The 72,089-nt window shown below is 37.0% G+C and overlaps 5 protein-coding genes across 5 annotated transcripts in view; 3 read left to right on the forward strand and 2 right to left on the reverse strand.

Annotated features, from left to right (window-relative positions):
• Positions 1–6,106: 6,106 nt before the first annotated feature.
• LOC142631059 (glutamate decarboxylase-like) lies at positions 6,107–12,690 on the reverse strand. Its single transcript, XM_075805134.1, has 6 exons — positions 12,453–12,690; positions 11,944–12,148; positions 9,350–9,550; positions 8,435–8,903; positions 7,660–7,712; positions 6,107–6,824 (listed from the first exon to the last, which is right to left on the reverse strand). Exons 1-6 carry the CDS (start codon positions 12,536–12,538, stop codon positions 6,327–6,329), a joined length of 1,512 nt encoding a protein of 503 aa, XP_075661249.1. The 5' UTR covers positions 12,539–12,690; the 3' UTR covers positions 6,107–6,326.
• A 6,447-nt stretch (positions 12,691–19,137) lies between these two features.
• Positions 19,138–34,900, reverse strand: LOC142631385 (bifunctional D-cysteine desulfhydrase/1-aminocyclopropane-1-carboxylate deaminase, mitochondrial). The gene is made up of 10 exons (XM_075805529.1): positions 34,536–34,900; positions 34,352–34,417; positions 34,062–34,256; positions 33,858–33,968; positions 32,680–32,771; positions 30,158–30,250; positions 25,581–25,638; positions 25,386–25,499; positions 23,985–24,082; positions 19,138–19,571 (listed from the first exon to the last, which is right to left on the reverse strand). Exons 1-10 carry the CDS (start codon positions 34,854–34,856, stop codon positions 19,367–19,369), a joined length of 1,353 nt encoding a protein of 450 aa, XP_075661644.1. The 5' UTR covers positions 34,857–34,900; the 3' UTR covers positions 19,138–19,366.
• Positions 34,901–40,476: 5,576 nt separating this feature from the next.
• Positions 40,477–41,064, forward strand: LOC142632611 (uncharacterized). The gene has a single exon (XM_075806986.1). It carries the CDS (start codon positions 40,477–40,479, stop codon positions 41,062–41,064), a length of 588 nt encoding a protein of 195 aa, XP_075663101.1.
• A 21,979-nt stretch (positions 41,065–63,043) lies between these two features.
• LOC142632612 (uncharacterized) lies at positions 63,044–64,667 on the forward strand. The gene is made up of 4 exons (XM_075806987.1): positions 63,044–63,236; positions 63,607–63,644; positions 63,791–64,172; positions 64,279–64,667. The coding sequence occupies exons 1-4, from the start codon at positions 63,044–63,046 to the stop codon at positions 64,665–64,667; spliced, it is 1,002 nt and encodes a 333-aa protein (XP_075663102.1).
• A 6,533-nt stretch (positions 64,668–71,200) lies between these two features.
• The window catches only part of LOC142631548 (cell division control protein 2 homolog A), a 6,511-nt gene continuing 5,622 nt past the window's right edge, over positions 71,201–72,089 (forward strand). Inside the window, exons 1-3 of the mRNA XM_075805720.1 lie at positions 71,201–71,375; positions 71,652–71,690; positions 71,799–71,983. Of these exons, the coding sequence (XP_075661835.1) occupies positions 71,682–71,690; positions 71,799–71,983 (194 nt within the window). The 5' untranslated portion in view covers positions 71,201–71,375; positions 71,652–71,681. The remainder of the gene's footprint in view (positions 71,376–71,651; positions 71,691–71,798; positions 71,984–72,089) is intronic.

Raw genomic sequence — 72,089 nt, forward strand, 5'->3', positions numbered from 1 at the left:
TAGCCTAAGGGAGCCAGCCTCATCACTACCCTTGGAGAAGTGTACTGCATGTCGTCGGGCAGCAAAAACGCCTGCTTGAGGCTATCTACTATATGACCACCTTGTCCAGTAGCCCAGTTCCAGATGCAGGAGTCCCCAGGAAGAGGTTGGTCACCCAACATAAAAATACTCTACCAGCCCGAAGATAAAGGAGCAGAGGAAGAAGCGATGTTAGAACCCACCCGTTTAGTAGGCCTCAGGTCGGTGGGGGTCTCTCGGATGACCAAAGGAACGGCAGTATAAACTGGAGACTAGACTGGTGGTGCATTGCTGGGGTGCTCAGTGGGTTTAAAGGTGTCCCGTGGTCTTTTTGTGTCCACGGGGAGCAAGAGGTAGAGGAGGTTGTTGTTGGGTGGCCGACCATCCCCAGGCGAAAAGTGATCGGCAGTCATTCTTTTTCGTACCAACATCCCGATGTCAAACTCTTCGAACTCTGTCTTGTCAACTGGATTGGGATTGGCTACAAGGATAGCAGCAGCTACGGTAGGTTCCTCAACAGCAATGTGTTCGGCTCGGCCGTGAAATAATCGGTCCACTGAGCCGTCCCTAAGAGGGAGTAAGGATCCTTCCCTAATTTTTTGAGGATCAAGTCTTTGAGCTTCACCTAGCGTTAATCCTAGCGGGAGAAAGCCGCGGTGTCTGACGTTGAGATAGGACAGCAGTGGACTACCCATGGTCAGTGCTTGTCTAGGATCCTGGTAACTTGTATATGAAGGGGTGCATTTGAGAATAAGGCAGGGCGCTCTCAGCTGACCGTCGTAGCGCACAAAGATCTTGAAACGCAGCATGAAATTTAGATCCCTAACGTGTACAACATTGGGATCTGGATTGAAGCGCTTTGTATCTACAAGGGTGAAGAGGAACATAGACATTAGACAAAAATAACAATTATAATAATAAAACAATGAAACTGAACAATAACCCACAAAAAATAATAATAATAATAATAAATAAAAATATAACAATAATAAATACCAACCAATCCCTTGTGGTGAGGCTGGGCAAGTTAACTCTCCAGCAAGCCAGTTGCCGCTCACTTTAATGTACTCTCCCACTGACTTCCTATTAAAGTTAGGGAGGCACGATATTAGCTGAACCAAAGTATCTCGGACCTAGAGATAATACCCCAACCTCAAGCTACCGCACATACTATACATGAAATTGATGTCGTGGTGGTCGAGGTGTAGACCATACAATTCGTTGAGCCGACTTACGCAACTCACCACCCTGTAGAAGTTTGGTGGAAGTTGGTCGAGGCAAAGGCTATAAAACGTAAGCGTTCTAAGCAACAAGGGGTCCACTAGAAATCTAACCCCTCCCTTTAATATTGCCATTAAAGGGAAAAACACTATGTGGGGACGCCTATCATTTCCTATATTGCCTTCATGGCCATATGCTACATTTACATCTAAGGGAATGTTAAATCTAGCCCTAAAGGTGGCTAAAGCAGCCTCAGTTCTAAGAAGATGTGAATAGCTCATTTCTTATGTCAGAAAAAAGGAGGGAAACTTAAAAGACAAGGTAGAGAATGAAAAACTTACAATAGGTACTAGGGAAGATGATCTCGGGAAGGAGTTGTATGCTCGAGAACTATGAACGCTAAGAGAGAGAAAGGAAGTAAGAAGTGATCTGTGAAGGGGAGAGTTACAATTTATAAGGGGAGGAATCAAGGAAGCATTGAATGAATTCATAAGCAGGAAAACCATTAATCCTCTTTTTGTAATTGTTGCACACATGGCCTCGGTACACGAACCGTCAGGCAATGATGACCATTCGATGAGATAGCCTGTCACCTTGCGTGTCAAAGGCACAGGCTATCTTGTCTATAATTAATGACTAATGATTCGTGTCCCCAAGAAATTACTAGAGATTTGATGTGAGTCCTTGATTCTACCCCTAAGAATGGGGAAAGAATCAAGGGGGGCTATTGTATGGTTATCGGCCCACTACTAATAGGTCCAAATGTTATGGGGTGAATGATGGTCCCCCGGCAGGCCCAATTTATGTTACTCGGCAGCTTAAGCCGGGGATCGTTAGGATCTCGATGGTTCGATCCTACTCGGGTTCCGTCACGATGTACCTCGGTAATGGCCTGGGGATACCACCATTGGAAGCATTCAGTGTTTGGAGCAAGTCCCAAAGATATAGTCCTTGTTTCCAAAGTAGGGGCCTATTATGTCAAGAATAATTCTAGTGGACCCCACCTGCAAAGAAATGCTAAAAGTAATCATAGCTAGCCCACTAAAGGGAGGCTATAAATAAGAGAAAAGTAGAAGAGGAAAGGGTTGGACACTAGAGGGAAAAAGAACCAGAAAGTGTGAGGAAGGGAGAAGAAACTTAAGAGCAAAACCATTCGAGCAGCCTAGTTGGTGGTATTACAAGCTTTAATTCTCGTCCTAAGGAGCTTCCCATTGTAGGATATCCATAAGCCAACTATAAAAAAAAAAATTTGTGAGTCCAAGGAAGCAGCAAGCCCACTAGCCAAGGATGGGGTACGCACAAGAACCTTGGGCAGAAAAACATATTTTTCTCATTAGTCAATTCTTATTTCTTCTACCATTCAAATTTTTGCCCAAAAAAGTTGTGCCTTCACACTCGTGCTGCAAATAGTGATGCAGTGAAAAAAATAATGATGTTTAAACTTCAAGAGCTAATAAGTTGTAGCTCAAAAGGTTTGTTTTGTTAGTTTTTGCTTAGAATAAAATGATGTGGCGTTGAGTTTTAATCACTACGGTTGGTTTGTTAGTGGGTGATATGGTTGTTTCGCCTTGGAACAAAAGGAGATGTCTAATTAAAATTTCACTGGAGGTAAGTCAGACTCTTTAACCATTACAAGTTTCTCCAAAAAAAAAAATTTTACAAGAAAACTAATTAAAAATGTTCTAAAAACGGTCATAAAACATGTTATTTTAGCTAATAATACATTTGGTTAATGTAGTCTATCTTTAGGCTAATATTTAATCTTCTAAGATATATGGATTTTTAAATTCTATGTTTATAAATATTGAATGAAGAAAGAATTAAAAAATGATTTCTATATTAAGGCAGTACTACTTATTTATAAACTCCATTCCTACTTCTTTTTTCATGATTTTTTTTTTGCAGATAATCCATTCCACGCAGCCATTGACCTTGCTCTTATCGAGCTTCAATGCCATTTAACCTTGTTTCACTTACCTTTTAGTTTTTCATGGAATGTTTCAGGTCTCAAAAGCAACAATGACATTGTGTGCTATCAATCTGCTTGGCATGAAAGCATTATGTATGTCCGAGAATTTGGACAATAGGGGTTTCAATTTGTTTATTAACATTGCAAAGACTAATGAGTCTTTATTAAGTCATGGTCTCTAAATTCTTTGTTTTGATTGTTGCATTTGAAAGAGCGTTTGGTGTACCTCATTGAGTTGAAACTTTTCTCAACAGTTGTTGGTTCATGTCATTCCACACCACCTTGTCAACGAGGTTGGCCCCCTCCATACTGTCCTCTACAAGCGCGTACGCCATCCCTAGTTGGTGTCTCGCTCTATTCCTCTCGCTTCCAATCTTGTTTCCATGAAGAACAAGATATGAGGATTTTCTCGCTTGAAGTTCTCGAACTGCTCATAGATTCCCCAAACCATGGCAATCATGGTGCTCGAATGCTCAAACTAGGTGCAAGCACACTTTGAAGCTTCGAATAATACCAATCACTGCTCCAATGACCATTTTTGGTTCTTTGTCAACCGTAACGGCTCCAGGAATTTTTTTCAGAGTATTTCTCAACAAACATAAATTACACAATTTAATAAAAAGAAAATTTTGTATATTGACAACAACAACAAAAAAACATGCAAATGCTTAAAATTTACAATTGCTTTTTGCATGGTTTTCTTATCATATATTTTTCCATAATTCTAGCAAAAGAATAAACAATAAACTATAAGTTCATTTCAAATATTAATAGAATTATTAATTATTGTTGTTTAGCTGTTTCATTAATTTGTTTGTCTTTATAAACTATAATTTGTTATATTGTTGTTTCATTAATTATAAAATTATTAATTGTTGTTTAGCCTAACATAATTTAATTTGTTTGTCTTTTATAATGTATTGGTTAACTAAATTATTAATTATTGTTTATTAGTTGCTTCCCCCAATTAATTATAGGTTAATTAAATTATTATTTATTAGTTGCACTAGCACACACCCCGTGTGCATTTACTTCCCCCAATTCAAATATCTCACCCTGGCCCCATGCCCCCATCCACCCCCCACTCAACAAACAAGCCCCATGGCCCCCAATAATAAGAGCTAATCAAATAAATTCACAATCACATGTCACAATACACTAAAAGACAATTAATTGTATCTCACCAACACCAACGGATAAAGCCAAAAACAGGGGCAATAAATATTAATAAAGTTAATACTCCCTCCGTCCTATTTAGTTTGTCCTCTATTCTATTTTAGGATGTCTCAAAATATTGTCTTGTTTCTAATAATAAAAGTCATTAATTTACTAATGTTCTTATTATACCCCTATTTAATTTTCAAAACTATTCCATTTGAAAAAAAATTCAATTTTTTGATATATTTATTTAAGGGTAGTTTTGGAAACTAATACATTTTTAAAAGTTAGACAAGACAATAAATGATGTTCCCTTAAAAAGTGTGACTTTTCAAACAGGACAAACTAAATGGGACGGAAGGAGTAAAAAGTTAAGCAATCAGCCAATCAATTGTTCAAAGAGAATCAGAATATCAAATAAAGTCTCTAGAGAGAGAGAGAGAGAGAGAGAGACTCTCATTTCATTTCATAATTTTCATTTCACCTTCATTGTTCAAATAAAGAGAGAGAGACTGAGATAGAGAGTACAGAGAAACCCATTAACCCAAATACCCAATACCATGTATATGTAAGAGAGAAAAAGAGAGAGAAGAGAGAAATACCGAGGCCTGAGGCTAAGGGATGGCGCCTTCAGGCAACACGTCAAGGTGAGGAAGACCGATCTTCGATGCACGAGGTGTTCTAGTTCTGGAGCTCGAGTTTGAGGCCCGATGTGGTGACCGGTGTGCTCAGTTGCAGCGTTGCTCAAGGCAGAGGCACCATCCGTTAGTTGTTTTCGTTGATGTGCTTTGTTCTAGTTTTGCTTTACCTGATGAATATGTTGCTCTGGTTTCTTTAGGTTAGGTTGTAATAGCGTATATTGGGTTTTATATTTATTTAATTTTTTTTTTTTTGAGAATCTGTGGGTTTGCTACCATGTTGGGTTTGCTTTAGCCTCTTTTTTTCTTTAGATTGGGTTTGTAATCTATTATTTAGGATTGATTTTGGGCTTTTTTTCCCTGGTGGGTTTGCTTTGTTACAATTTTTTTTTTTCATATTTTAGTTCAAAATTTTTTTTTTTTGGGCTTTTTTTTTTTTTTTGCTTGAAAGTAGAACAAATAATTTTTTTTTAATTTTTTATTTGAGGGTGTTCATAATTTTGGTTGAGGGTATTCTAAATTTTTTTTTAAGGGTAAACAAATAAAAAAAATTTAATTATTATATATAAATTTTTTTTTCAAGTCAGGTGTTCTTGGAAAGTTTGTCAACCTTTACAAATGAAGCTTCCCTCTGGCCTAATCTTGCTTTTTTGGTTATGAAGGAGTTCAAGAACTGAAAAAAGGAATGAAAAGTTCTAAATGGGATAGTTTCAGTACACGTATTGAATAGGTGGGGTGCACGAAGGTTGCAACTTAAGAAACTTGAATAAGAGAGGAGATGGAGATGTTTGGAAGTGGAGAAGGGAAAGGGGTGAGGGGAGAAGTGGCAAGGACAAATAGGTGGGAAACAAAATGGAACTAGGAAAAGAGGAAAAAATACCCAAGGGAGCTAGAGCACTGAACGCGGTCAAGCTAGTGGCTTAAAGATCTTAAGTGAAGGCCGAGAGGGGGGGACGGGTGGATTTGGCTGGTGATCAACTGTTCTCAAACTGCATCTGAAGTTTTCAAGAAGTAAACTTCATTAGACTAGGGAACATAAAGACCGCATTCATTTCCTCTAATTATTTTTGTGAGTTACAATGAAAGAACTTAGTCTCTTTACTTACAGATATAGATATATCAGATTTTATAGTGAAAATAATATGTAAAACAAATTCATCAACAATCCCATACAACACCCTCAAAAAAAAAAAAAAACAATCCCATACAAAGTTAATACATCCAGTCCTGAAGAAAGCCAAGCAATTTCATTAATATTACAAAAAATTGCAGAAGACAATGCCTTATATATAGGAGCAGACAGTGCTTTTTAATTTGGAGGACTAGCAAATTCCAGTTCTCTTTCCAGCCACAAGCTTCCTCCAGTAGGTGGCTATCTCCTCCGGAGTCTCCCTTGCACTCTTTTTTATGTGCTTTTTGCCTCCATCATCTCCGTCTTGTGTCTCATCAACAGTAGCTGTGACATGGGCAGTTTTGGTGGAAACACGGGTGGGGTGTGTCTCCATCTCCTTCATAACTTTCTCTATGTCTGAAATAAGTCTCTCAGCCAAGGCCCGGCTGAAATCCTCTCTAATTACTACACGTAGAACAGCAATGTGTTCAGCATTAGGTGGCATTGTGTAGGCTGGAACGACCCACCCAAACCTTCTCAAACTTCCTGATATCTCAAACACATCGTATTTGCTACTGTCTTTGAGAGAGAAGGCTACCAGGGGTACTCCATCTTCCTTGGAGACAATGTTAAACAACCCCGTTTTCTCAATTCCTTCTTTCAGTACCCTGGCATTCTCCAAGCAATTCTCCATGACGTTCTTGTAACCCTTACATAACATAGACAACAGAACCACAAAATTACATAACGAAACATTAAAAAAAAAAAAAAAGGTACCCAACTATAAGCAATCTATACTAATACCAGGCAATCTACTTCAAATATATAAGTTGCTTCTAGAATAGCTTATGGGTTGATTTTTGCCCTCACTTTATCTTTCATTTTAATAACCATGGTTTACAATTCTAATTGTAACCAAATTTGCATTCTCTAACGGCATGTTTTATCATTCCATAAAAATTATGTCATCTATTATGGTTTCAAGTGTGGGATTCTGTGGAAATGCAACCTTTTTAAACCTTTTCAAACTCTTTCCCATGTCCGAGTTAATTTCTATAAAGGGACCAACATTTTTGGTGACAAACTTGTAATAAGATCATAAGAGGCTAAAACAAAAAAAAGTTTATTCTTGTTTACTGGACGCTCCTAAAGGAATTTTTTCCAACAATTCCTCAGGAAATCTATGCTAATTCCATTTGTTACTCCAAAAATGGACTCCGACAGAGCATACTTTACTTTTTCAATATCCTAATTTGTGGATATGCTTAGAGAAATTCTCATATCAGTCTTTCGGTTTTTCCCCTTCTAATTGGGGCATATTTCTAAGCCTAAGCTCAATATAATGCCGGTACTCTTTCTTGGCCATATATTGTACGTTTTATCTCAAATTCTATATTGCAAGATAACAGACCTAGGAACCCAATTAACATTGCATGTCAAAATACAGATAAAACTAGGAAAAAGATGAAAGGATAAAAGTAACCTCCAATATGCTGAATCAAGCCATGAAGGTATCCTTCAATTCAGAATAAAGAAACCATTACCTCAAAGCCCAGCCGAACAAACTGATAATATTGAGCAATGATTTGACTAGAGCCTGCCAGAGTTGAAAATGTTAGAAAATAAATAGAGAGAAGATTAATGATAAGGAGAACAGATTGATTAGACTCGTTACTGAGAAAATCCCAAGTCTACAAATCCTTTTCAATGAGATGAATGTATTCAATTTCAAAGGGACATCTATGTTGAGAGTGCATGAACACCAATGGAGTCCACCCTGGATTTTGCTCATTAATTGAGCTAGAGTAGTGAGGTACTTAGTACAATGGGATTTCTACTTCCTTTTTTATTAGGTTGTGTGCCTATAGGAAGGCAGACTTTTCTCAATATTGGTAAAAGACATGTGAGGCTTTAGGGGTGAGAGAGCCGCCTGAGATTATTTTTTTGATTGGTAAGTTACATACGCATCCAATGCGTCTTGAACCAAAGCCCTCCACCTAAAATGTATACAGGGAGGAGAGGACAGATACGCTAGAGTTCTTTGGATTTTCATATAATTATTTTTTACAATGATGAGTTCCAAGATTGCCTAAATTTATGATGGTTTCTATTTTGTTAAAAGATAAAGACCATTCACCTTCTTATGAAATTCTGCTTAAAAAATTGATGGAAATGATTCAGTATCAAGATTGAATTTAAAAACAAGCTGGGTGAGTACATTTTACAAAAGCAAAGGATTCACCAAGACTTAAGCAGATGCATATAAATCTGTGGATGTGTCACACCTATATATGCACGTATATTATATGTAGATATTACCTTTGGAGAAGTTGAGGGTGAATGTGGGTTGATCAGATCCAAGATAGTTGATGTGAAAGATAAGGTCCTCAGGTAAGTCCTCTTTAGTCCTCCAAATAACCCAGCCAACACCAGGGTAGACAAGGCCATACTTGTGACCACTAACATTTATGCTCTTCACTAAAGGCAAACGGAAATCCCACTCAAGATTAGGGTAAATGAATGGGGCAATAAAACCGCCACTAGCGGCATCAACATGAATTGGGGTGTCCCATCCTGTCTCCTTATTCTTTTTAGTGAGGAGTTCATTAAGGAGTTTCACATTCTCAAACTCTCCAGTCAAGGTTGATCCCAGAATTGCTGCAACACAGATGGTGTTCTCATCCACCATCTCAACTGCTTTCACAGGATCCATCACATAATATCCCTCTGACAGTTTTACCTCCTTCAGATCAACCTCAAAGTACCTAGCAAACTTCTCCCAGCAAACCTGGGAGAGCATATTTTGAGGTAAATCAGATATTGATGCACTAAGGGACTAATCCTGAACCAGAATCATCAATGAAATCATCTTAGCTGTAGCAATGTCGTAAAATTAACTTGCAAACATCAAGTTCCATTAATGCAAAAATAGCCAACGATATAGCCAAAATGGTTCCAAAAATCAAACATATATCACACATAGACATTTGGTGAGATTCAGGAGTTACTAAATTACAGTTCAACAAAGTCTTAATCCCAATACAGAGGGATCTATCGGTGTACATATTTCAACCAGTGTCAAGAGTTTGATCTTCTTTTTGTAAATTCATGATAGTGGTAAATTTAAACAAAAACAATGTACTTCACAGTCACACTAGATAAAAATCTGAACAAAGGATGCATTTATAATATTTTAGCAGCTTAAAGCACTAATAACCACAATGTGAAACCCACCTGAACATTAGCTCCAGTGACTATGTTGGGCTTATCATATGGTTTGCCCTCTAATTTTCTCTTCGTCTGCCACTTCCTTTTAAAAGCTAGACCTGCCAGCATTATTGCCTCTGATGATCCCACGGTACCCACACCAACAGCAGTATCAGTTTCTCCAACAGGAGCATTAAACAGGTGGGCTATCATATTCACACACCGATTCTGCAGAGTTAATACATTAGCAATGCTTCGTAATTAACAACAGGAACATTTAGACTAAAATTCATAGATCTCATTTTCCAAAATAAAGAGGTTGTGCCTTAAGAGCTGACATGTTTGACCAACACTATCATTATTCACAAAGAAGAATGATATATTTTCCATATCATGAAGAGTGAGTCAAAGAATTGATTTCCATGAGCAAATCACGTGTGATTGAAGCAATCAATTATATAGTTCAGGTTTTGTATGTCATGAATGTAGGCTATCCAGGCCAAAGCATGTCAACCTTTGTGTCCTTCAATTCTCTATATTTTCTTCATTTTTCACAATTTAAGTCCTTTCATATTATTAGACTGGATCGAACAGAATTTAATTTTATTATATTATCAAAGTGAATTTAATGGACTTTCATTGAATAGCTCCCCTCCTTATATTCCACTTGTTGGTACTTTCTATCATCACCTTGTTAATTAATTTTTATTATCTACCATCTTATTCATCTTCTTATATTCAATAAGAAATATTACTGCTTTTTATGCATAATGGCAATTTTACCTGTGAATTTTTAGCTCCTAGAAGGCTAGAGCCATGCAGCATAGCAAAGGATTTCGTCACATTAATATTGAAGTAAATCAGGGAAGCATGTTTTGTGGATTTCTAATTGAGGGAGTTTCTTTTTTTGGTAGGAAATTGAGGAAGTCTCTTTTGAATAGGAGTACTTTTATGTGGCTTTGGAGTACCCAATTTGGTTCACAAACTAAGTTTCACCTTTTATTGTCCTCTTTCCTTGCATACCAAAAGAGTAGTGCAAGCTAGCTTAGAAGAAATTTCAGTTTCTACAAGTTTGGTTCCAAACACCAATAAGAAAATAACGTGTCCAGTCGTGTTAATGTTCATGACTCACTTAGTTTGTTTAAATGAGTCATGTCATGTGCATTGCACATGACAATGACAAATATTATCTTCTTGTTGATTGTTGGAGCTCAAGGCTCTAAACATGTTTGAAGACAAATTTTGTTCATTTACGGGATAAAAAAATAACTTTTTAAAGTTGGAAAACATTTTCCTCCGATCTAGATTGGAGGAATCTTTTCGCACCCATAATCTACTATTATGTGGTAGTTTATAAGACTATCGATCTACTTGCTTTAAATCCATAATTTTAAAAACCAGACCGGCCGGTTCAACTGGGGGAACCAGGCACCAATTTGGTCCAATAAAAAGCTCTAAAACCAATAAAATCTAGGAATCGAGAACTAAAACGAGTTCTTTGACCGCATCGGTTTTTAAAACCGTGTTTAAATCATATAATTCATTTGAACAAATCACATGATTATTAAATAGGTCATCCGACTAAAAGTATGCCTATATGAAGTAGTTTTTTAAGTTGCCATGTAGTGGCTAGAGGAACTTTCTTCCAAGTTGGTTTGTAGGAAATCTCTATCATTAAGTTTTAGGAATGAAAAACATGTTTCATGCAAACTTTTGGTAAGAAAACAATATTTTAACTCTTTTATTTTTATTTTGTGTGTGTTTGTTTTTTAAAGGACAATATTTTAACTCTTTTATTTTTATTTTGTGTGTGTTTGTTTTTTAAAGAAAGACTTGGACTTATCAAGCTAGGTCACTTATTTTATCCATAATAATATGAGAGATGCTACATCCACAATATTTTTACAACAAATCACAGGTGGTTAGTTGTTATTGGTTTAAATTTAAACCTAACACGAAGATTACTTTTATGCCCAACAATAACAACCAATAACAACCTGCTATTTATGATTTGTTGTAAAAATATTGTGAAAATGTTATGGCCATATCATTTCTCTAATAGTATATATAAAACCTAAATAGTTAGATATTTTTGGTTGACTTGTCATATAAGTTTGTAAGACCTCACTTATTATTGTAATATATTTAAATTGAATTTAAAATTCAGTTTTACATTTAAAACCCCGGCCGTTTAAAATTTTGACACATCATTTTTTTTATAACCGTTAAAAATTTTGACACATCTTTTTTTTTTTTTAAATGATAGAATATGTAGTTGCATATACAAATAACTATTATAGTTTTTATTTATTTAATTATAAATATGGCACAAAGAAAGAATATCCACTGTGTCACAACTCAGAACCATAGTTTTGTAGAGACCTAAGTTTTATTATAGATTGAAATCTTTGACCTTTTGTTGCCATATAAATTTCCAACAGCACACATTTTGAATCTCATCATTTAAAAATACGTTTTTTAAAATTAAAAAAAAAAATTGATTTTTACAGGTACAAGTTGAAAAAAATTAGAACTGATTATATTATTTAAAAATAAAAAAATCTGAGTAGTACATAAATTAAAATTGAAAGGAAGAGAGAGAGAGAGAGAGAGAGAGAGACCTGGAGCTCAGTGGTAACAGGGTATTCGTCCATGTCAACATAGTTTTTGTTGATGGCGGCCATCATAAGCTTCTCGCATTCAGGCTCCATCCACGTGGTCACAAATGAAGCCAAGTTCAGCCTGGGTGTCCCATCCAGCATCAACTCGTCATTTATTATCTGATATGCTGCTTCTTTTGGTATCGGATCCGCCGGCATCTTGTACCTATATTAACATCAACATCATCATCATCACTGAAAAGGTATTGTATTTCATGATCGAGTAGAGTTCACATGAGCCAGCCAGCCAGCCAGCGAGTTTCACCACCGCATGCAAGAGAACCGTCCGTGTTATAAGATAAGATAAGATAAGATAATTTTAAAGAATTTTGTTTACTGTACACAAGCGGTAATGGCCCAAGCGATCGAGAAAGAGTTGTGGAAATTAATTAGCTTTATTTGACAGTCACGTTATTACTACATAAATCTGGGTAGAGAGAGAGAGAAATGGCATGAAAAGCAATACTTACTTGGGAACGGGAGTACGGACATATCTGGAAGCAAAAGTAGGCTGCAATTGCTCTCCGGAGTCTGGAATTGTGGTTGTGATTACCATTTCTTTTCTTAATTTGTTTTTAACTCAGAAAATTAAAATATATATATACAGAGAGAGAAAGAGTGATAGCTTTGAGAGGAAGGTGAGAAAGAATGAAGGAAGGAGAGGGAATGAGTGAAGATTGCTTTGCTTTGCTTTGCTTTGCCTTGCCTTGCCTGTAAATAATGATGATAAATACCATTACCACCAATACAATTAGGGACACGTAATGCGTAAAAAAAGTGTACAAGGTTGCGTAAGTAAATACCCCTACCCTTCTACTTCTTCTTTTTTTGGTAATTACCCTTCTACTTTTTAATTGCAAGCAGCAGCAGATCAATGTTATTTTTATTATTTTCTAATGATAAGAATGTAATTTTATTATCCTTCGTGGACCTTGAAGAGTTTGAGTGCACGGCGCATTATTTATTTATTTAAAGATAATATTTAATTATAAAATTTATTGTAGTTTAGGATTATAACTTAATTTAATATTTTTTTTATTAAAAGTAAATTTTGATAAATTCATAGATTATATTTTTTTCTTATATCTTTTATGCTTGTAAAACTTATAGAAAATTAAAGATTAATAATTATATCATCAATATATTGTTTAAATTACAAGATTTTATAGTTTAAAATTATACATAAAATATAAGCTTGTATATCATATAATAAATAATATTTAATTGACACAAAATTTGACATGTATATTAAGAATATAAAAAATATGAAATTCAACGATTAAATTTTTAAAATATATAATAATTTTTATTTTATTAAGTAAAGTTGTAATCTTAAACTATAATTAATTTTGTAACTAAATTTTATCTATTAATTTATATTATAGTGGACCGTTTTGGTCGGTAGAGTTGGTAGTTGGTACTTCACAGCTTACTTACTAGTCTCTATTATTTTTAAGTCCTTTCCTTATCCATACCGTAGTGACCACGGAATTAATATATTATGTTAGGACAAAGCGAGGCATGGTGATTGATGGTCCCTCCAACACTCTCTCCATTTTTATCTTTATTTGTATGCCTCCCGCGGTCCTACCATGTCAAACTAATTTTTCTATAATAATATTTATATATAATATCTTTATTTTAATTTTAAAACTGAAAATATTATAATAAAATAATTTTTAAATACGTAAATAGTATTATAATATTTAATTTTAAAGTTTTTTTCGTGAGTTGCATAAACAGTATACAAATTCACTAAAAAATAAAAAAGCAAAAAAAGTTCTTCTCTTATTGCATGAGACCCACCTTGCGACAGACACTGCATTTATCGTCAGTATCCAAACAGGTACTATATATGTATAATATAAAGCAAAGCACTATATAGTATTAGTGATAATTTGATAAAGAAATCCTTCTGGATCTATAGATAGGTATATGGGACCTCCCCTCCAGGCTCCAACTCCTCCACGTCTCCTGTGCAGTCCGCATGAGTCGACACTTCTCCACGTCTCCTACTTTTTGGCCTGTCCAGTTTTGGACACGTATGCTCGATTGGGACTCGGAGACTCTATTACTAATTTTTTGATAGACTCTATTACTAATTTACTACTACTTTGCCTTTTCTTTTTTATCTTTTTTCTTTTCTTCTTCTTTTTAATAAAAAATTCTTAAATAGTTTTAAAGTATATTGAAATAATATTTTTTCCTCTTACATTTATGATAGACCTCAGTTATAAGAGAATATTGTGACATAAATAAATAATTAAATGCGTGGTCACAACTGCTTTTTTGGCCTTATTTACCAACAAAAAAAAAAAAAAAAAGATGTTTTTCTTTTTGACCCATTTTTTTATCCAAGTTTTCGATCGTTCCTGTTTTCAAAAATTTTCATCCCAACGAGAGATAGGCTTAATTGTGTTGGCGTTAATCATTTAATTTAATCTAGTCATTCAACTGGTTCATAATTACTGACCATAAATCCTAATCATACCATTAATTGTTACTTACTTTAGAAGTAGAAGGGTGAAGTAGAATAAGGAATTTCCCTTTGTGTAAGAGGAGGACAATCGATGTCTCCGTATGACTTTGGATGCTTAAAATAAAAGCAGTGGTCTGGTCTGGTCAAGTCTGAAAGTGTACTTTTAGAGCTGTAAATTATTTTATAATTTGTTTGTTACAATTTGATGCGGTAAATGAGTAATTAATTATTATTTATATATGTACTCACTATTTTTTTTTTTTTTTTTATCAATTTTACTATGATACTTCACAATTGTGATAAAAATTTGTAAAAAATGATGTGGTTCTAAATTTTTTCAGTCGGAAATGGCATGAGCATCATTATTGAGAAGCAGGTTTGAGCATTTTTAATTAAAAGCATATCAAATCACCTAAAGGGTCCTACTTACGCTTTGAAGTTTAATTGCTGGTCGGCCACTTCCTGTGCTTGATATTTTAGAAGCCTGCCTCGTACCGTTTTAATGTTGTATTTTTATTTTTATTTTTTAAGAATTTCAGTTTTTAATACCTCCTTTTTATAGTAATTTTTTATTATTAAATCAAAATGTCAATTAAATTTTTTTTTCTTTTGATAAAGACGTCAATTAATTTTCTTTCTCGTTAACTCTTACAATTCTCCATATCTTATACTTTTATTTAAGAGATTTAAATGGATAAATTTTTGTTACAATGTTTTAACTTTTACTCTATATTTTAGATTTATCAATTAAATATAAATTTAACCGACTAAAAAACTTTAACCAAATAACATTGAAAATTATAATTTTATAGAAAAGAGATTGGTTGAAGTTACACTTACAATTGGTGTAATTCTTAAAAAGTTACATTTTTTCAAATCATTGAATCTCGATTTTTATTTCTCATATTTCACAAATACTTATACTAATGAAGTAACTATCGCATACTATTTTCTAACGAGAGACATCATTTAATTTACCATTATTATTTCCTCTTTCTCTTAGACCCCATCTTGACTGCTGCCTTAGAAATAACACAAAACACCACTATCCTCTTTTCTCTCCTTCCCTCCCTCCCAATAATGATGCTGCTATAATGCAAATAAAGCTCATTTTGATTGCTGCCATTGAATCGAACATCACTGTTTCCTACTTCTTAACAGATTTTGATTAGCTATTCATCCCAAACAAAATCTTTTCTATTTTCATTTTTATATCTAGATTTTTTTTTCGTGCTTCTTTGAAAGTCTGTTACGGCTTTCTTATCTTTACTTCATATTTCTCTTCATTTTAATTTTCTCTCTCCCTAAATGACTCCCCCTCCCTTCTCCATTTTTATGTTGTTTCTTACATTCTTTTTCAAAATACATGTCCAATTTCATTTTGATATTCCAAATCATCTCTTCATTTTCATTTTTTATTGTGTGCTTGCATTGGTAGAGGAACTAAACAATTCTCTCCCTTAATTGAGATGGAAACTTTGGAAAGCAATATAGAGGAGAAAGAAAAAATGCTTTTAATTTAATAAATGAGGTCCTAAGTCCTAACAATAAATATGATAGTGAGGATTTATATATATATAAACTAACCATCCTAAATTGAAATAAAAAATTTTATATTCTCCCCCTACATTAAAAACTAATCATTTTAAATTGAAAATTGCCCTAAAGAATCTAGAAGATAAAATCGTCATATTATTTATTTGTGTTTGGCATTACAAATTGCTTGTTTAATGTTTAAGACCTAAAGTTGAGTTTGAGAGTAGATACTTTGAGATTTGAGTGATGTTGTGCTGCTTTGTTCCACCTAAATGATAGTTTTAGTACTTTCTATTTTTTGAATTACTTGACAACACAAACTGGTTTTTAATAAGAGGAATATTGGACATATTATTATAATAAATACGAGTTTCAAGTTACATGGTTAATGCTATTTTGATAAAATGGTTGTACCTATTTGCTCTTCTAGTTTTACAGCAACTATGAAACAAGCTCACAAGCTAAATTTCAGTTTGTGAGCTTATGAGTTTATTTGATGAAAAATACAGTTTTAATAGATTGCATATAAGCTTATAAGCTAAATATCAGATCAAATATGATTTTCAAACAACTGATTTGATCTTGTACATTGAAAAATAAACTTTTACGACATATATACAAAATCAATCAATTATATATTTTGCAATTTAATAAGAGGTAAAATTTCATTTTGATAGATATTAAATGATTGAGTCAAATATTAAGAAACAATTATTATTGTTATTATTATTAGCTAACTAATACTAATGCTTAAGTGATACCTAAATAAATAAATAGAAAAAAAAATCATATATAGGGGATTAAATGCCATCTCAGATTCTCATCCTCATGCCTGTCCGTCACCATCACAAAACTCTCTAAATTTAGTGATGAATTTTCTGAAAATTCATAAAAATATGTTTTGTGAAATAAATGGAAAAATACAAACCACATGTTTGGAATGGGTGGCAGATATATATTCTTCAAGCGAATCAATTCTCTCTCAAGGTCATATTCATATATATGATTTGGAGCATTTATTCCATTACTAATTTGATTTCCTCACCTACTTAAACTCAGTGCTGGAGCCCTATCATCAATTCGAGAACTTTTTTTTTTTCTCTCACTTAATTTTCTTTTCATTTTGTTTCTTTGACAACCAAAAAATCACGAGAGCATTCTCATCTAAGATCTCAAAACAACTCTCATCACAAACACAAAATCCAGCCATCATAAAATTTCACCCACCACCAAATTGTGACCCACGACCCAGATCCACCGTGACCAGGTAACCCACAGTGACCGCCGAAGCACTGTGACTCACACCCATGGGAAACCGATGAGAGAGAGAGAGAGAGGGACGAGTAAGAGAGGTCAAGGGCTAGAGGGTTGGAGAGAGGAAGAAATAGAGAGAAACAAAGAGAAAGAAAGAAAAAAGATAGAGAAAAGAGAAACCAATGAAAGAGAGAAGAAAATGAGAAAAAAGATTTAATTTAATTGAAAATGTATTAAAATTTTATTATTTTTATAAGATTTGAGATACAGTGGACTGTCATAAATTGTAGTCTACTGTAGCTCAGCTTCTAAAATTTTTAACAATAACACGTTTGTGGTCGTGTGTATTTTTAGAATGAGATGCTAAAAGATAGCATTTTTAGTTATTCACATCTTAAATAGGAACGCTATGAAAGAAAGATATTTTACTTAAATTCAGACAATTGTTTTGGGGACAGTTTGGTCATTTCATTTCTTGTGGTGGAGTCTACCTAGCTTGTGGGTCCAGGGATCCGAAAATTATATCTTGCACCCGGCATATATGCCGAGTGCAGGATATACCGGCTCCCAGGGATCATGCATCATGCAAAATGTATAAATTTTGAAGTTCTCAACTCCAGAACATTTAAATAAACTAGTCTCATCACACGCGCGAAGCGCGTGCGATGAGACTTTTCTCTTTTAGTGGTCCTATTTTGTAAAAAAAATTGTATTTAATTATTTTATATATATATATATATATGATTTTTATTTTAAAAAATCTAATTTATAAGTGAATAAATCAATTTAAAAATTAATAGGAGAGTGGTCCTATTTTTTAGGCAATATTTTAGTGGGAGTTGGAGTTGCATTTTTACCAGATTATCCTTGAGTTTTGTCTCTACTTAAACATAAGACTGTAGGGGTATCTTTGAACTAAAAAAATGAATTTTTACCAGATTGTCCTTTAGTTTTGTCTCTACTTAAACATAGGACTGTAGGGATATTTTTGAACTAAAAAAATAGGAATTTAAACAGGGGAAGTCCCTTAAATAGTAGTATAGATAAAGTTATAAAATCCTAGGGCCGACTTCTCCAAAAAAAAAAAAAAAGTTATAACTTTAGGGAGTTGGTCGTTTGCATGAATAGTTTAAGGGATTAGGTGTAATTGGAGTGATAATTTAAGGTGAAAAAAAATGTAATTTGTCATAATATTAAAGATACAAACTTTTTCATAATTTGTTAAAATGAAAAATAATAACTGATATAACATTACTTTTATATGAGCTCATTTATTTTTGTTGTACACCAATCAACAACGGTAATAAAAATTATGAAATTTTTTGTGTAACTAGACTGATTGTTAAATTATTTACATGATTAATTTTTTTAAAAATATAACGTTTTAAACTTTATAATTTAGGAGTTATAACAAATAAAATCCAAAACAAAAAAACAAAAAAATTAAAAATAGTTTTAAAAATAACAAATAACAAATAGAAGCCTAAGATTTGAAAAGTAATAATTAAACCCCCATCCTCAACCCATATTAAACTTCAAGAATATTGCAATTTCACTAATTACATGGACTGAGATTTATTTTGTTAATTTTGAAACTTTAAGGTGCTAATTTTGAAACTACACAATGTTTAATTTATGACTTTTTGAAATCTCATGGTTTAATTTATTACTTTAGATACGGTAAGATTTAATTTATTACACCCTAAAGTTTTCAAAAATGTAATTTACTCAAAAGGAAATAATACCTAATGGAATAACACAACTTATTGGCCTCTCTCTCTCTCCATTTGTATGTATATGTTTGTGTTAAACATCTCATGATAAGATAAATACTTACTTCAGCTACTTATATAGCAAATCTATTATTCTCAACAACAACAAAAAAATTATAGCAAATCTATTCTTTTTTTAATTTTAACTTTTATAATTTGATAGTTTTACATAGGGGGATTTGAACTATGAATGTCTCTCTTGGAAGTATCAAGAAGTATCTATTAAGTGTGAGTACAAACTTATTTTACATGCATAACAAATAGTCATGTTTGTCTGAGCGCTTGAATCACCAAAGAACAATGATGCAACGTAAGAACTTCAATATATGTTTGTTTTGCTTCTCTAAAACATTTTTCCAATACCATCTTTCCGTGGGATGTCTTCATGGACATCCATTCGACTCCAATTCCCAACAAGTGAATTCATCTCTTCAATTTTGTCGAACAACCCCAAAAGTCCACCGGTGTGTATGAATAGGATCTTTCTGCCTTCCCACTTCTTTGGATTCTCAGTCATGTCTTTTATCATTCCATAAGCAGCTTTCCCACTACAAGAAACGCACAACCCAAAAATTCGAGTTACTCAAAGCAACCATGCTTACCCACAATGGGTGTATCAATCAAATCATAATCTCATTAAAGAAAAAATATGCATATATGAAATCTATTGAGTACAAAAAACATTATAAAAAGCATATAATGAAAGGCAAACCTACATGGGATACACTTGAAGAAAATATAGCCTCTAAAATATAGAGATCAATAAAACAAATTTGAAAAGGAGAAAATAGCTGACATCCAATCATATATCGACACTAAAAACTAGGGCTTCAGTTACAATACAGAAACTTTGATATTCACCCTCCCTAAAATAAATTAAAAACACATAATGCACACATGAGTTGCATTCCAAATAACACTACTACAACGCAACCCAATGCATCCTTTCTAGCATGCCAACAGATCGAACGTAATTTTAGACATCACCCAAAATATTCTAAACAAATGAAATACTAAAGTCCATAGCTCCTCAGCCTCTCGGGCAACATCACGGGAAAAGTTTCGTTCTTTTCCCACTTTACTTGCACATGCAATACCAATCAACTAAAACCACATGATTTGAATCTTTTGTTGAATCTTTTGTGCCAGCGTAGTCTCTTAGAGTGGTCTCGTTGTTGGGGACTTTCTAATTGCTCGTCTCTCGCTGAGTTTTTGCCCTCCCTTAACTTTTATTCCTAGTAGTTTTTTCTTATTGTTCATCATCATGAACTCCTTGTATGACGTTATTTCCTTTATTTATAAAAGCTTCCAGATTACTTATCAAAAAAAAACTAAAACCACATGATGTTTCCACATATTATCCAATGTCAAAATCTTTCCTAATGCTTTTTTCCATGCAAAGAAAGCCACTGCAGTCAATGCCTCGACCTTTCAAATACTTCTCCAAGGGAAAGTATTTCTATCATCCACTCTTAGTGCCTTATATAAGGTATTAGCTCATTTCCAAATGCAATTTCATATTGAAAAAACTGAAAGAAAATTTGTTGTTCTTATTCTCAAAAAATAAAAATTAGTTTTCTATTGTTTTTGAAAACTGATTCTAGAAACGGTAACCAATTAGGCTCTTAACTTCAAATTCATGGCTCCAGCCTGGTACCCAAACCAATCTATCTTCTACCTCTCTTTCAACCTTGGTAGAATAGAGAATATCAAGAAAACATGCCAAATTAAAATCCAAGTTCCTAATCTTTTATTGCTCTAGAAGCTTAAATTCCAATGGATAATGTCATTTGACCAATTAATACACTCCCCAACTGTTGCATCTATATTATGTGCAATACAAAAGAGCTCGGGCAATGCCTCCTTTAGTAAAGAATCTTTGCACCATAAATCATACCAAATGAACTCCCCCTACATCAAATCTAAGGATTAGAGAATTTAACCCAGCCACTTCTAATATGTTTCCATAAGCTTTGTCCATGAGGAATGGGGACTTCTTCAGAGCACCACCTTCACCATTAAATACCCTGCTTTTTATCTACAGGCCTTTGCAAAAGATGATCCCTTCTCCACACCATAACCAATTCTTGAACAGGAACCACAAAAAGCTGTTTTTTGACACCCAATACCACGTGTTGCACAGGGGAACAAATGTAATCCAATTAACCGGGTGATATTTAATTAAGTCACGAACACCTTCCCACAAAAAATCTCATTGTTGCTTCTCAAATCTATTAGTTATACCAGGTAAAGGGAAAAGAGAAATAAAATATGTTGGGAAGCTTTATTTATTTATTTATTTATAAGTTATACACACATCCAATGGCTATTCAACCCATGACCTCACTCTCCACCTAAAATGGAATTATGTTGCAAGCTAGACAAAGTGCTTTTGTTTAACTTCATCATAAAATTAGTCATACTTAGTAACTTAGAGCACAAAACTCCCACTTTTTGTAGGGTTTGGAAGAGGTCATGATAGGGAGCCTTACTCCCAATTTGTTTTGGAGAGGCTAATCCCCAAACTCGAACCCACAACTTGTCGCTTCTGGTGGAAGACACTTGTCATCACACCGAGGCCCAACTTCTTCATAATCAAATAATCAAAGTATAGAATCCATAATCGAAGAGAAATTTATCCTCATTATCATGATAATTCAACTCTTCCTACCAATCCATCCAAAATTTGTTACGATCATTGGCTTTGATACCAAAATAGACTTGAGACAAAGGGCTGCGATACCAAATCTGTCTGGAAAGCAACTTACAAGGTTTAGGACTACTTGCAAATTTGGATGTATGTTTATAGATAAATAATGCTTTTATTGATGAAGAGAAGCAATTTTTTGTATACCAGCTGTATAAACAAATTCTTCTAAAGAATTGTACAGGGAAAAAAATTAAACAGAATTAAGTCTGAATGAAAGTCTAAAAATCTACCAGTGAATGCCTGTCACTAATTCCCATGCAATGAGACAACTCAAACAACGATCTTCACAAACAAAGATTCCAACTCAATAACTAAAGCCTCTGCTCCATTAAAAGTGCAATTATTCATCTCCCTCCAAGGCATCCACATTAGACATAATGGGGTCCTATTCCACCCCAGATAGCTTCCATGTTTCCCAACCCAATTCCACCATCCAAAGAACAACTCTGCAATGGTCTTTGGCAACACCCAATGGACCAAATAGAAAGAAGCCGATACCAGAACTCAAGAGTTACATCCCTATGCACTAACAAATGGTCCATTGTCTCACCACTAAATCTACACAAGCAACACCAGTTCACCAATATGATGCCTCTCTGAATAAGATGTCAAATTTTTTTCTGAGCTGTCCATACAAAGAAAGCTACTTTTTTCAGAGTATTATTACACAAAACTCCCTTACAAGGAAAGAACACTCTAGTGGAACCTCTTATGACCTCATAATAATGATGCAGTTAGGAGAACTTAGGTCTAGTGTATAAGAAGGGTATAAGAATGAATTCAAGCAACAAACAAAATTAAAACAAAGTAGATAATAGGACTTAAGTTAGAACAATCAAAAATCAATTTCTAGGCTTTCATAAAATAGATAAGAAAAAACTTAGTACGACTCAAGCGGCTATTTATATTAGCATTTAGTAAACGTAGAATCCTAGCCTGCAAATCTCTCCCAATTCGTTGGATGCTTTGCCAAAACTACAACCATATAGCCTCCTTACAGCCCTGGTTGTCCATTGCCCCAATCTGGTCCATATTTTTTTAATAAGACAACCCATTGCCATAGCTGATTTTCTTCCACCTATCTCCAAAGATATTTATCCGTCAAAACTTGGCTAGAAGTGCGCCATTTTCTCACTCATAAACCCCCAAGTAAATTTTCTTTCACCTTGCAAGTGTTAGCTCTATCTTCTCTAAAGTAGGATTTTGAACCGTTCTCACCTTGAAAAAGATCCCAAAGGCACAGATAATTATTGGTAAACTCCCAATTCTACAACATATTGTTGCCAGGTCTTCTCTTCCTTCAACCTCCCTAACTGGGACTATTTTGCTCTTCCCCGCCCCAGGAGAGTTGATGAGGACAGCACACTTAATTAGATTGGATTTCTTACGTAGTTGGATTTGTTTGGGATTCCTTTGTTTATTTTTGAGATTAGATAAGTATTAGTATTTGAGTTCGGTTAAAATTAGTTTTGGTATGTTGTTATCTTTATCTCTAACTCTATTTAAGAGACTGATTTATTTGTATTGAAAGATAGATGTGACTAATGAAATTCAGGTAGGATATTTTCCCAATTGTTAGGTGCTAACTCCTAACGCGTTAGGTGTTTGATTCCTAAGGATCCTTAGGTCCTTACCCAAATTCACTTTTAGGCCTAAACCCACTTGAAAAGAATAGAAAAAAACTTGGATGTAAAGATGTTCAAAATTTCTTCACAAAAAAGTACGGTGTCATCAACAAATAGGAGGGGATAAATAAGCAAAGCTATTATCCGAGTTATTCCCAACTTGAAAGCATGAGGCATAAACCTGTTCCACAACTTTAACCAACATTCTACTTAGAATCTCAATATTAAGAATAAAAAACAATGGTGAAAGGAGGTTACGTTGCCTCAATCTCGTGGAGCTTTAAAATAGCCGATGGAGAGCGATTGACCAACAAAAGAGCAGTATGGTTGTACATATGATTGAGGTTTTTAAGTGGATAGTGATGGGACACAGTAAATTTTTACATAATTTTTCATGTTTGGGTTTTTCACATTACCTTAAACTAAAACATTCACCACCAATACAACTTTGCCATACAATATAACACGTAAGCTCTGTGCAAATGATGTATATGTAAAACATTTTTTTCCACTTATCATGAAATAATACATATCTTTCTCTAGCCAAAAACTGATCTTATTAGTTGAGGAATCTCCTGTAATAATCACCTGTGTGAAGAAAGATGAAGGTTTGCAGAATATTATACCTGTATACTGGATCAAGAACAACACCAGTCGCTGAAGCAATTTCCTTAACAAATTTAAGCTCTTCAGGGGTATTAATTGCATAGCCCAGACCTTTGGCCTGTAAGAAGATAATAATAAATTTACTTCCTGTTTTATAACCAATTAAACAGCATCCTCAACCTGATTACTGAAGTAGGCAAATTCATACAGATAACATGTGTGTGTGAATTGTTAAATTACCTATTGTCTCAAAAAGCTTAAGCTATTAGAATATGACAAATTTAATTATTTAACCACAAACTTGTAACACTCCCCCTCACGCGGGGGCTCAAACTCCCCCTTTTAATAGGTGGGGCCAAACACGTGAGATTTTAATTGAGAGGTAGAGTGGAGGAAACAAGGATCTAAACTTAAGATCTCCTGCTCTGATATCATGTTAAATTACCAATTGTCTCAAAAGTTTAAGCTATTGGGATATGGTAAATTTAATCATTTAACCACAAACTTCTAAAATGAATAATTGTCCACTATATAATAGCATAAATATTGTCGTCAGTGAACACTGAGATTTTTCAGGTTTTGACCATTAGTTTACTAGAAACATTACAGCCCATAGATCTTCCGGAATAGACCTACAGTTTCTGGGAATACTAACCCGCCACCATCCAAGCAGGAAAAAACGAGAATGAAACAGAAAACTCAACATACCACTTCAGCATTAATTTCCAGATTGAGCAGAAACAAGATATTTCCATGCGGGTACAGTATAATATGTGAAAAGTATGAATGCAACACCCCCCCCCCCCAAAAAAAAAAAAGATGCTAGAATACCAACCAATGTACTAAAGAAGTGTGTAGACATAGGTGCATGCCTTCACATACTCATGCACCATTATGTTGAAGAAAAAGAGGATGATATATTATAGAAAAGGAGGAGCTTGAAAATCAAGAATGTTAGCCCGTGGATTATTCATTCCATTTATATGGAAGAGGTGGTTGTAATAGGATAATGAATATTCTAATGGTGACAGCTGGTAGGGACACCTAACCACTTGAATATTCAGGCACTTTTAGAAGAGTACCACTCATCCAACACGGGTATAACCCCTATAACACAACATTATCTTTCTAACTCTCTAAGGCATTACAACCCACCCACCTACATTAAATAAGAAGAAAAAAAATTGTTTCCTTTCCATTTATGTAAAACTAGAGAGCAGGCAATACAATTAATGCAGCCATATAATGCATGTTTATTGAAAAGCTCTCTCTCTCTCTCTCTCTCTCTCTCTCTCTCTCTCTCTCTCTCTTTGATTGGTAAGTTACACATGCACCAAGTGGGGCAAATGACAGCAGCTCAGCAATGAAACAGAAAAATACATTTTCATAAAGGACCTCTGCTAATATACTTAAACACTCACGTTTTGAATGTTAACAATATCATGTGAGTCAACACCCGCTTCAAGTCCATCAAGTAGGCCTTGAACAAAGTCGTAGAAGTAATCAGGGTCATCACAAACTGAGAATGCATGGACCTACAAATGGTGAAATGTAGAATTGAAATTAATTGATAGGTCAAGAACAGCAAATAGAAAACTACATTGAGAAGGACAAACCTTTGACTTTAGTGTACTCAGCCATGATCCCAATGATAGACCAGCAATTGTGCCCCCACTGAAATTCAACACTATTACATATTAAATGGGTAGACATAAAATCATCACAACTCTCCCCACAAATAAAAATTTAAGCTGAATAATCATTATTGTGAGGTAGAAAGTCCCATATAAGTTTGCTAGAACAAAACCAACTTTTCTTTGAAGGAGTGCCAACATAAGTTGCTACAACATAAAAGCAAGATGTATAAATTAATTTAAAAGGAAATCTAGCTCAGTAAAGTCATTTCAGTTGCATAGAGTCACTAACTAGGCAATGGAAATTCATAGAGGTGTGTTGGTACCAAACATAAAAATAAGGTGGTGTCTACTCAGCTTGGTACTGATGTAATATGAATGGTTTCAATCCTAAGAATAAGAATTAGGGAGACATTGATGATTTTACTTCTTAGTAAAATAAACATAAAGACTTGTGAAAAACCTTAAAAAGAAAATTATTGAAACAAATCCTCAACTCATGACAGCCATTATATTACAAAGTACACCTAACATATGGAAAGATAACTTTAGTCCTTGCTACTTAAATTGGCACCAAATCTTTCCTTAATTGAATCAATGCCCAAGAAATGGCTGATTGTGCCATGGACTCAACCTGCTCACTTTCTAGAACTTTATCTTCTATAGTCAACATGTGAAACTTCAGAAAAGCATATTGTGGCATCAGATTTTCAATTGCATTACCAATCACTGGTTGCACATTAACCATAGCTTAACATATGACAGATTCAGGGAACTCTGCCTGCTGATGGTGTACCGCCTTTTGGATTTAAATTTGTGGCTTCAGGGATTATGAGTGGTATCTAGAGTTTGTCAATTGAGTAGTGTTTGGAAAAAATAGGGTTCAAGGGATGAATAGTGGATGAAACAGAGAAGGATAGGTGGCACAACTTTTGGGTGTAGCAGCAGAAATAAGGATTTAAGGGATTGTTTTAAAAGGTGATTTGAAATTCCAAAGTTTGGGAAAAGTTAGGCTCTTTGAGGTTTCAAATCTGTCCTACATCAAGGCTCTTCCACAGAAGTGGAAGTTTTGATCCTTTTATGGAGTCCCTGTTATGAAGGAAAAAACTTTAAATCTGATTTTAATGGTACCTCAGTAAAAATAAAATATCATGAGATTATGACATGCTGGCATAAGCTTTGGATGTAGAAGTGCAGTATTATAGGCTAGGAAGAAAGTAGGAATATAAGAGATTATGATAGTTGAGGCACCACATCTCACCAGACAAGTCGCACTTTGAGATCTAGACTCTTGTGGAATCTATCTACTTTTTGTTTTTCTTTTTGACAAGTCTATTGTATTAATACTAAATATTACAAATAGTACAATGGGTAAAAAACAGAGTATACCAGCTGTATACCCATAAGTAACCCAGCAAAATTAAGAGTAGAAAGAGTATGAAATTACACAAATTTGAAAGTCTCTACTCCCATCCAAGGACATCCAAAAGAAAGAACTCCAACAAATTGGGATTTTAACCTCTCAATATACAATTCTAGCCCATCAAAGGTCCTACGACACTACATTTCAAACCCTATTTCTAAAAGGAATAGGTCTATGACGCTAGCATTGAAGCTCTCCTCTCCCTACTTTAGGCATCACCCACTTTACTACAAAAACCACAAATATGAAATACCATAACTTCCTCACCATCAGGCAATGCAGACCAAGTGATCAACATGCTCTTCATCATGTTTGCACATCACATTGACTCACAATGAACATAACTTGTTTCATGAAGATATCTATAATGAGTATCGATGCCAAAAAAACCATCCACACAAAGAAAGCCACCCTCAAAGGAGCCTTCACCCTCCAAATTTCCTGCCAAGGGAAATCTGAGACATCATTCTCTCTCACTGCCTTATAGTACAAGGCTATAAGCAAACACAGAAACAATCATTTTTGCTTAATTTCCAAAAAACCTTGTCCTTCATATCCACACTTATTTGGGTAGAATACATCACCTCAAAAAAATTAATGAATGACTGCAGTTCCAATCCTAAGCATGCCTTACAAAAATTGAATTCCAACACTCAACCATTTGTCATCTCTATATACTTGCAGACCCTAGCATTTTTATTCATAGCAAGCTGAAATAGTTCAAGGCATAAGGACGGTAGGTTAGAGTTGGAGAACCAATTATAATGACTCTTTTGCCATCCCCAAACCCTAAAACTAACAACCTACACAAGCTATATCATCCCTCTCTAATGGCCTTCAAACTACTAGCCTTGTATTGTACAAATTGAACTAGAAATCTAATCCCCTTCTCCTTCTTCATATTTTAACGTCACTACCTTCTTCCAAGAATGATTATTCTTTCAGGTGAACCTCCATAGCCACTTAACTAGCATGCTTACGTAAATGTACTCAATTTGATTATTTTAAATAATTCAAATTTATATTCTTTAATATTGTGTTTTTAAAATAAGATATAAATTCAAAAATCTAAGTATATCCAAATAACTAAATGTCAACTCTCGAGAATTTTAATTCTTGAGAGTTTAAAGAATTTATAATTGTTGAGATTAAAAATTGTCAACAACAGAACAGACCCTAATATTAGATGCACCTAGCTTCTTTGGAACCCAAGCTATCAATGAAGCACATTTACCTCCTCTCAAAAGATCCCTCCATATGAAACTCATGTAAATACTTCATCATGTCTTCTTTTGTCACTTCCCAACATCTTTGGAAGAAGGCTACAAAGAATCTGCCAGGAAAAAGGGCCTTATCCGCACTCATAGATTTAAAAACTGAGAGAACTTCATCCTTATCAGATAAACTCTCGAGCCATATACTCTCTTCATCCCATAAAACTCAAGGCCTTCCACCTTAGGCTGCCAATCAATGGGATCTTTGTACAAACCTTTAGTCAAAACCACACCACACACATCAATATTACCAATAAAATTTGAGCATCTACACCAATTGGCCAATCTGTGAAACACTTTCATGTTATCATCTCCTCCCTTCAACTGTAGTTGGCCCTGGAGTTTTGTCTCCAACCATTTTCTCCGTCAAAGCAATCTTCTTTAACAGAGTCTTCAAATCATGTTTGCTCCTTTCTTCATCACTCAAGCCACCCTCCTCCTTTAAATCAAGCCTCGACAGCTCATCTATAATTTTGTTTTTCTGCACATCAATATCTCCACAATCCTCCTTATTCCACTTTTTCAGATCACCTTTCACTTTGAAAAGTTTCTTTGTCTGGACAAAACTAGCAGAGTCCATCACCCTATGGCCTTCCCACCAAATTTTCACATTTTCCGCAAAAGCAGATACTTGTAGTCACATGTTCTCAAAACTAAATGAACACTAACCTGTACTCAACCCAGCTAGACAGTATGATCATCAAACTCTAAAGGTGCCAACTACCTCTGAACTATTCCTTCTGCATCAATGACACCCAAAAAACGATCAATGTGAGAAAGAGACAATTGGTCCTGGTTACCCAAGGAGAAAAAGGCCCTATAATGAGAAGTCTTACAACTCAAGTACATTAATAAATTTGGAAGTCACACCACATTGAAATTCCCCTAAGCACCAAGCTACATCTCATCTCCTTCTAACACCTTTTAGCCCTTACCATAGATTTGGCCTCATCCTACATCATTTGGGTCATAGATAACCGTAGTCCACTCAAAAATCATCTTCCACCTTTCTAAACATCTATAAAACCCAGAGAATTCACCTACTACATAGTCAACTATCTCTACTAAACGTTTATCAAACATCAACAATATTCCACCAGCACTCCCAACTGCCCCCAACACCCACCAATTTACCAATGGACATATACTCCTTAGTATTTCTTTAGTTGTGATTTCTATTTTGGTTTCTTGTAGATAGATTGTCTCCTCTTTATTCACATAACATATTCTCTGCCCCCATACATTTTCATTGATCATTAAGACCCTCTCACATTCCATTTGTATCCTTGTCCATGCAATGTCAATAGCCCATAACAACATAATTCATAGGTAAGTTTAGTTAATAGCTTTTACTAACTTTTTTAGTGTTTTTTTTTGTTGCACTCATGTTTTGATTGTGCTTATAAATGTAATTTTCAATAATTTTATTTAGAGTCTGCTTATTTTTTGCTTGATTTAGATGTTTTGTATTAATATTTTTAAGTGGTGAAAAAAGGGTGTTATTTAATATCTATATAAACAAAAATATATTGGGAGATTTGTGATTATCTGTACAAGCCAAATGCAGAAAATAGAGAAAAAAAATTCAGAACATTTTCAAGAACGCAAAGAAACACCAGAAAACAAGCAGATTTCCCTCAATGTAGCATGACCTTTTAAAATTCTAAAGACATAATGACAACAAAACATATTCAAAGAGTTAGAGACAGGTCTTAGAAAACAGGCTAACAAAATGGACTAATGGGCCTTCTTTGGGTTTAAATTATCCCATGTCACTAATTAAAGAGAAGTTGAAGGATGGGGGGGGGGGGGGGGGGAATTGTTGGTAGCAGAAAATATTAACAGATGGAATAGAGTGGAACCTTCCACAGGCTACAACAATATCATCAAATTTTATTTGGCTAGTCCCAATCTGAAGTTGCTGCTCAATCTCCCAGATCGCTTCAATATAACCCCTGAACAGAACAATATCATATGCAAAAGTTAGTATGGAGAGAGCAATTATAATAAGATTAGAACAAGAAATTAAGGAAACTTGTGGGACAAAATATAGACCCTGAACAAAACAATATCACATACAAAAGTTAACATGTAGACAGCAATTATAATAAGATCTGAACAGAAAATCCTTATTAAAAAAAAAAGATTTGAAAAGGAAATCAAAGGAAACTTGTGGGGGAAGAAGAAAAAGACAGAACTCAGCATGAAAGAAAGAGATTTTAAGTGCAAATTTATAGGTAAGTGCACAACCACACACACTGTTTGTTCTTTTTATCACACACAAAAAGAGAGAAGGAAGAAAGGATGAGAGAAGTAATTAAGAAAAATTGGCAACTAGTACTTCAGATCCCTTTTCAATTTTGCCAAGTGGGCATCACCAAACTACACACAATATTCAGGAGTGGAATGCCTAATGAAGAGTCAAAGGTGACTAAAACTGACCTTGGGCCCCAAAACGGCCAAAACACAATAATCATACAGTAGCAGAGCACCTAGGTCACAAACTTCCTCATGGAGCCCAAAATCTACAAGGAAAAAAAAACAGAAGACAAACCAAAACCCAACCTGAACCTCTTTGGAAAATCAAATCAGCCTGATCATTATTAAGAAACCTAATTGGAAAGTCCTTGGAATCTAGGGGATTCCAAGAGCTCACAGGAGCAAAAGCTTTTCACCATTTCCACCACCTTATTGCTGCCATAAAAAAAACACTATTAAACAATCAGCCCTTTAAATTCCTTCCATGTACGCAAAGCATAAAAACGTATGCTTTCTCCTCTCAAACTAAATAAAATAAGATTTACCCAAAAAAAAGTGTTTGGACCAAAAAAATCATTCAGCTATCAAAGAGTCTCCACCATTCAGCAAAACAGAAGACAGACCAAACTACTGATGCAGGTCAATAACAACTGAAAATTGAACAAATTGACTGTTCGACATAACAACAAATAATCCACCATTCAACCAAAGCTATTGACGCAAGACAACTAGAACAAAATGAAACAACAGGAAAGAAAAGGGATATGACCTAAGAGTTAGTACCTAGGCCTGACTTGGAGTCAGCACCTAGGGTGGAACTGGAGTCAACACCAAACTAAAGAGAGACCAAAAGGCCATTTTTTTCATTTATCAAAATATCAACCATCTCCAAAAAGAGTACAATAGTTTGCTTATAAATGATTGCTAAACCCTAGATCTAAATGGAGTTGAAAACCCTAATTGCCTTATTACGAAAATAACCTCGCTTCCAAATATTAAAATACTAATAGCCTAATAAAATACTAGGACCTAAAACATAAAAATACAATTGACTAGCAAACATAAATAGTACTAAATAAAAATCTTCTTGCGTCTCCTGCATCAGCTATAGCCTCTGGTTCAATTGGTCCCTCATAAAATCTCATCCAACAAGGATGTTGACATAATCATATATTAGGAGGAAGAAGCATTGAAGAACTTGGCACTGCTTTCCCACAGAATCTTGCCAGAGACCAAAAAGCAGACTGGGAAACAACTTGAGTCACAAGGACAGGGCATCCTTCCTCCTCACTGCATCATAAACTAAAATAAAATAAATTTTTTCCAGAAAGTAGATGAAATCTGGAAATTCTTCATCACCACATTTCTTCTGTTTGAAAAAAGACCAAGGACCAAACGATTTCCAGGAAAAGAAATTGGCAAGCTATTGCTTATCTGTCATCAAATAAGGATATGGAAATTGGTTCCTAAAGGGAAAATCACAAGACCTACTATAAATTCAGAACTTCAATTATTCCTTGCCCCAAAGTAGATCCTACTTTTGAAATGTACCTAAACAACCCTACCCTTCCCCCCCCCCCAAAAAAAAGCAAATAATAATACAGAAAAATAAATGATTACAACAACCAAGCTCCTAACAGGCAAAACAAGAAGCCGTATTATGCAACTACAAACTCACCACTCCCTTCCAGATTCATACATACATACATTTATATGTGTGTGTGTGCGCGCGCATGTGTGTGAATCCTAATCATTCTTTACACTTTGTCCTTCACATCAGTTACTGTGTAAACAAAGAACACAAACTAAAAAATATATTTCCCAAGATTTGGTAAAATACTCTAGAGTCACCCCATGGCCATGAAATTTGCAGCATAACCAGGATTACTTAAAAGTCTACTCGCATGCTTTCCCAAGTCTTCTTTCAGGTATCAAACAGGTTCCAATGGTCTTTGACCAGAGACCAATTTGATACAGTGTAAATAATAAGATATTAATTATTTAATTTACACGTAGCTTACAAGGAAAGTTTACTATAATTTTCAAATTACAACATTATTACTCCCAAACAATAGAATCAAATGGAAATAATAGAATAACATAGACATCAGTGACCCAATCTCACCAAGTCCCTAGGGAGTTTGATCCACCAACAGGAATAACATATGGCCTTCTTCCTTCATTTAGCAGCTTTTCTTTTAAGAGATTAGTAAGAGTCTGAGATTAAAGTTCATGTGAACAAAGAAAATTACTAAGTATATTAGCAATGGAAAAAAGCACCAGTTTATTAATATCCAAAAATAGATATTGGTAAACAACAGTAATATAGTCTGTCATATGTAGCTTAGGAGAGTCTATAAATCAGTAGACAATGTGTTATCTCAGATAATTGCTTGAGGTAACACAAATTTCATTTTACTAATTCAGCCACATAGAATCACTCCAATGGTCAAAAGCAAAAAGGATGACTAAAAAAATATCAAAGGAAAACAACGTTGATACAACATGGCTAACTTATCCATTTAGTAACTATGATCATTCAAAACAAGGTTCTAGAGAGAAAAAGTAAAAACGAAAGAAGTAAAATCAATGAATTAGACACCTTATAACATTTATACAACCTTATGGATATAGAGTCGTAATTGACAGCAATCAGGGGAGCAGATAATAAGAGGACAACCAGAAAGGAAAAAGAAACTGCAAGAGAAGTTTCCTAGCAGAGAATCTCGCTTATTATCTACCATTCTACGGAAGCAAAAAGGTTCTTCTTCTTTTTTCCTTTTGCTTAATTGCATCCTTAACTAGTAAAGAAAGATTCATATCTGTTAGAATTATGATTAAAGTAATTAAATTCACCATTCTAACAGCTCAAGCTTTTAGGAGAATTCATAGTTTATAGTGAGAGGGAGTGTTAAAATTATAGTTAAATGATTGAATAACAGTTTAAGCTTTTGGGGCAATTGATTAATTGTCAATATACTTTTGCCCTAAATCTTGTAGGATTGGTCAACAAAGCCAATGAAAAGGGTACTTGCTAGTTATTGCTTTTGTGAAAATGATGTAGAATACGGGAGAAATCCAAAAGTCCTGAAAACTAACTTGAAGGTATGAATTCAACTCAAGTGGGACTGGACTTGACTTTAGGTATTGTCCAAAAAACATTGAAAGATGCATGGCGGTAAAGTATAGTGTAGTATGACATAAACAAGGAGCTTTTTGAACTTGAGATGTAACAGCAAAGTAAGAATCGCATGGCAGTAGTAAAATGGAATGCATTGGTACAGAAGAAACAAACAGACAGACCACACTTCCGAGTTTTGCATATTCTTCTTTTGAAATAAGGTCAACATGAGCTCCTACAAAACGCTCAACCAGGAGATTGCCAGTCAATCCAGGGTCTTTGTCCACAAGGACCTGCAATTTTATGATGGTATAAGAAGATGATGATGATAATAATAATAATAAAGAAGGAAAAAAATGAAGGTTGTTGAGCGTTGAGTGTTGGACCTTAGAAGTTCGTAGAATGACAAAGCAATCAAGATGAAGATATTTGGCAGCGACAGCAGTAGCTCGGCAGTGGTTGCTTTGGATGCCTCCGATTGTGATGACACAGTCAGCGCCCTGTGCCACCGCTTCTGCCATCAAAAATTCCAATTTTCTCACTTTGTTTCCACTCAATTGCATTCCTGAGAGGTCATCACGCTACATATACATATACTCAGCAAGCAAGCAAGCAATTGGGTCGGCTGGTTGGCTGGTTTTGTCATATAGATAGAAAAAGAAAGAAAATTCTTCACCTTCAACCAGACCTCGGTGTTGTTCGGCAAATTAGGAAGGTTCCATTTGTGAATTGGAGTGGGAAGCTGAAAGGAACAAAAACAAAATATTGAGAACAATTCCGAAATCCAATATAATAATAAATAAAAAATATTAAAAATAAAAGAGAGGTAGAGTTTTGTTTTGTTTGTGTTGGTTGGTTACGTTGGCAAGAGAGAAGATGTGAGAAGGGATAGGATTGAGATGAGAGGCCCAGTGAGGAGGGACGTAGGGTTTGCTGGAGAGGAACTCCATGCTCCTCTTCTGTTTTGAAACCTCGTCCTCCATTATGATTGTGTTTACGTGGGTTTCAGATTCAGACTGACTTTTTAATATGATATTAGTGCGTGAAGAAGAAGAAGAAGAAGAAGATGAGAAAGAGAGGCGTTGGGGACTGAATAAAAACAATAAGATTTTGTTCCTATGATTCGGATGACTCAGAGTCAGAGGGCGGACTGCCCAACGCCTGCTGCTGCTGCACAGCATTTCATTTCTTCTTTACATCATTCGTTCATTGACTGTTTTTAACCTTTTTTTTTTTTATAGTATTCTTTTTTAACTTACATTTTAGGCCTATCTTTATTTTGGTTTCCAAAATTGAAAAATCATTCTTATTTTATTTCTTTGTTATTTCACTAATGAAAATTGCATGCATAGCATTGCAGCTCCTACCAGCATAAAGCTAACATGGTCATTAAAATAATATTAAAAATATAATTAACATTTTAAAAATGCCATGTCAACATTCATTGTAAGCTTTTTAAATTACCTTATCAATTTTAACCCAAATTTTTTTTCACCTTAACACTTTTTTAATAATTTCATAATTATAAAGAGTTTTCTCCTTAGGATGTCTACGGATCCCTAGGGATGAAAAGCAAGGCTTGCCGTAAGGCAAACATATCTCTCCGCTTTGACGGTAGAAAATAAATGTCTTCTAGCCTATTCACAGCGGTGGTTTTCATGGATGACATTGCTAATAAGTGTGCTGGTTTGCGTTTGTCTGACATAGAAGAAAACGAAGTGGATCTGACACCACTAACGCCTGAAACTGGGCATGTTTTGGTCGGAAAATTTTACACGAAGAGAAGGGTGAGTCTAGAGTCGGTGGCGAGGGTGATGAAGGTTGCATGGCGAACCGATAAAAACTTTGAGGTCAGCGACATGGGCGATAATAAGGTTTTTATCCGGTTTGAGGATGCGAAAGATCTCGATAGAGTCCTCCTGCTCAGCCCCTGGTCGTTCGACAAGTACCTGGTGGTTCTCCATAAACTGGGTGCGGGTGAAACAGTGAACAAGTTGAAGTTCAACAGATCATCGTTTTGGGTACAAATACACGGATTGCCTACTATGAACCAAACAAGGGAAGCAGGTTTACGGATTGGAGGCATACTGGGAGATGTATAGAAGGTTGATGTGGACGAGAATGGTTTCTACCTGGGAAGTTATCTCAGACTACGAGTATTGTTGGACATTACTCAACCGCTGTGCAGAGGACGACGTGTACGCATCAGGGAATCAGTGGCGACGTGGGTTGATTTCAAATACGAGAGGCTACCCATATTTTGCTACTGGTGTGGGAAACTGGACCACGATGAACGAGACTGCCTCCAATGGATCCGTAGCAAAGAAATGCCTAGAACGGAGGAAAAACAATTTGGTCCATGGCTACGTGCAACTCCGGATCGCCTCCAAAAGCCACAGTGGGTCATTGCGTCGAATAGAAGCACCACTAGACTGAACCGAGTGGGTGAAGATGGAGAGGATTTGGTTCCAACGAGGTTCAGATCGGAGAGAATGGAGGCGGACTAAGAACATGCGCACGTGCCTACTGACGTGGACCCCACCAGGTCTGACACCGCAAGCCCAGAGCAGATACGTCCACATGGGGGAGCGAAAATGTCTTGCAATCTGACTGCTGTGAGTTTCGAGGAGAAATTAAGAGAGATTGACGTCGTAATATCAACTGCCTCTCCAAATCGGGCAAATCATCCTTTAACAGATTCCATTTCGAACATTGCGGATAATACGATGAAGAAGGTGGAACATTTATGCTCTAAAATAAATGGTACAGAGGTGAATAAAGAAATGGGCCCAGCTGCTGGGCTCACATCCGAAGTGGGCTTAAATAAGATGGGCTTGGCCTTAGAACCATCCGTCCCAAAAATGAAAGTCGTGGGCCAAGAATTAAATCAAGCCCATAGTTTATTCTCCATAAGTTCCTATACCGCAAAGCCATCTGGTGGGACCAGGACAAGTGAGGTGTGAGGCACTGTTCAAAAAAAGAAAAAGCAGGGACGTAAAAGGGTGGAGAAGGAAAATTTCATGCAAGAAGGACGTCACTATGACCATGCAGTGGACGATGTGCATGATAAGGTGCAGACGACGAATGGCAGTGATGTAGGGTCAAAAAGGAAACTCTGTTCACCATTGGAGGAAATAGTCATGGAAGAGGACGTGCGAAAGAAAGAGAAGATAGAAGGTGAGGTTATGGTACTCAGTAAACTCATGGCGCAACAACTGGGATCGGCGGTGGCTGCGGGTCAGCCCTGCCAGGAGCAATGAGTGCTGTATGCTAGAACTGTCAGGGGCTTGGGAACCCCTGCACAGTTAAAGCTCTCTAGAAAGTGGTTTTGGAGGAAGATCCCATTTTGGTCTTTCTTATTGAGACCAAGCTCATAGTATTGAAAATGGATGGAATAAAGAGCAAACTGGATCGGCAACAGGGTCTAGTTGTGCCTAGTGTGAGGCGGGGAGGGGGTCTGGTGCTACTTTGGCGAAGATCAATGAAGGTGGATGTTCAAACTTTTTCTCCCCACCATATCGACGCTATAGTTACTGACGAGCATGGTAACAAGAAATGGAGGTTTACCGGTTTCTATGGACACCCAGAAACAAGTAAAAGGGAGGAGTCATGGCAACTGCTGGAGGAATTGGAGAAAAGGTATACTCTGCCGTGGATTTGCATGGGGGACTTCAATGAAAAAATGCACCTAGGGGAGAAGGTGGGTGGTAAGTTAAAACCAGAATGGCAGATGAACAATTTCAGGGCAACAATAAACCGATGCAAACTCCGAGACCTGGGTTATATTGGAGCGGATTATACTTAGAGTAGGAGAATGGGGGCACAGGGTTGGGTTAGGGAACGCTTGGATAGGGCTTTTGTATGCTCGGACTAGTTGGCTATGTTCCCAAGTGTTTGATTATTTCACGTGGCTACTTCGAGGTCGGATCATAGTATGTTGGTCCTTAAAATGCCCCAAATAGGTCGGAGAGCGCCTCGAAAACAAAAATTATTTAGGTTCGAAGCTATGTGGCTACGAGACGAACAATGCATGGATGTGGTTAAGGAAGTTTGGGAGGGAGGGAAATACATGGGCACTCAACACCAGTTCACACAATGCTTAGAGGAATGCAGGAGGTCACTTTCTGCCTGGAACAAAACTACTTTTGGCCATGTGGGGCAGAAGATTGCAACACTACAGAAAAAACTTCAAGGACTGGAAGGGAGACAAGATGGCATTGCACGGATGGAGGAGATTCATGCCATAAAGATGGAGTTAAACCAACTGATGGTGGTGGAGGAAGACATGTGGCATCAGAGATCGAGGAATTGCTGGTTGAGGTCAGGGGATCGTAATACTTCTTTCTTTCATTCCAAAGCTTCCAACATACACCAACAAAACACCATTCTTCGTATTAGGGATGCTGAAGAAACTTGGCAGGAGGATGAAGAGGAGATTGGTAGGACCTTTGTGGAGTATTTTAAGCAACTCTTTACATCCTCTCAACCGAATGTTAGCGCAGAACTGATTGATGCCATTCACTCCAAAGTGACTGACAGAATGAACTCCAGTTTCTTACAAGAATTCCAAGCTTCTGAAGTAGAGCAAGCTTTGAAGCAAATGCATCTTATGAAGGCACCAGGACCCGATGGTATGCCCCCCTTATTTTACCAGAAATTTTGGCCTACTGTAAATTCTATTGTTATACAAACTGTTCTGGATTTTCTTAACCATGGTACAGCTCCCCCCAAGTTTCATGAAACTCACATAGTTCTTATTCCCAAAATAAAGAACCCTGAAAGAGTGACGGACTACCGACCAATAAGTCTGTGCAACGTGGCCTACAAACTAGCCTCTGAAGCTGTGGCGAACAGGTTAAAGATGGTTCTACAGGACATAGTGTGTGAGAATCAAAGTGCCTTTGTATCAGATAAGCTCATCACTAATAACGTGCCGGTGGCTCATGAGCTAATGCATCATATCAACAAGAAGAAGAAGGGTAAATATGGGGAGATGGCGTTGAAGCTAGATATGAGCAAGGCTTATAATCGGGTGGAATGGGGCTGTTTACAACAAATAATGGCCAAACTGGGATTCCATGAGAACTGGATTCAGCTGGTAATGAGGTATGTTTCATCGGTAACTTATGCAGTACGCATCAATGGGAAGCCGTATAGTCAGATCATTCCAACACGAGGTTTATGTCAGGGGGATCCTTTGTCGCCTTACCTATTCCTTATCTGTGCTGAAGGCTTATCTGCACTACTACATAAGGCTGTCCAGAGAAATGAGTTGAGAGGTGTAGCGGCGTCAGTGAGGGGGCCTAGAATATCGCACCTATTTTTTGCCGATGACAATCTGATATTTGGGAGGGCCACAATAAAGGAATGTGAGGAAATCCAGCGGGTACTGCAGATGTATGAAGCATCCTCAGGGCAGCAATTAAATAGGAATAAGACATCATTATTTTTTAGCCATAATACAGCCGACAGAGCAAGAGAGATGATCAAGATGATGTTCGGAGTACAGATCATAAAACCACACAAATCCTATCTAGGGCTCCCCTCCCTGGTTGGCCGATCGAAGAGGAATACTTTTGCTCAGATGAAGCAGCGAGTGGCAAATAAATTAGTGGGATGGAAGGAAAAATTACTTTCGAGTGCCAGTAAGGAGATTCTGATAAAGGCGGTTGCCCAAGCAGTACCATCATATACAATGTGCTGTTTTAAGCTCTCTAATACCTTATGTGACGAGTTAACCGGGATGGTGAGACAATTCTGGTGGGGGTAAGTGCATGAGGAGAAGAAGCTCGCATGGATGAGCTAGGAGAAAATGTGCTTGCCAAAAGAAAAAGGGGGGATGGGTTTCAGGGACTTGAAGCTTTTCAACATGGCTCTATTGGCGAAGCAGGGGTGGCGCTTGCAGACGAACTCTTCCTTATTGTTCTATAGAGTTTATAAAGCCAAGTACTTCCCTAGGTGCGACTTTCTAGAGGCCACATTGGGTGGACAGCCATCCTTTGCCTGGAGGAGCATATTATCAGCTCAGGCAGTGGTTAAACGAGGTGTATGATGGCAAGTAGGTGATGGGGAACAAATTCAGGTATGGAGGGACAAGTGGTTGCATAACCCGAGCACATATAAAGTTGTCACACCTGAGAGGCCTGGTCTGCAAGAGGCACGGGTTTATGACCTACTTGATGGTGACTGAATGGAATGGAAGGAGCAGCTGATACGCCAATGGTTCCTCCCCCAGGATGTGGAGGCAATCTTAAGCATTCCTCTAAGTACACAAGGTGCTAGAGATCGTCTAGTATGGGCACCGAGTAAAAATAGGAAGTTTACGGTGCGGAGTGCATACCAGTTGGCCCAAGAGATGTCCACTGGAGGGAATTCACCAGAGAGCTCGGACCCTATTGCTGTGAAAAAGGTGTGGAAGGACCTCTGGAATATGCAAGTGCCAAATAAGGTTAAGCACTTTGCATGGAAGGCTTGTCGAGACATTTTAGCCACAAGGGAGAACCTATGGAAGGGAAACATCACGAAGGATAATCTTTGTGAGTCATGCGGGAAAGCTCCAGAAACCATTTGCCATATCTTGTGGTTTTGTGACAAAGCACAGGAGGTATGGGCATCCAGTAAATAGATACTACCATTCGAAATCAGCCCATTTTGGAAATTTATAGATGTGCTGTGGAAATTACAGAAGTGGGAGGAAAAGTGCCCTGGCTTAGTTGAGTGGACTATTATGGTGTGCTAGGGAATATGGAAGCAAAGAAATGATGTTAAACATGGTGGGGAGCGCCGAAACGGAGTTGTATTATGAGAAGCTCTCTCAGGATTTTGGAAAAGTTTCATGCAGCAAATGAGAAACCACAGCCCACGACAGAGTCAATTACAGAGGAGATTAAGTGGTGCCCTCCACAGCGGGGCAGCTACAAAGTCAATGTAGATGGCGCAGTTTTCACCAAACAGAAGCAAGTTGGTATTGGGGTGGTAATACGTGATTCGGCAGGGGATGTGATCGCTGCTCTAAGCCACAAGATTTCTCGGCCCTTAGGTGCGTTGGAGACTGAAGCAAAGGCAATGGAGATAGGGATACAGTTTGCATTGGATGTAGGGGTACGTGATGTAGTCTTTGAGGGCGATGCTCTGAGTATATGCAATGCACTTAGAGGAGTAGGTGAAGTGTTAACATTTGTGCAAAATGTTGTGGCTAGTATGTCTCAACGTGTTAAAGCCTTTAGAAAGTATGCTTTTTCCCATACCAAGAGGCAGGGAAATATCCCTGCACACCTATTGACCCACCACACTAGAAGTGTAGAGAGCTACGTTGCATGGTTAGAGGAGTGTCCTAGCATTATTGAGCATGCATGTGCTCATGATATTGTATCTTTTTCTCATGACTGAATAAAGTTATTGTCTTCCTATCCAAAAAAAAAAAAAACCCAAAAAAATACAAAATTAAAAAGAAAAAAAAAACACTTCAATTCATATCAATTTTTTAACTTTTATTTTGGCACTTTCTTAACAACCAAACACAAAGACGCAATAATCTCTCTCACTCTCTCTATCTCTCTCAATCTAACCCAAATTAACTTATCAAACTCTTTCTCACTCGTCTTTCTCATTTCTTTTTCTTTCTAAGGTTTTGGGATATGCTTTGATTAGTGGGGGTTGAAGTGGTTATAGGATTTGGGTTTGATGGGTTTGATTTGGATTAGAGAGAGGGTGAGAGGTTGAGATTTGTTTCATCTGGATTGGAGAGAGAGAAGCTAAGATCGGTTTGATCTAGGTTAAAGGGGGATTCTAGCATTTTGCCCTTATTTTTTTTAAAAATTAGCAATATGTCCTTGTTTTGAAACTCGATTTTCTCAAAATCGAGTTTCAATGTAAAACTCGATTTGTAGAAAATCGTGTATGGGGCGATCAAACTTAAAAATAAAAATAAAAAATTTGGAACTCGAGCTCCATGAACTCGAGTTCCATGAATTTTTTTTTTAAAGTTTCATTTGGCATAACTCGATTTTAAACCAATCAAGTTTTACATTGAAACTCTATTTTATTAAAATCGAGTTTCAAAATAGGGACATGGACCTAAATAATTTCAAAACATGAACATATTGCTAAATTTTTTTAAAAAAATAAGGGCAAAATGCTAGAATTCCCTAGGTTAGAGAGAGAGAGAGAGAGAGTGAGTGAGTGAGATTGGTTTGATCTAAGTTTTAAAAAGATTCGCTGAGATCGGTTTGATTTGGTTTAGAAATAAAGGCTAAGATCATTGATTTATTGGGTGAGGTTGAGATTAGTGGTGGTTGTGAAGAGGTAATTTGCAAGCTAGCACAGTGAGGGGAAAGAATATAATAAGTTAACATGTGTTTGAAAGAATTTTGCAAACTAGCATCTCGAGTTTTTAAAACTCGAGATTGATGACAAAATCGAGTCTTTCAAACTCGAGTTCTACTGCTGGCGTGGAGCAATTTAGCCACGTGAAACTCGAGTTTGAAAGCCTTGAGTTCCATAGAAGCAGATTTGAAGATGGAGAAGGAGAAAAGGAGAAGAAGAGAAGGAAAAGAAGATTCGGATCAAAAGAAGAAGATGACCTGGAGAAAACTGGATCTGAAGAAGAAAATCTAGAGATGGAGAACGCAGATGATGTAGAACGCCGAAGAAGAAGATCAAAACTGGATCTGAGGAAGAAGAAGATCTGGATCTGAAGAACGCAGATGATGTAGAATGCCAAAGAAGAAGAAAAAAGAGGAAGCTGATGAACTGTGCAAGAACTCGAGTCTTTAAGACTCGAGTTCCAAGTGGATATTCTGTCCAGGTAAGCACACCATCCCTTGAATCTCGAGTGTTAGAAACCCGAGTTCTACATTAAACTCAAGTTTTAAAGTCTCGAGATACTAGTATGTTGTATAGTTTTGCAAACTTGACAACTAATGAAAATGTTTAAAAAATAATGTTAAATGCAAAAAAAATTCTTGTTGTGAAACAAAAGCAAAGATCGGTGGTGGTCACAAATTACAGATGGTAATGGTAGTGGTAGGTGGTTGCGAAAGGGCGGTTAAGATGGTGGGTCATGATGGTTGAAGACTACTTCACAGTGTTGTAGCCTCAGATCTTCCTTTGGTTTTGTTCTCAATTTTATATGGGTTTGGCTTCTCAATTTCATATGAGTTTGGCTTGTACTGAGAAATTGAAAGAATTGGCTAGGTTTTCATGGGTTTGGCTTATATAGTTGAAGTTTTTCATTTCAGTTTGATTTGATAGGTTTCAGTGTTTCGGTGATTTAATGAGTTTGGCTATTATGAAAATGCAAGAAAATAAAAGAAAAACTTTTTTAAAATTTTTTTTTGCACAACCAAACATGTTATTTGGGGAAGAATGTTTTCTAGGGAAGAACATGAAAAATATGTTATTCCAAAAAAAAAATGAAAAAAAAAATATTTTTTATTTTATTTTTAAAAAAATCACAAGTTTAGAATTTTTTTTTTATGTGGCTTTTTTATTTTTAGAATGATGATGTGGCATTTTAGATGCCAAATAAATGTTGTTAATCTTATTTTAATGGTCACGTAAACTTTATGCTTCCCAACAGTGTAGTCTATTTGTCACATATGCAATTTTCATTAGTGAGATAACGGTAAGGACTAAAATGAAAACAATTTTTTAGTTTTGGGGACCAAAATAGCACAAGAAAAAATAGTGGTGCTATAAGAATTCTATATTGATTTTGATGATGCGAAGAAAATCAGTAAGCTGGATACTTCGGACTTGAAAGGACTACTGACTGTCTTGATGGCCTGAAAAAGGAAGAAAAGCAATCAAAGGTGATCGGGGTCGCCGGCAAAGAACCCTCCGATGGCAAAGTTAGTTTTTCTCTCTCAAATTTTGGAGTTTCAACTTTTTAGGATGTGTAAAAAACGTACCTTTGTTTGGTCTGAATGAGCGTTTATATAGTGTCCTAAAGATAATTATCAAACTCGTAATCTCCCTTGGATTTGAGGAGGTGTGAGGGTTCAGGGATAACTTCTATAACTGCTTAGGAGTTACGTTTTTTCTTACATAATGGTAACTAGAAGTTATGCGTGTAATAAGGAATCGTGGTGCACACTCAGGAATTTTCCTAAGTGCCAAAGGCTCGTCCAGGGGTCCTCCTGTCGAGCGTATTTAGCCTCCCAGGAAGGTCGTTCCCCTATGGACAACCTTGTAAGGACGAGGTTGATGGTCCCCTTGGACGAAATGGTGAATTTTTGTAAAATCTGACCATGAGAACCTCGTCCAAGCATTCTTCTACAAGGACGATCTCCCAGGACGAGGTTCTTTCAACATTTGCTTTCCTGGTCCTATTCTGGACGACCTTCATGGACGATGCTGGAGTTGCATTTTATCTGCCCCATCAGTTACCCCCTTGTCTATGGGTCATCTAGGACGTACATCAACTGACGTCATCATTTGGACGCGTGTTTTTATTAGCTATTGTGTATGCCACGTGTTGCAGTTTCATTGGCGATTTGTCATGTTGATTGGCCACGTAATTCGAGCCATCATTTTTCAACGCCTATAAATAGTGGAATTCCCCCCATACCCTCTGCACTTTCTCTAATTTTATTCTTTGACATCCTCGTCTTAGCGCCTTGTCTAGAAGTTTCCTACGTCTGTAGTTCCCCTTCGTCTAGACTCAGGTATTTTTTCCATACTCGTCCTCAGGTTTTAAGCTTTCTCAAAAAATGTCTGAAGTAGACATTTCTTCGTCTAGCAATAGTGTTGACAAAGCTATAGACAAGTATCATGACCTTAGTAGTTTTAGTGGGTCTAATGACAGTAGTAGTAGTGAGGGAAACACCATGGACGAGTATACGTCAGGTGTCCCTAGGGTTCCCCCAGAGGTACTTCAAGAAAGCCTTAGGACGAAGGCTGAGTCAGGTTCTAGGGCTGGCACAAGCGCTCCTTCGTCTTCTGCTCAAGACGAGGAAGAGGTGGTTTATAGTTGTGCTGTTAGGGTTGCTTCTAAGACAGACGAGAGAAAGTTAGGAATCCTTAAGACTTGGTACCAAATCTCTGAAAGTTTAAATCCTAGGGTACCTGTGCGGGATGAGTGGTGTTGTCAACCCCGTTTTGGCGTTGGCATTTATGAGGCTTACCTCTTAGGGGGTTTGAGGTTGCCCCTCAATGCCTTTGCCAAGGAGTTGCTTTCTAGATTAGGTTTAGATATATGCCAATTCAACCCCAATGCATGGAGGCTAATTGTTGCTATGCAAGTTTTATGGAGAGAGGTGTTTGAGGGGGATTGTCCTCTTACTGTAGACGAGTTCCTCTTCTGCTACAAGCTCTCTGAGATTAACCAATCCCTTGGTTTTTATCGGTTCACAGCCAGAGAAAGAGATTATAGGCTGATAAAATCCTTAGTCACCTTAGATAGGAAATGGAAGACGGAGTTCTTCTTCATCTCTGGCTTTTGGGCTGGACGCCCTATTGAGGTTGACAGGGATTCAATCCCTCCCTACACAGGAGAGTTAGGAAACCTTCGTCCTAAAGGCACGTCTGTGGTTGTCCCTTTACTTTTTGTTTCCTTTGATTGTAGTCGCCTAATCACCCTCCTCTCTTTTTTGTAGGTGCTAGACGACCTCATTTGAGCAGGTTTTACCTTGAACGCGTGCAAAAGGCTCGTCTTCACCCTGAGAGGGATTTCCACTCCTTGGTCACTCTTCAACGCCTCGCTACTTGGGGACTTGGTCCTGAGCCTTCTCCTAAAGCCACAGCCCACGACTGTACAGTCTGTAGATGTAAGTTTTTACTTTGAGTGATCCCTTTTGTCATTTCTAGAAGTGATTCTAACAAATTTTTCTGCAGGAAGGGCTACCATGAAAGAGAATAAAGGGAAGGAGATAATGGACGAGGTTGTAGGTCCAGAGGTTCAGTCTCAACCTCGTCCTACCCTCGAGGAGTCTCAGCCTCGTCCTGTCCTTAAGGAATCTCAGCCTCGTCCTTCCACTGGGGATAAAAGGAAGAGCTTATCCCTTGGAGTTGATTTAGGGAATCTTCCAAGCAGACGTAAGGAAAAAAGGGTTAAGCATAGGTCGTCCAAGGCTAAGGACGCTTAAACCCAGGACGATCAACCCAATCCTTTCCTCGTCCCCAGGGTCATTCCATCCAAATTCTGCATGTTGATTCTGAACCAAAGGATCCCTTGTTCGTGCAAATCTCGCCCAAATTTGCCCCTCCTTCCTCGTCTTAGCCTTCTCAACAAGTACCTCAAAACCTTCTTTCCAATAAGGACTTGGCTTGGGAAAGGTTTGAGAAGGTCGTGATGGACGAGGACGTAATGGCATGCTATGACATGTCTTTGAAGGACTTTGAGCACTCTGGTGTGCACGACCTTTTTAAGGTATGTACTCTTTATATATATGTATACCTCGTCTTTTTATAAATACATGTATATATGTTGTGATAAGAATTTTAATTTATTTAGGCAATGTCTAAGTTTGTAGCCGCATCTAGGCAAGCAACTGAGCTAGACAAGATGAGGATTCTGCTAGAGAGGACGGTCAAAAAAGGGAAGGATGAGTCTAAGAGGTGGGTTGAGGTAGCTGGCAAGGCCAAGGACGAGGTAAAGAAGCTACAAACCCACATCAAGGAGTTGGAGACTGAAGTCAAAGAAAAAGATACTCGTCTTGACCAAATCTAAAAGAAGAATGCCGAGTTGAACGCCCTTCTTGAAAAGGCTAAGGGAGACGCAGTTGCAGAGTTCAAGTCGTCCAAAGAATTTACCAATCTACTGGACACCAACTATGTAACTGGGTTTGAAGATTTCAGGATGGAAGCAATAGAGAAATTCCCTGAGATTGACTTCAGCCTCATTAAGCTTAACCTTGGTGGGGCTGCTTCTAGCTCCCTCCTCCAGACGAGCTCAGAGGATGTTAATATCGAGGACGACGCCACTACGAAGCCACCTTAGGACGACCCCAATGCCAACGCCCCTCCTATTTGAAAAGATTTTTAACTAAGTGTTATTGTGTTTCGTCCCTTTTTTTTTGGACCCTTATTAAGATGTATTTGAGTACAATTCTCTCGTCCAGAGTGTTTTGGACGAGTTTATTAACAATTGCTTGTTAAGGCTTACTTTGTAAGGGTTTTTGGACGATGGTCGTCTACCCTTGTCTTAAACTTTAATGAATGTTTACTTTTATTCATTATTTATTGTAAGGACGAGTTTATCCTCTATTTTCATCATTAATGTTATTGGCTTTTTAACAGTCTGAGCATTATAAGTGTTGAATGGTCGTCCATGCGTTTTTCTTATGGATGACCCACCTATGCATGGATGTCTTTGTTAGCCATTTAGATTTTTCTAAGTGTAACTCGTCTTAGAAGCGACAATGATGACTTTGCCAGTCCTTTACATCATCCTTTGAGCCATTGGCACTCGTCTTTTATCAGTCGTTTCTAGTGTTTGACTCGTCCTAGAATATTGGAACGTCTTAGTTAGATGCTCGTCCTTGGACGTTTACGCTTTAATGTATGCCTTTTTTTTTTCGTCCGTCTACTCTTTAGACGAGTATGCCTTAGCTTATTTTTCTTTGCTTTATCCTCATTTCGAGGAAAGCTTATGAACGTTACACCCCTGCGTTCAGAGATTTTCATTCGTCTTAGGCTTTGCCCCCTTGTGGGTACTATTAGGGAAGTTAGATTTATGCATAAAATACACTGGAAATCCAAACCGTATCACTATATAAACATTGTTCACAAATATGGCACCTGCTTAGAAGCTAGTGTCTTATGAAAGTACTTAGGAAAATACTTATACATAACCTCGTCTTTAACAAAAGTGTCTGTAAACGGTGCAAAAGTTGAAGAACTAGTGCACTTTTTATTCTTAAAACACACCATAGTATTAATAAGAACACAATAGTAGATATGAGCAAACACATAGACCATAGTTATAACTGTCCATAGCCGTAACCTCGTCTTTGCTTCCCCTCGTCCCAACTCATTACTGATAGTACCTCCTTAGGTGCTCCACGTTCCAGGGATGCTCTAACTTCCGTCCATCCAAAGCTCCAAGTAGTACGAACCCTGCCTTTTACAGTTGATTACCCTATAGGGTCCTTCCCAATTGGGTCCTAATTTTCCATGAGCTGGGTTCTTGGTTGCCAAGGACACCCTTGTTCTTGGTTGCCAAGGACACCCTTTTAAGAACGAGGTCCTCGATGGTGAAACGCCTGGGTTTTACCATGGCATTATGCTGCCTAGACATCAGATTCTTGTATCTTGCTATCCTTTACTCCACATCCATCCTTACTTTATTAATGAGATCGAGGTCAAGACAAAGTTGTTCTTCATTTTCCTTCTCTTGATACTTCATCACTCGATGGTTAGCCATATGAACTTCTGTCGGTATGACTACTTCACTTCCATAGGCTAGCTCGAAGGTGGTTTCTCCTGTTGGGGTTCTCACAGTCGTCCTCTAAGCCCAAAGAACACCTGGTAACTCGTCTGGCCATATCCCCTTTGCCCCCTCGAGCCGACTCTTGATGATTTTCAGCAGGGATCGGTTTGCCACTTCTGCTTGTCCGTTCGCCTGTGGGTCGAAGAGCAAGGAATAGTGATTCTTGATTCCGAATTGTTCACAAAAGTCCCTGAAAGGTGCATTATTAAACTGTCATCCGTTGCCAGATACTAGTACCCTAGGTACTCCAAACCTATACAGAATATTCTTCCAAATAAAATTCTTAATGTTTTGGTAAGTAATTTTTGCAAGAGGTTCGGCCTCCACCTACTTGGTAAAGTAGTCAATCCCTACTACCAAAAATTTCATTTGTCTGGTTCCTAGGGGGAAAGAACCTAGAATATCCAATCCATCTTGTGCAAAGGGCCACAGGGTCATCATTGGGGTCTGGTACTCTGACGGCTATTTAGGGATGTTGCAATAACGCTGACACTAGTCACACACCTTGACATAGGCTTTAACATCTGCTTGAATTGTAGGCCAGTAGTAGCCTACACGAACAACCTTATGGACTAATGATCTTGCTCCTGAGTGATTCCCACATGCTCCTTCATGGACCTCTCTCAGCACATAGTTTGATTCATCCAGAGCCAGGCACCTTAGGTAGGGCTGAGAAAAGCCTCGCTTGTATAGTACTTCATTTATGAGGACATACTTGGCAGCCCTGACCCTTAGCTTCTTCACCTCGTCCTTGTCTTCTAGAAGCCTGCCATCCTTAAGATAGATTATTATTGGATTCATCCAATTTTCTCCACCTCCTATTTTCTGTATATCTTGGAGGTCTATGCTCGGCATGTATTGGATTCTATCGTACTCATCCATAACTCCTCCTCCTGAAGTTGCTTTTGCCAAGGCATCTGCTTCCATATTTTCCTCCCTTGAGAGTTGAACAAAACTCACTTTTGTAAACTTTTGGACAAGCCGTTTCACTTTGCTAAGGTGTTTCTTCATCCAATCTTTCTTAGCATCACACATTTCGTTCACTTGATTGATGACTAACTGAGAATCACCTTTGACTATTATTAATTCCGCCCCCAGGGACTTAGCCAATTCCAGTCCTTTGAGTAGCGCTTCATACTCAACTTCATTGTTGGTGGTTTGGTACTGCAAACAAGCTACATACTCTAGCTTGTCACCCTCTGGGGACCTGAGTATGACTCCAATCCCCCTACGTATAATGTGGACAAACCATCCACATTAATAACCCACATTTCAACTTTGTTTTTGTCCAGCTCGTCCTGGCTGGGGGCGAATTCTGCAATGAAATCTGTGAACGCCTGTGCCTTTATCGCGCTCCTCGGCTGGTATCTGATGTCAAACTCACTAAGTTCCACTGCCCATTGGATTAGTCGTCCTGTAGCTTCTAACTTGTGCATCGCCTTCTTTAGGGAATGATCTGTTAGGACGTTGATAATATGGGCTTGGAAATAATGTCTCAGCTTCCTAGAAGTCGTGATTAAAGTAAAGGCTAGTTTCTCCATCATCGGGTATCATCCTTCCGCTTCTCTCAGTGCCCTGCTCATATAGTATACTGATTTCTGAATCCGCCCCTCTTCTCTGACTAACCCTGAGCTCACAGTGTGTGGGGACATTGCCAAATACAAATACAATTCTTCACCAGGTACAGATGGGCTTAGCAATAGTGCCATCGTAAGGTAAGTCTTCAGGTCTTGGAATTCTGACACTCGTCCGTCCACTCAAATGCCTTCCTAAGGACTTTAAAGAATGGCAAACACTTGTCAGTAGCTTTTGAAACAAATCTGTTAAGGGCAGCAACTCGTCCGATAAGAGACTAGACTGCTTTGACATTCTTCGATGGTTCCATACTTAGTATCACCTGGATTTTGTCCGAATTCGCTTCAATTCCTCTATGTGAAACCATGAACTCCAAAAACTTCCCTGATGAAACTCCAAAAGCACACTTGCTTGGATTTAATTTCATGTTATACCGCCGAAGTGTATCATAGGTTTCTTGTAGGTTGTCCAGATGCTTCACCTCATCTAGGCTCTTTACCAACATATCATCTACATAAACTTCCACATTTCGCCCGATTTAAGGACAGATAATGTGGTTAACCAGTCTTTGGTAAGTTGCCCCCTCGTTCTTTAAACCGAAAGGCATTGCCTTGTAGCAAAATAACCCTTGGCTAGTAATGAATGAAGTCTTCTCTTGATCCGCCTCGTCCATCTTTATTTGGTTGTAGCCTGAGAAGGCGTCCATGAAGCTCAGTAGTCTGTGACCTACCATCGAGTCTACCAACTAGTCAATGCGTGGCAATGGATAACTATCCTTGGGGCAAGCCTTGTTTAAGTCAGTAAAGTCCACTCACATCTGCCATTTTTCGTTGGCCTTCTTTACCATGACTATGTTCGCCAACCAGTCCGGATAATACACTTCTCGAATGAACTCTGCAGTAATCAACTTTTGGACTTCTTTGATGGCATTGTCTCGCTCAAGAGCAAAAACCCTCTTCTTCTAACGCACTAGTTTGGAGTAGGGACACACATTCAGACAGTGAGTAATGACACTTAGATCAATACCCGGCATGTCCTCGTGACTCCATGCAAAGACTTCAAGGCTTTTCTTCAAAAATTGGACCAGAGTATGCTTTGCCTCTTCTTCCATGCTTGTCCCAATTCTAGTGAACTTTTCGGATCTGCTCTCGTCCAGAGGGACGTCCTCTAACGCCTCAGTAGGTTCCACTGTCATCCTCCTTTCGTCTATACTCATTGTTTGCATGTGCTCGTCCATTGCTAACATGGCCAAGTAGCACTCTTTGGTGGCTAACTGATCTCTTTGCACTTGACCCATGCCATGCTCGATCGGGAATTTGACGGACAAATGGTATGTAGAGGTTACCGCCTTCCAACTATTTAAAGTTGGCCTTCCAATAATAGCATTATATGATGATGAACAATCAATAAAGAGGAAATTTACCTCTTGGTTATCTGTTGTGGATACGCGCCAACCAACACCGATAATGTAATGGTGCCCACAAGCTGCACCTTCATTCCTCCAAATCCCACCAATGGCGAATTTACTGGTCGAAGTTGATCTCGTAGCCTCATTTGTTGGCAGGCGAGGTAATACAAAATGTTCGCCGAACTGCCATTGTCTACCAACACCCTCCTGGTCATATAATCAGCAATAAGTAGGGTAATGACTATCGCCTCATCGTGCTGGTGGTGAACTCATCCTGCATCCTCGTCCGTGAACGTGATAGCTTGCTTGTCTACTTCCCTCGTCCTGGGAGATCATCCAGACAGCTAGACGTTTTGCACCACCTTCAGGTATGTCTTCCTCAACTTGGACGACTGAGCTGCCAATGATCCTCCCATAATAACTCTTATTTCTCCAAGTAGGGGTCGTGATGACTCTTCCACCTTGGCCTTTAGCTTCTCATCTCTCTGGTCTCGTCCAAGGAAATTCCTCAACTTCCCTTGCCTGATAAGATTCTCTATTTGCTGCTTCAAATCAAAACACTCGTCCGTGTTATGCCCATGATCTTTGTGAAAGTGGCAATACTTGTTCCTATTGCGCTTATTAGGATCTCCTTTCATTTTCTCTAGCCACTTCAAGGATGAACCATCCTTGATTTGCATAAGCACTTGCTTTAGTGGTGTATTCAGGGGTGTGTATTACTGATTTCTCACTGAGGAACTCTCCTTCTTACCATCTTTTTCTTTTTTCTCTTCTACCCGAGCCTTCATAAGACGAGGACCGTGATCTGGATAACGCTGGTGACCTGCTTCCGAGCATTCTAATCTCTTTCTCTTCTTGGCTATAATAGTGTCTTCAGCATTCATGAATTTTTGGGCTTAATTGACGAGCTCGGCCATAGTCTGTGGTTCTTGCTCGTAGAGCTTATGAATGAACAAGTTAGAGTTGACCCCATTATTGAAGGCGGTAAATAACAACTTGTCATCTATCTCATCCATTGTCAAGGCTTCTCTATTGAATAAGGTAATGAAGGATGGTAAATTCTCATTCTTCCCTTGCTCAATAGTTAGTAAACTGGAAGAGGAATACTTGTGGCGTTGTCCTCTGAAGAAATTATTGCAAAACAACTTACTTAACTCTTCGAATGATCCCATAGAGTTTGAGGGTAGTTTATTCAATTACACTCGCGCTGGTCCCTTAAATGTGTTAGGGAATGCTCTGCACATAATCTCATCCAGAACCCCCTGAAGGTGCATAGTGGTTTTGAAAGTAGCGATGTGATCACAGAGATCACGGTTTCCATCATACGAAATTAAGGAAAGCATTTTGAATTTCGAAGGTAGGGGGTGACTACTGATGGAAGCTGTGAAAAGGGAGTCCGTTCTATGAACTAAATCATCCACGGGGTTTGCCCGTCTCATGTTCTCCTTCATTTCATCCATGGCTTTTCTCATCTGGTCCATCTCCCTTTCCAAGTGTGGCACTCTTCTTGAAGCAGTACCCCTCGATTGATTTTTGGACTCTACATTTTCTCTTTCACCTTCCTGACTCTGGGCTCGTCCTTTTGTGTGCCTATCATGGAGCTGCCTCCTTAGATTGATCTCCCTGTTCAACTCCTAATTCTGACGGGTCAATTCTGCCATAGTGGCAGCCATGGACTGTATGTGTTGAACAGAAGGCGGTTGCATGACAGGCGCTGACTGACGATCGCGGAGGGGATTACTAGAAGCATCCTTACTCTCCTAGTGGCCTAGGCTGGTAGCCCTTGATCTTGTTCGAACCATTCAGCCTTTTGTCTAGGAAAGACTAATCGTTGAAAACAAGCAATCGAACAAAAACAAAACTATTCCCACAGACAACACCAACTGATGATGCAAAGAAAATTAGTAGGCTGGATGCTTCGGACTTGAAATGACTACTGGCTGTCTTGATGGCCTAAAAAAGGAAGAAAAGCAATCAAAGGTGACCGAGGTCGTAGGCCAAGAACTCTCTGATGGCAAAGTTAGTTTTTCTCTCTCAAATTTTGGAGTTCCAACTTTTTAGGATGTGTAAAAAACGTACCTTTGTTTGGTCTGAATGAGCGTTTATATAGTGTCCTAAAGACAATTATCAAACTCGTAATCTCCCCTGGATTTGAGGAGGTGTGAGGGTTCAGGGATAACTTCCACAACTGCTTAGGAGTTATGTTTTTTCTTACATAACAGTCACTAGAAGTTATGCGTGTAATAAGGAATCGTGGTGCACACTCAGGAATTTTCCTAAGTGCCAAAGGCTCGTCCAGGGGTCCTTCTGTCGAGTGTATTTAGCCTCCCAGGAGGTCGTTCCCCTATGGACGACCTTGTAAGGACGAGGTTGATGGTCCCCTTGGACGAGATGATGAATTTTTGTAAAATCTGACCATGAGAACCTCGTCCAAGCATTCTCCTGCAAGGACGGTCTCCCAGGACGAGGTTCTTTCAACATTTGCTTTCTTGGTCCTATCCTAGACGACCTTCATGGACGATACTAGAGTTGCATTTTATCATACACCATTAGATTTAATTATATATTTGCTTGTCAACATTTATCTCACAATCTTTCAAATAAGTTTAGTCTTTAAATTTGGAAATGTGTGCCAAAAGAGTCCCTATTAACAGCTTCAAATAAAAAAGTATGACTTAACAAATGAAAAAACTAAAAGCATGGAAAAAATAGGCATTTACCCCTAATTTATAAACTATATAGCAATTTATCTCTTATTTCAAATTATTTAGAGATATATCCTATTTTGAATCTCGATTTTGCCATAAAACTCATATAATTCAAATCAGTTTTGCAAAAACAATTTAAAAAAAGGGCGCTCTCTCTCTCTCTCTCTCTCTCTCTTTTGAATTCTTTCACATTTCACTCTCCCAGACTCTCTCTTTTCTTTTCCTCTCACGGTCACTCTCTTATTCTCTCTCTTCTCTCCTTCTCTCTTCCTTTCTTCTCTCACTCTCTGATTCCCTCTCTTGCTCACGATTCTGGGTGGCGATTGCAGTAGATCGGTGGATTTTAGGTGGTGATTTGGGGTGGTAGTAGATCGGGTGGGTGACCTTCGGTATTGGCTGGTGGTGTTTGGGTTTCCTTGATTTTCTGTGATGGCTGGGGTTCCTTGGATTTCTAGGTTGGTTGATCTCAGTTTCGGTGTTACTATGGTGGTGGTGATGATTGCGTTTCGGTGGTTGCTAATGGTATGGGTGGATGATTGCTAACGGGGGTGGTGGTTGCTGGGTTTTGGTGCTACTATGGTGATGGTGATAGCTGGGTTTCGGTGCTATTGCGGTGATGGTGATGGCTGAGTTTCAGTGCTTGGGTTGAGTTTTAGTGGTTGCCGATGGTGGTGGATAGTTGGTTGCTGTGTGAGTTTGCTGGCTATGTGGTGTTGGGTTTTCCTTGGTTGGTTGTTGTGTGGTGGTTGCTAAGTGGGTTTGCTGATGATGGTGTGGGTTTTTGGCTGAGTAGTGGCATTTGTACAAATTTTTTTTTTCCCTAATAACTCAATAGTAAAAATAGCGAGTTACACTTTGAAATTTTTTTTAAAAAAAAATTACGAAGAACTCGATATTTCAAGTAGCGAGTCTTAACATTTGTATTACCACCTAAATTTTTTTAATGGTAAACGCCATGTCAGCTTACTCCGCTGTGGCAGAATTTAGGAGGGAATGTGCAGACTAGCATAGTAAAGGAGGACAAAATAGTAAGTTAATACACGTTTAAAAAGTTTTAGCAAGCTAGCCTCTCGAGTTTTAGAAACTAGAGTTGTGTATAAAACTCGAGTCTCAAAAACTCGCTTTATACTTGATGACTTGGACAGGAAAATGCCACATAGATCTCGAGTCTTTCTACCAAATCAAAATTGAGTTTCTAAGACTCAATTTTCATAGTGAAAAATGTAGACGACAACAACGAAGAAGGAGAAGAAACCTAGCAGAATGTTGAAGAAAACCCAGCAGAACAAAAAGAATTGAAACCCAGCAGAACGAAGATCGCTAGAAGAACAGAATGAAGATGAAGCCTAGTAGAAGAAGAACATAATGAAGATAAAGAAGAAGAAGAAGAAGAAGAAGAAGAAGAAGAAGAAACCTAGGAAGATGAAGAAACCCAGAACGAAGAACGATCTGATGACAGGAGGAATGATCTGATGACGAAGGAGGAACGATCTGATGAAAAAGAACAGAGACAAAGAAACAGAGGAAGAACCAAGAACGCTGGAGCTCCGATTGGACTATTGAACGCTGGGTGGGTGATTGGACGATCTGGTCTTCAGATTTGCATGAAGAAGAACGCTGGGTCTGACTCAAAAGAACGCGAGGAAGAAGAAGTATTAAAATGGTGAAACTTAAGTCTTAAAAGTGAAACTCAAGTCTTATAAACTTGAGTTCCACGTGGATTTTCTTCCACATTAGCTACCACCACTTACAAATCGAGACTTAAAAACTCGAGTTTTATCTTGGAACTCGAGTTTTAGACACTTAAGATGCTAGTTTCCAACATTGTTTTAAAACGTGACAACTAACTAAATTTTTTGATATTTAATGTTATTTGGAAAAAAAAATCTAGAATTTAGCCATAACTCGGAAATCTTGAAATCAAGTTATAAGTAGAACTTGATTTTCTAAAAATTCAGTTTCGAAATAGAGACATATCCTTAAATAGTTTGGAAAGATGGACAAATTGCTAAATAGTTTGTAAATTAAGGGCAAATGCCCATTTTCCCCCTAAAAGCATATACTCATAGGTATATGAAGTTTGTGTGTTAGAAAACCAATTACGCACTAACTACTATAAAAGAAGATGTTAGTAATTTTGCTTATATACATATCTCTACCATCAACAATTTCTACCTAGCCTCCTAGCCCCTTAAACTCCATATCAACATCAATGCTTGATTATGGCAATCTGCTTATGTTGATCAGGTGACTCTAGAAACTTTTTTTTTATTTATACACATTTAAAAGCTTAAAGACTACCCTCTCAAAAAGGTTAAAGACTAAAACTAAGACATTTAAAATGGACCAATTTGAAATATAGGGAGAAGGTTAAGGATCAAATGTGTAATTAAACATTTTAAATTTTTAATTAATCACTAATTGGTGTAATACACAAAATTTCTAATAAAATTATATATGGAAAATTACATAAAAGACCTAAAGTTATGCTTAAAATTTTAATTTTATCAATAAAAATTCTAAATTTATGTAATCATTTTAATTTGAAACATTTGTCCATCTCTATTATTCAAGATAGTGATAGAGTAAGAAAAGTAGGATGGTATGAATACTCTCTTTTATAAAAAAAAATTTGGCATATTGTGGGTGATGTTGTGATTAATTTTGTACTGGATTTTTTGAAATTTGGATACATGGGGCCTGATATTAATTATACTTATATTGTCCTTATCCCCAAAATAAAATATCTGAAAAAATGTCTGATTACAGGCCAATTAGCCTTTATAATGTCATTTGCAAAATTATTTCTAAAGTACTAGCTAATAGATCCCCAGTTGATATCTCCTACCTAGAGTGCTTTTGTCCTAAGTCGACTTATTACTGATAATGTTCTAGTAGCATATGAAACTTTACATACTATGCATTGTCATAAAAAAAGTGAAAAACAGGTTCTCTTGCATTGAAGCTAGATATTAGCAAAGCTTATGATCGGGTTGAGTGGGCCTTTCTAAAAGGCATCATGGCCAAGTTAGGCTTCTCTAAAGTTTGGATTGAATGGGTGATTCGTTGTGTTTCCACTCCTTCATTTTCTATCTGTATCAATGGTAAATCCTATAGTAATATTAAATAGGGCTCCGTCAAGGAGACCCATTCTGTCCTTGTTTGTTTCTTTTATGTGCAAAGGATTTTACTTCTTTACTAGCACAAGCAAAGATGGAGGAGCGGCTACATGATGTTTCCATCTATAGGAGAGCACCTAGTATCTCCCATCTACTGTTTGGGGATGACTCTTGTAACATCCCAACCTATTTGCATGGTTAGTTTTTATGGATTTACATACTTATCATTATTTTAATTAGTTAAAGTGCATAAGACAAGCTTAGAGCATCCATATTGTTGGGTCTAGAGCTTTTCAGCTAAAAAACAAGCTCTATAATGTGAGGAGAGACTTCATTACTTGGAACAAGGAGGTCTTTGGAAAACTGGAACAGGAGATTCATCTCAAACAAGCACAATTGCAAGAGATGCAAAACTCTATATACACGGTTGAGGATGTTAGAAATTGGTTAGGGTGGATCTTGAAACTCTTATGCATAGGGAAGAAGTAATTTGGGCCCAAAAGGCTAGAGACAACTAGGTGATTTATAGGGATAGAAACACGAAGTACTTCCAAACAGTTGTGAAGAGGAGACGAGCAAGGAATCGAATTGTACAGCTCAAATCTAATGCTGAAGAAATTATTAATGATCAGAAAGGAAATGAGGAATTGCTAACTCTCCATTTCAAACAAATCTATGAAGGAACCACCGTTGCCAATGTTGATCATATCCTGGAAGAGATCGGAACCTTACCTATTCCTCAAATTGAGTCTCAACAGAATGTCTCTCTCAACAAACTAGTCACAAAGGAAGAGATTGAGGCCACCATATTCCAACTTGGACCCTACAAAGGCCCTGGACCAAATGGAATACCAGCATTCTTCTATTAGGAGTATTGGGACATAGTGAAGCATGATATCTTCAACACTGTTTAGGCCTTCTTCCACTCAAGTTCTTTGCTCAAAACACTAAACCAAACCTATATTACTCTTATTCCTAAAACTTCTTTTCCTGATTTTAGGCCTATTAGTCTTTGTAATGTCATTTACAAAGTTATTTCTAAGATTTTGGTTAATAGGCTCAAACCCTTAATGGATGATCTAATAACCCCTTACCAAAATGCTTTCATTAAGGGGAGGAGTATTACTAACAATATTTTAATTGCTCATGAAAATTTTGACATTATGGGTAAAAAGAAATGTAGGAAAGGTTTTTTTCGTGCATTGAAAATTGATATGAGCAAGTCCTATGATAGGCTTGATTGGAAGTTTTTGAAGGCTGTCTTGATAGCTATGAATTTTAGTCATAGGTGGGTAAGATGGACTATGGAATGCATGTCTTCTGTTCAATACACCTTGCTAGTCAATGGATGTATTACACAATATTTTAATCCTTCTAAAGGGCTAAGGCAAGGGGATCCTATATCACATACCTCTTCCTGATGGGTGCAAATATCCTATCCTTGTCCCTTCTAAAAGTTGAGCAGAACAAGGAAATCCAAGGTATTAAAATAGGTAGGAATGGGAGTTCTTTTACCCACCTATTCTTAGCTGATGAATCCCTCATTTTCTTTAAGAAGGACAATAAATCCATTGAAAATATGCTACATATCCTTCACTGGTATTGTTCACTACCAGGGCAGTGTATCAACCTTGCAAAATCTGACGATGATCAGTGAGGACCAAACTTCCATTGCTATGTCCTTGAATGTTAATTTGGTCAAAACCCCTAGTAAATATCTTGGTCTTGATTTTAAACTAAGAGGGAAAAGGGTGGTTGACTTCCATTTTTTGGTGGATAAGCTTACCTCTAAACTCTAGGGATGGAAAGCAAAGTTGATGTCCTAGACTAGTGGATCTACACTTATCTCCTTTGTTCTACAGTCGATGCATTTGCATACATTCTCCTGTTTCAAAGTCACTGAGGCCATTTGCAATAAGCTAGATTCTATTGTCAGGGATTTCTAGTGGGGTCATGATCATGGAGTTAAGACAATGCATATTGGGATAAAATTTGTAGGAACATAAATGAAGGTGGTTTAGGCTTGAAAAATTCAGTCTCATGAACCAATCTTTGCTTGCTAAACAATTTTAGATAACAAGTCAGTACCCTCAGTCCTAGTTAGCAAAAGCCCTTAAACCTAAGTACTTTCCTAGATGCACCATTCAAGAGTGCTCTTCAAAACTCCATCACTCATGGTTTTGGAGGAACATAATCAAACAAGATAACACAAAACTTAGGGAAGCTAGATGGTTAATTGGTAATTGATCTAACATCCCTCTCAATCACCCTGATTAGTTCAGGTGTCCTGAGCAAGACCTGCTAAATGCACATTTAGGTTTAGGAACTGTTGCTGATCTCATAGACCATTCTAAATGTGTTTGGAAATGTGACCTGATAAAGAAGCTTTATCCTCACCCTCAATTTGATGAAATCTTGAGAATTCTTATATCTAAAACAGGGATGATCTCGAATAAACTTTTATGGAAACACTCAAGCTCTGGGGAATATAGTGTTAAAAAAGCCTATAACTTACTTTGTAAGGACCATTTTCAAGCCTCACACTCTCAGCTTAGACCTTTCCAGAACCCACCAGAAAGGTGAATGTACTTAGTCTTTTTGTTTGGAAGCTTATGCATGATAGCCTCCCTACCTTACTTACCTTGAAAAATAGAGGTAGTCCTACCGACAGCACATGTCCTATGTGCAAGGAAAAGGAGGAATCTACCTCCCCGCTTGTTCCTTCCCTATCCTTTTGCTAGAGCATGCTGGCGTGGTTCTTCACTAGCAGTACACTCTTCTAACTTAAGTGATTCTTTAGTGCACACTTGGATTAGTAATTTCCTGAGTTGTTGCGAGGATTTGAAGACATGATGAACTATGTCCAAGCTATTTTCACCTATCTTTGGACTATCTAGAATCACAAGAACCTTGTTTTACATGAAAGAAAGGATCCTAATCCTATGGAAGTCATTCTAACTGTTTACAACTTGTAGGTTTTAGGATGCTTTCAGCAAATCAAGCAGGCAGAGAAGAAGAATTGTGCAGCCTCCTTCTGCAAAGCAGAAACTTGAAGGACCTTGGGACCTGTTAATCAAAGTTGCTAGACTTAGGAAAAGGAGAACCAAAAGAGTTGTTTTTGCTTATGAAGCCATTAATCTCCAAGGAATTTCCATTTTCCCAGGTGGTACCAGTTGTGCAGCAGCAAATACTTGTGCAGCATTACAAGAGGCATTTGTGGAGGCAGCCTTGATAGCTAAGAGATTGGGTTTCTGCAGATTTTTGTTTCTGTGCAGTAACAGTAGTGTAGTGCAGGCTTGTAATTCATTATGCTCTATAAGATGGCAGGATATGGCTATGGTTGCTGATCTTAGAACCTTAAAACATCAAGGTATTGTATGTAAAGCCTTGCTTGTTCCTAGAGCCATTTTGGGCTCAGTTTTTTGTATAGTTAATCTAGCAACTACCAACCCATGACACAACAACTAGATTATTCCAGGCCTTTTGTAGTGGTTATGTTTCATTGGTATATATAAAAATAAAAAAAAAATCAAAAGTGGCAAATTCTTGTTGCTGCACAACATTTCATTTCATTTCTTTGTTGATTCATCTAACTATGTAATGTTTTCAAATCATTTTTCTTTTGCAAACTATTATTAAAGAGGAAAATGCCTAAATGCAAAAACACTCGTATAATTTGGGTCAGTTGTAAAAACATTATCTGGAATTTTAATTCCTCCTTAATCGAGTAACTAACTTGGTTCCTAGCTTATATATAACTACCTCTGCTACAAAGTACAATCTTAATATTTGTTACAATAGCTAAAACACATTAGCACAAGCTATTGCATCAATAACAATACCAAAAGAAACACTTTAACCCTCCAATCAAAGTGTTTTGAGAAAGTACAAAATTAAGTTTGAGAATAATAAGATAACCCCACTAATCTAATAGTTTACACTTTGAATTAGTCCTTGTCTTCCGCAATCTTGTCAACTTTACCCCCAAAGACACCCCAACATCTTCTTCTTCTTATTCTTCCCACAAATTTTCATGTCTCCTACCAAACTTAAAAGCCCAAAAAGCAAGTACCCTTCTCTCACTATCAAGTAGAATATTATCTTTGCTTTCCTTTCGCCTAAACCTTGTAGGTATATAACTCCAATACATGCAAAAAAATATATAATAATAATTTTTAGGGGAAATTGCACTTTACCCACCTGTGGTTTGGTCTGTTTTTACAAAGCTCACACGTGGTTTAAAACGTATCACTTAACCCACCTGAGGTGACCTTCGTTAGACACCCGTCACTCACCTCTGCCCTTTCCGTTAAAAAATCCCCTTTACTATTTAAGCCAAAATTAGAACCTAAATAGAACCCCCAAAAAGAAGATCAAGCTCTCTCTACCTCAGAATCCCTAAAAATTCCCACACCCATTATCCCTTTCTCTATTTATTTTGATTGCCAAAGTGAAATTTGAACATTTACTCTACTGATTGCAAGCAAGGAGGTGTACTGAAGCTTGGGTTTTCCTCTATATCAGGTATGAAATGACTTTTTAGGGTTTACCATTGTTGTGTTTGATCTTTTTCAATGTTTAATGATTGATGAAGGTGATTCTAATTAAAGGTTTTCTGTCATAAAATTAGTAGTTTTCTGTTAAATGATTTCTTGCTTTTATAGTTGATATTGATGATTGTGGTCCCTAGGAATATTTTGGGTAGATGCATCTTTAGGTTGTCTGTGAACCCGTGGAGATAAATTGTTTAGTTGGTTGTGTTTCTTATCTCCCCTGACCCCACATTAAATGGTATTTTATATTGTATGAAATTATTTTGCTTTTGTCAATGATTGGTGCTCTTTGTGCATGTGTTGATTCTATATTTAATTACTGTTGTTTGTGCATGTGTGTTTTAACTCCTGCAGATGGCTGATGAAATTTGTTTTGATTTTACTATTCACCATAGTGGGTATTTTGAGTGGAACCCTGGTTTAGAGTATGTAGGTGGTGAGGTATTTGTAATAGGTAATGTTGATCTAGATCTACAAGTCATTTTGAGATACAAGACATTTGTGTTGATGCTAGGAGACCCATTAACAGTAGGATTTATTATCTAATACCTGGTGGTATCTTAGAGGAAGCGTTAAGTTTAATTACTTCAGATGATAATGTGACCTACATGTGTGAACTACATGCTGAATGGCCAACAAATGAAATCACATTTTATGTAGAACCTGAAGTTGAACCAATTGCTATTGAAGAACTTATAGTTGAACCAGATCAACCAATTGCAATAGAAAAGGCATGGGAAATGAATGATGAAGATGATGGTACTGATTGTGAAGATTTGGCTCTAGTAATGGGTAAACACATTGGGGGCAGTGACAATATTGTTTCTCTTACAACATCTGTGGTTGAGCAAAATGATGTTAATGAAGAACCTGTTGAGGGTTTAAGGGATGGTAGTGTTGGTGGGGCTATGGATGACAATGCTAAGGGTGGATAACCTTTTGGTTGTGGAGAAATGCATGTGGATAGTAGTGTTGGGCAGAATGTGGATGACAATGCTACCCATGGACAAATTGTTAGTAGTGAAGATGTTCATGTGGATGAACCTGATTGGCTAGATGAAAGGTATGAAGGACCAAATTATCCTGATAACATATTTGGTACACCATGTGCTCAGAACAATAAGGTGCCTAATATGAAAAAGTATCAAAGAAAGACTGAAAAGGTAAATGAGGGAGAGCATTTAAAGGAATAAGTTATAGATAAGGGGAAGAAACTAGAAACTGCTGCCAGTGATCAAGCTCTTGATGATGATGACTGGGCTGAAAAAGCTCTTAATGATGATGACATTAGGAGCATTAACAATTCTGAGGATAAGGATAAGGATAAAAGGGCGAGATGTCTAAAGTTCAATGAGAAGACTGGCATGAGTAACCCTCAATTATGCAAGGGTATGAAGTTTCCAAATGGGAAGGTCTTTAGGGTTGCCTTGAGGGAATATGCAGTGAAAAAGCCTGTGGACATTAAGTTTAAGCTTAATTAAAAGACAAAAGTTTCTATCCACTGCAAGTATGAATGTAATTGGAAGGTATATGCATCACAGATTTTAGGGGAGTTAACCTTCCAGATAAAGACCATGGTCCCAACTTGTATATGTAAGAGGACATTCAAGCATAGTCAAGTCACTTCTACATATGTGACTAGGAAGTACTTGGATGGTTTCAACAAAAACCCTGATTGGGAAATTTCTGGTGTGAAGCATCGAGTTATGCTGGATATGTCTATGGACTTGAGCATAAATCAAGTGTACAGAGCTAAGAGGAAAGCTAGTTCATACTAGGTGATGAGAGGTTGCAGTATGGGAAGCTTAGGGATTATGCTGAGTTGATTAGAGTAACTGATGTGGGGAGTAAGGTGATTCTGCAAACTGAGATTACTGAACCTAACACACAACTCAAGTTCAAGAGGCTATATGTGAGATACAATACATAGAAAGTTAGCTTTTTGGAGGGGTGCAGGCCACTTGTAGGATTAGATGGTTGCCATTTAAAGGGCTAGTTTGGTGGATATATATTATCAGCAGCTGCAAAGGATGGGAATGACAATATTTTCCCTATTACATTAGGTGTAGTTGAGCAAGAAAACAAGGAATCTTGGGTGTGGTTTTTATAAACATTTGCAGATGATATTGGAGGTCAGATGAGCTGAATTTGGAGTTCATTTCTGATAGGCAGAAGGTAATACAATTCACTTGCTTTTTTAGATTTCTGTTTGTTCTTAGTCATTACATTTTTGTTTTTTGAAATTTTTGTTTATGTCAGATAGGCAGATATTGTTCATTTTTGTTCTTTGGATGTTTATTGATTTTATTTATGATAATCAGGGATTGATACCTGCCATGGAGTTGTTGTTTCCAACAGTTGAACATATATTTTGTGTGAAGCCTATTTACAACAACTTGAAGTTAAACTTCAAGGGTTTAGAATTGAAGGTTGTATTATGGAGGTGTGCTATAGCAACAACAGTTAGGGAGTTTGAGAAGAGAATGCAAAATTTGAAGGACCTAGACAAAGAAGCATGGGAGGACCTAGCAAACATCCAACCAACCCAATTGACCAAGTCACATTTCACTCCAAGGGCCATCTCAGATTGTTATGTGAACAACTTTAGTGAGTCATTCAATTCTATGGTACTAGAAGTTAGGGATAAGCCTATCATCGCCATGCTAGAATGGATTAGGGTTAGGTTGATGACTCGAATGTACAGTAAGAGGATTGAGATTGAAAAGTTCACTAGTGACATGTCCAAACATAGTGCAGAAGCTTGAGCAGTTGAACCTTAATTGTAAGTTATTTTTTGTTGTTCCATCAGGTTACTTTATATATGAGGTTGATAATGAGTATGAGAGGCATGTGGTTAACCTTACAAGAAAGTGTCATAGTTGTAGAGTTTGGGATTTGATAGGAATCCCATGTAAACATGGTGTTGCAGCAATCTATAAGAATCTGGAGAGGCTTAAGAATTATGTGCATTCATGCAATAATAAGAATGCCTTTGTGGCTGCATACAAGGAGATGATTACCCCACTGCCTGGCCAAGATGAATGGATTAAAACCAACCAACTTGCTCCTGTTGCTCCAATTGTGTACAAGCCTCCAGGCAGGCCACCCATGAAAAGGAAGAAAGATGCAGATGAGCCAAATAATCCATACAATGTTTCTAGGTCAAATAGACCTATAAAATGTGGGTTTTGCCATTAAGAGGGGCATAATTCAAAAGGGTGTAAAGCTGGAATAACTAGTGAGACAACATGAGAAAGGAGACAAAAACTTGGGAGGCAAAGAAAATTTGTAAGAATAGCAAGAAGGTGTTCACTATGACCATTTTATTATAAATCTATTTTTTATACAAGTCAATTCTTTTTGTAGGGACAAGAGGGACAATGAGCAAGCATCCAGCCAGGGTGCAACTTTCTAGGTTAGGGTGCAACTTTAGTACCTCAACCAGCTAGTCAGCCAGCCAGTAAGTCAGCCACCTATTAGGATGTGTGCCCTTAAATCCTATTGTATGATGTTATGTATGACATTATATATGACTTAATGTTGTAGTTAATAAAGTTGTTTTATTATTATTTAAAAATATTGGTAACATGAATATTGGGGCAATATTATATAGTCCATGAGATGCATAGTATGCGATTTAGTCACAGAAGATATAAATTACAAGTTCTTTATAAACTCAGAATTTTAGTTCGTAGTCGGTGATGAAATTGGGCATTTCATCTGCGAAGACTATAACATATCAACTAAGATGATTTGTCTTGATCATGGAAATGGAGATTTCTAGTTGGTATGTTGATATGTTTTAAGAGTTAAAACATATTGAACTGGACCGCTGTGAGATTTATTATTCTTCTAACGATTGTCAAATAAATAATAAACTCACGATTTCTATTTACATGAACTCTTAATCTTGAGAGGATAATGGACCTGATCATGAAGTTTAGGTTGCTTTGATATATCAGGAGTAAGGTCTAAAGAAACGATCAAAACCTCAGTATGTTGGGCAATCACATTTAGTGTTGATGGAACATATATTCTCAAGATGGAATTCAGTTTCTTAATGAAGATATAAAATATTCTCTTAAGATAAGTTTAATAGGTTCAGTTATTCAGAGAGTTAGGCTTAACCACTTTGGTAAGAAGTTACTAAAGTATATATTTATGAAATTGGATTTCATAAATATATAATAAATAATTTTAAATGATTAAATCGGGTACTCAAGGAATTAAGATGTAGTAATCTTTAAAGTGGCAGTGTATATTTATGACTTTGTATTACTACGAATATTTTATGAAGGGGTTGCATGTACAATAAAGTCTTGGAATATAATTTATAAATAAGGCCTAGAGTGCAACTATATTTATATAGTGGTATTAAATATAATTAATGGTAACTTTGAATTTGTTAAGAGTTGACAGAAAAGCCCAAGGCCCATTGGAGTTAGTGTCTTATTGGTTCCTTTTGGTCCCACTCCAAGCCACATACTTAAGCCTAATTGGAAAGGCCCAAAAGGCCAGCCCAATTAGATAATCAGTCAGATAAAAATGGAGAAACATACATAATTTTTTGTATGTGTGAAAATAATAACACTATTGTGAAAATGTGTGTAAGAAGTGTTAGACACTTTGACATTCTCCATTGGAAAAACTGATTGAGAGACCACACTTCTTGGGCGTTAGTAGAATTGGAGTGAAGATTAAGTGTTCCTACGTGATTCTGATCTTCATTTTTTGAAATTTACCGCACCAAGGTACACTATCTTATTCTTAAATTTTGGAACATATATAGTACATGTTAACATTTATAAAAGTAGTAGATTCGTTATTTTTCCACTACGTATGTATTTATCCAACACCACCAAGGAAGTTTGCAAGGTAGCCATCTAGATCTGCAAACAAGGCAGCCAATCAGGCAACCAACCAGTAAGCAAGGCACCCACCTGGACCAGTAAACAAGACAGCCAACCAAGCAACCAACTAGCAAGCAAGTCACCCACCTAGACCAGTAAATAAGGCAACCAATCAGACAACCAACCAGCAAACAAGTCACCTACCTAGACCAGTAAACAAGGCAGCCAAGCAGACAAACAGTCAATGTATTCAGTCAATCAAGCAACAAAATAAGTAGCCACCCATCCAAGCAACAAGTGGGGTAGCTAGCCATTCAACAAGAAAGCCAACCACCCATCAAGTAAGGCAGCCACTCAACTAGGCAGAGAAGTAGCCAGCTATTCCATCAGGTCAACAACAAGTGAGCCAGTTAACTGGCCACTTAGGCAGCCAATAGGCAATCCCTACACACAGCCAACTCAAACATCTGCTTTAGCTTCAAACAGACCACCACCATTTGCAGCAGATTCAAGCAGACCACCACCATCAAGTAAAGCAACCAGAACTCAATGGTTCTCATACAGCCAGTCCATCTCTCATACTCCTAAGGAATCATGGGACACAAGAAAACCTCTATCTCAGATATATACACAAACACCACCCTTTATACTTATATAAAACACTAAATTAGGGTCATCTTGACATGGAGTTGCATTATATTTTGCAGCCTCCAAAGGGGTTGGTACCACTAAGGGTACTTGGGAGAAGTTATCTGTTCTTATTTGGAAGAGGTGGATTAAGAACTCAAACATCTGATGTAATGTTCTCAATAGGAGACAGTATGCAAGGCAAGGAGGAGGATAAGGGCAGGGGCAAAGGCAAGGTCTTTGGGAAATGAAGATTGGGGAATATGTTTTTAGTTGTATTACATTTTTGTTATTGTGCATGTCTGATAGTGGCATGTCACCACTTGCTACTGTAAAGTTGTTTCGTGATTGTCTTAGTGGGGACAAAAACACCTATTATTTTTGTACTTTGGCATTGTTTAGCCATTAATATTAGGTCTAGTTCACTTTTTTAAACAATGTTTTGTATATGTTATTTTAAATGTATGAAATAGTACTTTTGCTTTAAAACATGCTTCTTTATGCTTCAGAATTTGATGTAAACAGAATCTTGTAGGGTGCATAAACAAAACACATTACACATTACATAAACAAGAACACATTACATACTCTATTCAAATAAACAACAACATTACATAGTGCCAAATACATGGAATACACTTCTTAATAGTAATATCAACACAACACATTGCCAAAAGTGATATCAATACAACACATTACCAAAAGTGGAAATACCCAAAATTACAACAACTTGCCTTCAAGGCAGACTCAATGGCCTTGTCCCAAATTCTTCCATCCTACCAGAAAACACAAAAAAAAAAGCAAAAAAAACCCATGACAAAGCAAGTGCAAATTTGTAGTTGTGAACTTCTCTTTAGCTATCCTCTCTCTCACCCTACCTTTTTCTTCACTTCGCTTGACTACTTTTTCCCTTCCCCTTAATTTTTCTTCCATTGCACAAGTCAACATTTCCCTCTTAGTAGCTACTTTTACCCTATCACTAGCCTCATTTTCCTTTTCTTGTGCAACTTGCCTGATTCTTGTACATACTGATTCTTGCAAGGAAAATTGGTGCAACTTCAGATCCACGCTTACATGTTTTGCTATCCAACCACCTAAAGTATTTACAAGTAGATTTATCATCCTACAAAACAAAATCAAATTAGGGTAATTCATAAAGCCAACAAAAAAGAAAACCAACAAAACCAGAAGATAAAAAATCCGAAAACCAATTGTTACTCACCACATCATAATAGCAGCACCAATAAAACATTCTCCCAAAATTGTTCAAGGTCAAAGTAGTTTGTAGTTGACAACGGTTAGTTGAACATGAATGGTGACTAGAACTTGAGTAATAACTTGAAGAAGACATGTTCAAATTTCACTTTGGCAATCAAAGTAAAGAGAGGAAGGGATAATAGGTTTGGGGATTTTTAGGGATTCTGAGGTAGAGAGAGGGAGAGAGCCCGTTCTTCTTTTTGGGGGTTCTATTTGGATTTTAATTTTGGCTTATATAGTAAAGATGATTTTTCTAATGGAAATGGCAGAGATGGATAACGGGTGTCTAATGGAGGTCACTTTAAGTGGGTTAAGTGATAAGTTTTAAGCCACGGGTGGGCTTTGTTAAAACGGGTCAAATCACAAGTGGGTAAAGTGCAATTTTCCCTAATTTTTTTTTTAACTTTAGAACCAACAACTAGCTAATAGCTAAAATGAACATGCATGAGCAAAGCACCCTTCTACTCCATTTCTTCTTAGGTTTATTCTTTTTATTATGTCCCATAGTTTTCGTGAACTATCCTCAAACCAAATTACCTTCATGTCTAATGTTTATATGCTCCTCAACAATAACACTCATTTTTTATGGGTTATTTCCAATGATCCATATTCGTGGAAATGAGTTATGTGCAGTTAAAAGAATTCCTCAATAACTATAATCTCTCTATATGAGTTTTCCCTCTCTTTTTCAGATTTCTACCTCTTCTTTACAAGATAGATTCGTCGGACAACCTTGACCCCTCTAACACCACTTCCATGACCAAGATAGATCCTCATAATTGATATGTAATACTCTTATCATATAAAATGCCCAATTTCATCAGCGACTATAAACTAAAATTATGAGTTTACAAGGAATTGTGATTAGATCTTCTGTATGCAAATCTCATTCACATACATAACTCACATACAATGTATCTCATGGATTACATATAATTTATTCTCATATAAAATAAACCACTTCTATCAATTAAATGATGTCATACAAATTGGAATTTAGGTCACAAATTCAAACAATCCATTTATCAACATCTTTGTACTTAGCTTATGTAGGATTCCTTGATGCTTTAGCACACGTGTCCTTGCATGTATGGCTCATGATGTGACATGACTCATAATGTTTGTCTCACCAAGAGTGGGACATTGGCCTATAACCATTTACCATGACTAAAGGAAACACTAGTCACATTTATATTATACCCTAATAGGATTAGTCATATTACAGTTAGGGTTCCTTGTAATCGCTTATATAGTCAAGATCCACCTAGTAAATGCCTTATGTGGAACTATGCACAAGCTCACATAACACACTTATTCTATACAATTTGATCCAATCAAATCCACACAATTATTAGTATGACTATGTCTTTAACTTAGATTTAAGACATTCTTATTAAGGACCATATTGCACTATACTGCCCCCAAGTCATATGGCGTTACTAAGTCATTTGTCATAACCTTGTAAGAGACTACATCCTTGGTCCAAACCTTGAAATATACATAGATTTTGACCATGTCCCACGCGAGTAGGGTGGAGTTGTGTTGGTTGCCATAAATCTCACCCCATAAATTTCATGTTAATTGAATATTATAATTATCTAATCTATAACTCATGTTTTGCATATAATGTTCAAATTAAAAATACTTTAAATTTAAAATTTTTATGATGAAATAGTTATGAATCTCTGATAATCTTGATATTTATAAGTATGAAGAGTATGCCAAAGCAATGTAATTCAAAGGTTGATTTGTCGAAACATTCCTTAAAAAATTAGATTAAATGTAACTTGATTTTTTTTTTCTCATAAAGTGAGTCATTGAATAGAGGAAGGAAAAATATCTTTGTTACATGTAGGGTTTGTCGGTAAATTAGAGTCCACACATAGAGGCAAGTTCATAAATCAAAATAAGGGTAAATTGCAAAGTACACCTCTAAAATTTGGGGTTGCTTGAGTTTTACACCTTAAAATTTACATTTGTTAGCAAGAGTAGCCCCTTCGTTAGTGGACTTGCTTACGTGACAAAAAAAAAATGACATGTCAGATGTCATTGTGTTACTTGACAGCCACCTAGGCAAGTTCACCAATGGAAGGGGTTGTTTGTGCTAAAAGAGGTAAATTTCAAAGTGTAAAATCTAGTTTTTCAAATTTTAGGCAGCAAAATCAAAGCAACCCCAAATTTTAGGGTGTACATTACAATTTACCTAAAATATTAAATATAACATATAGCTTTCAAAATTGTAGCAAAAAATATAGTACTTTGGTCTCTCTTGTTTTCCTCACATCTTGCCATATTAAATTTATTATATATTTTTTTTCTCACATCTTGTCAATTAAAATGGTTGGATTTATTTGTGTTTCCAAGGCAGCCATCACTAAGGAGGTGTTTGGTACATGTGTTTGAAAACATGTATTTTGTTGTTTGAAAACATGTGTAGAAATATGTGTGAGTGAAAAAGTGTATAAAAATTCGTGTAATGTTGTTTAAAAACTGAAAATGTGTGTTTGAATAAGTGTATCAAACACCCCCTAAGATGGCTTGGAGAATCTTTCGCTCGTGTTAGTATTGTTGGAGACCTAAAGGCCCCTTGGTCAATAGGTTTAATGAGTCAATCCCGCCCTACATGGGAGGTTGCAATTACAAACAATTGATTATTGAACAAATTGCTCGCAAATTATTTTTAAAAACAATATTAATTGACAAATGTTTTTTTTTTAATTTTTTTTATATCTATAATATTACATTATTGGCCAAAAGACCAAATTTCAATATAAGACACGATAGAATTTCAAAATATTTTTATCCATCAATTTGTAGATTTTTTTATTGATGAATATGAATGTGTAAACATTGATAATCGGATTTTTACTTGAAAAAAAAGGGGGGGAAAAAAACGAATTTCGGCCATTTTGTTGATTTCTTAAGCAAAATTTATCGAATTGAGTTACAAATTTTTTTAGTAAAGACCGAAACTTAAAAAAGAAAAAGAAAAAGAAAAAAAAAAAAAAGAAGTAAAAAAAGGCGCCCTAGAGTAGAGTAGAGAGTCAGAGTAGAGTAGAGAGTATAGAGTTGAGAGTTGAGAGTTGAGAGTAGAGATTTCCTTTCCCATCTGATCTCCTTTCCCTCGTCTCTTCTCTTCAACTGAACTTTCTCCACTGCTTACCGGAGAAAGGTAATTCTTCTTCTTCTTCTTCTTCTTCTTCTTCTTCTATTTCTTTCTTTCACTGTGAATGGGTATGGCCGATGCGTCCACTTTTTTATTTTTTATTTTCTTTTTTTGTGAATGTTAGTTACTGGCGTCGATGATTTTCATTTTAATTTGATTTATTTATTTTTGTTATTGATTTATTGTGAATACGCTCAATTTCAAGAATATTACTATGATAAATCTCAATTTCAAGAAATTTACTGAAAAAATGTTATTATCTCTCCTTTGGCTTTGGAGCAGTTTTAGCTGGACTGGATTGGATTGGATTGAATGGAGCAGGTTAGTCCGTCAACAGATAAAATGTTCTGTGTTTTTTTTTTCATTATTTGTAATTCTTTAGATTGTAAGTAATTTTGGTTTGTGAATGTGAATGTGAATGTGAGTCAGTATGAGAAAGTTGAGAAGATTGGGGAAGGAACATACGGCGTGGTTTATAAGGCTCGTGACCGTGTGACCAATGAGACTATCGCTTTAAAGAAGATTAGGCTGGAGCAGGAAGACGAGGGAGTGCCAAGCACCGCAATACGCGAAATCTCCCTCTTGAAAGAAATGCAGCATGGCAACATTGTCAGGTATTCATTTCCTTTTTGATTCGTGTCGTTGATTCATCTCATTAATCTAGGATTTTAAGCGTCGCGTGCCATTTTTATTTCTCTGTTTCTCATTTGGACTACTGGT

This window comes from Castanea sativa, chromosome 4 (assembly GCF_040712315.1).
Source record: "Castanea sativa cultivar Marrone di Chiusa Pesio chromosome 4, ASM4071231v1".
In the NCBI taxonomy this organism is placed as follows: domain Eukaryota; kingdom Viridiplantae; phylum Streptophyta; class Magnoliopsida; order Fagales; family Fagaceae; genus Castanea; species Castanea sativa.

What these genes read in the sequence shown, in the direction of transcription:
- LOC142631059 (XM_075805134.1), bottom strand. Translation starts at nt 12,538, where the DNA reads ATGGTAATCACAACCACAATTCCAGACTCCGGAGAGCAATTGCAGCCT. An exon ending in CTGTTACCACTGAGCTCCAG is followed by an intron (nt 9,551 to 11,943) that starts GTCTCTCTCTCT and finishes TTAACTCTGCAG; the next exon opens with AATCGGTGTGTGAATATGAT. An exon ending in CACCCTCAACTTCTCCAAAG is followed by an intron (nt 7,713 to 8,434) that starts GTAATATCTACA and finishes CAACTCTGGCAG; the next exon opens with GCTCTAGTCAAATCATTGCT.
- LOC142631385 (XM_075805529.1), bottom strand. Translation starts at nt 34,856, where the DNA reads ATGCTGTGCAGCAGCAGCAGGCGTTGGGCAGTCCGCCCTCTGACTCTG. An exon ending in TCATTCTACGAACTTCTAAG is followed by an intron (nt 33,969 to 34,061) that starts GTCCAACACTCA and finishes ATAAAATTGCAG; the next exon opens with GTCCTTGTGGACAAAGACCC. An exon ending in GTTCTTGATCCAGTATACAG is followed by an intron (nt 19,572 to 23,984) that starts GTATAATATTCT and finishes CGTTTCTTGTAG; the next exon opens with TGGGAAAGCTGCTTATGGAA.
- LOC142632611 (XM_075806986.1), top strand. Translation starts at nt 40,477, where the DNA reads ATGAGAAGCTCTCTCAGGATTTTGGAAAAGTTTCATGCAGCAAATGAG.
- LOC142632612 (XM_075806987.1), top strand. Translation starts at nt 63,044, where the DNA reads ATGGTCCCAACTTGTATATGTAAGAGGACATTCAAGCATAGTCAAGTC. An exon ending in CAGAGCTAAGAGGAAAGCTA is followed by an intron (nt 63,237 to 63,606) that starts GTTCATACTAGG and finishes ATTGGAGGTCAG; the next exon opens with ATGAGCTGAATTTGGAGTTC. An exon ending in TCATTTCTGATAGGCAGAAG is followed by an intron (nt 63,645 to 63,790) that starts GTAATACAATTC and finishes TATGATAATCAG; the next exon opens with GGATTGATACCTGCCATGGA.